Source organism: Alexandromys fortis, unplaced genomic scaffold, assembly GCF_014885135.2.
Source record: "Alexandromys fortis isolate MF-2015 unplaced genomic scaffold, M_Fortis_MF-2015_v1.1 scaffold_377, whole genome shotgun sequence".
Classification (NCBI taxonomy): Eukaryota; Metazoa; Chordata; class Mammalia; order Rodentia; family Cricetidae; genus Alexandromys; species Alexandromys fortis.
In genome coordinates, this window is record NW_026068257.1 from 424737 (window position 1) to 496029 (window position 71293).

Genomic DNA, 71293 nt, shown 5'->3' on the forward strand with positions numbered 1-71293 from the left:
GCTCTATAGCCTTTTCCCTATGACCTTTGCCCTATGACCTTTGCTAAGCCACTACTCTGAGGAGGGTATAGCGCTGGTTGCTTTACGATGGACTCCTCAGCCCTGACTAGGATGCTCCACAGCCCCTCTGGCCCTGTAACTCATGAACCAGGAATGGGGCAGGGAGGAGGGACTCAAGAGATGAAGAAGGACTGGCCCAGCAGGTGGACTGAACAATGATGTAGATGGTGGAATGGGGGAGAGAAGGCCGTTGTCCTTGGCAACCGGGGTCATGATGAGTTGATGCACTCAGCCACTTACAAGCTAGACACACTGCTTGTGCTGAGCTACCATGACCCCCACTCTTCAGTTTCCTAACCCCTGTGGGCTATGCCTTCTGTTTCCTCCTTGGCCTAAGAATACCCTGGGGCAGTGACAGGGCCTGACCTTGAGCAGCCTCTGCAGCTCTAGGAGAGAAGGAAGGTGGTATTTAAGATACCACCCACAGGCCAGAACCACACTAAAAACTCTCCTAAGAGTGACATCATTTGGTCCTCACAGTACCCCCAAGAAGTAGGTTTACTGTTCCCGCTTCATGGATGGGAATGTTGTGGATGCCCTCCCTTGAGCCTAGGTGTTGGGGAGCCTGGACCGATCTAGAGGAGTCAGCTGCATTTGGGGTCCTACAACACCTGGAAGACCCGTGTTTCCAGATCCTAACTGTCTGTTGTTAGATGTCAATAGCAGTCGCCCGGGGTACACAAGACCACACTCTCATAAAAGCCAGTTTCTTTCCCATTCCCCCAACATTGTCCTTTACCTGGGTTTCCCATAGGGGTCTCTAAGGACCGCAAACCAGTCTTTCTACCCTAAACCCTAGCTGCCCTCATGGCCTGGAATGCAGGTTCCAGGGACAAATGTGGGCATCTCAGCAAGTCAACAAGTGTCCTGGCCCCACTCCTGCCATGGTGAACTGGTGCGGGACGGGAGGCTGGCTCCTCCCAAACAGAGAAACGATCCATGGAGGACTCGCCACTCAGGGGCCACGGATGACACCATGAGCTCACCTGGTTTTTCTTTGGAGCCACCAGAGACATTGACACCCTGTTGTCAACAAGCTGAGGAAAGGGACCCAAGGCAGCAAGGCCACGGTTCTACTTCCCAGCAAGAGCACCCACAGGTAGGGAGTGCACACCCAGCCCCCAGAAGTGAGGAGTGGAAGGTGTCTGAGGAGGGGGGCTCCCTGGCCACCAAGACTGAGGAAGGGCCACGTTTCTTCTTTTTATTTTTTTTCTCCATCTTTATTATCAAATCATACTATTTCATTCTTTCTTATTTTACAGTACATTTCAAAATTGCTGTCTCCATCATTTCTATTCAATGATATCTTCATATCCCTTTCTTTCTTTTTTCTTTTCTTTTTTTTAAATTTTTATTTATTTGTTTATTTATTAAAGATTTCTGTCTCTTCCCCACCGCCGCCTCCCCTTTCCCTCCCCCTCCCCCAATCAAGTCCCCCTCCCTCGTCAGCCCAAAGAGCAGTCAGGGTTCCCTGCCCTGTGGGAAGTCCAAGGACCACCCACCTCCATCCAGGTCTAGTAAGGTGAGCATCCACGAAACTGCCTAGGCTCCCACGAAACCAATAGGTACAGTAGGATCAAAAACCCATTGCCATTGTTCTTGAGGTCTCAGTAGTCCTCATTGTCCGCTATATTCAGCTAGACCGGTTTTAACCCGGGCTTTTTCAGACCCAGGCCAGTTGGCCTTGGTGAGTTCCCGATAGAACATCCCCCTTGTCTCAGTGTATGGGTGCACCCCTCGCGGTCCTGAGTTCCTTGCTTGTGCTCTCTCTCCTTCTGCTTCTGATTTGGACCTTTGTTTCTTCTTTTTAACAATGGCGGAAGAGGGCGAGCGGGTGGGGTGGGAGAAGGCAAGAAGCTCGCTGCCTTTCCTGACACTCTGCCTTCTTGGCAATTGGTGGAAACTACAGATTGGCATCGGCTTTCTTCACACAATAGATCTAGAGGTTCAAAAGCGCTAACACAATGACTTTTATATATTTAGAACTAGCCCCGCCCCCACCCCCAAAGTTGAGCATTTGTTTCTGTAAAAATAAATACGTGGCAAGAATGCCGCGTGGCTTCCTTGCATACAGGTGACTGTTGTGCAAGCCGCCTGCCCACCTGCGTGGGTGGGGACCTGCCCACAGCTGTCACCCCTGGCTCTTAACTCCTCCGGGCACACCCAGCTCATTAGGCCACGGCCACACCCAGCTGCCCCACTCCTGGTTGAACCAGAATGTCAGGAGCCTGAGGCGGCCCCTTGAACTCCAAACAATGAGCTATGCTGTAGTTAAACAGGGCCCAGGGCTTCAGGCCCCAGAGAGCTGGAGCTGGCCCTGGGATCCTCCCTCACTGTGCCAAGAAGAGGCCTTTGGGTCTTGCAAGATGGCCTGGCCCCCTGTGCCTCACTGGGGGCCACAAGTGCCCAGACGCCACATTGGGAGAGAGACTGGGTTCTACATAGTAAAAACAGACTGTCTGGGGCTGCCTCCCTGGTGGAGGGTGAGGAGCAACAGATATTATCTCACCCCTGCTCAACGTCTCCCTAGGGCAGGTAAGGGGTGGGACTTGTTCCTGCTTTATAACTGGGGATCTCAAACAGAGAAGATGGGACAGGCAGAGAGGAAGTTGTCAAGCTCAGCCCAGTACCTGTTTTCTACATGGAAAATACCTCTGCTGGCCAGACCACTGCCCCTGGAATGCAGGAACGGCCCTTGGAATAAAATGTATCTTGACATCATACACACACACACACACACACACACACACACACACACACACTCAGGCCTCTGTGCTACCCCCTTCCAGGGCCACCACACCCTTGTCTCCCAAGGCCCTTTGGGCAGGGTCCCCTCCTTTGTGGCACTACCATCCTTGAGGCACTGTGTGGCATGAGGAAGGACTGGGTGCCTGGCCCAACCCCACCTGGGAAGTGCATCTCCCAGGCAGGTCTGTTAACTCAGGACAAACCGGATTGGGGCTAGGCAGGTGGTGACACACTGCTATTTGTAGAAGCTCCTAGGCTTCTGCTCCCATGACACTGGAGGTGAGGGTGGCATCCATCTCTGCCTAGTCATGCGACTGTTTGGTAGGCCAACCTAGGGTTATAGATGGCAAGCTAGAAGGCGTAGAGTCTGTGGAGAGAGCCAAAGAATGCCAGAAAGTGTCCTCATTTAGACAAGAGAGGCAATGGCCTGAACTCAGTCACTAACTGCAGGAGGGCCTTCCCGACCTTGTGCATTATGACGGGGCTGCATGGAACGAGATCCTCTTTCTTCATGAGCCCTCCATTGCCACGAGGCTGCGTTCCCTGACTCCCAGTCCCTACTTGCGTCTCTCAATAAAATCCACTCTAATTGCAGATGAGAATTCATTCTAAATCAGAGGCTGAGCAGGGGGTGATGGTGGTGGTGATGAGCAGAGGCTGTGAACCTTCAGGGCAGGTACCCTTGGGGCCTCGGAGAGGAGAGAGGAAGAGAGGGGCGGATGAGCAGCCAGGAGAACCAGTTTTGACCTCATCTCATTCACCCAGGTGTTCAAAGCCAGGGTGGAACACTTGGGCTCAGAGTTCTCTCCTAGGGACACGGCAGGGAGACCTTGAAGAGAGAGATGACAAGGATGGGAAAAGTGAGCACTGTCCTTGGAGGCCTCAGGGTACCAAGTCTTCTTCAAAGCCAATCCTGTGGCACACAGTCATCCCTTAGAAGAGACCAGGTTAAAGGCATTCTTATAAGCTCCTTTATTTACCGTTCAATCTGGTTAATTATTTGCAGAGTGCATTTGTATTTTTGTTTACAAAGTATTTTCCACACTCGTGATGCCATTTGAACATCATAACAGCATGACAGGAATGTCTTCATTCATGACAAGCTAAAAGAAGCTCAGTGAGTTCGAGCCACCTGTTTTAGGATTAGTTACTGTTCTAGCTTTAGCTGCTACAACAAAGTGCCCAAAAAAGGCAATGTAAGGGAGGAAGGGTTTCGTTTGGCTCAAGGTTTGAAGGTACAGTTCATTGTGGCTATGGCAGAGAAGGCTGGGTGGTGAGGGTGGCCCTAGCTGAGGCAGTTGGGGCTCGAGGTAGCTGTTCACACAGCTGCCACACTGCTGGTCCTCCATCTGCTTCTGCTCTTTAGTCTGTACAGGAATCAGCTGGTGAGTTTTTGACAACTTGACGTAAACTAGAGTTGCTTGGGAAAAGGGGAACTCAATGGAGGAATTGCCTACATCGGACTGGCTAGTGGGCTTGTCTATGGGGTATTTCCTTGCTTTCTGACTAGTGTGGGAGAGCTCAGCTGACTGTGGGTGGTGCCACCCGTGGGCAGGTAGTCCTGGGTGCTATAGAGCAAGCTGAGAGAGCCGGGAGGAGCAGTCCAGTAAGAAGCATTCCTCCACGGTCTCTGCATCGGTTCCTACTTTCAAGTTCCTGACCTGACTTCTGTCAGTGCTAAACTGTTACCTGGAAGCGGAAGATCAAAATAAACCCCTTCCTCCCCAAGCTGCATTTGGTTGTGGTGTTTATCACAGCAACAGAAAACAAACTAATTTATCCCGGGTAGTTCTTCCATCCTGTTACAACTCTCTAGAAGCCCCTCACAGACACGCTCAGAAGTGTGTCTCCTAGATGATTTCAGGTCTACCCAACCCAACAGTGAAGATCCACCATCACACAACCCCAAGCTGGATGTGGTAAAAAGCCAGCCATGCGGTGGATAAGTACATGCTACCAGACACCGTGTCCCTTTCTCCAAGACTGACTGGAGACCTGGAAATACTCCACCAGGGTCCATACAGTGCGGTGAGCTCTCTCATGACAAAGCTATGAAGTCCACTCTCAGAGGGGCCTACAAATCGGCCATGTGGTTGTCCCATGCCCATGTGTGGGTCCATAGAAAACTGGTACAAATCTCCCCTGGAAGTGGAGCGTTCTGCTACAGCAATTGATGACGAACCCTCTTTAAGGAAGAAAGCCATAACCTGCCTTCAAACATCTGAAAAGCCACGGAAGCCAGTCGTCATACAGGAACCAAGAGGAAGCAGATGGGTCAGAATAAGGACAGCTTGCTGGTCACAGGACCTGCCTGAGGATGTTTCCGACTGCTTCCCCTCCATGGGATAGTTCAAAACAAAGACTGAGAAACATTGTGCCTGGGAATGTTATGGAGGAAATTCAATCTTGCGCAGGTGAGTGGGAGGAACTGGGATGTGTGGTATTCATGAGTCTTCATACCAACTGTCTATGCCTAAAAGGAGAACTTTTTCTCCTGTTTGAGCCCCTGCTGTCTGTCTGTGGGGGCTAATCCCAGAGCCAAATAGAGCTGCTCCTGTCTATCCCCTCTGGTTAAGAGATTGAGAATTGAGCTCCAGAGGCACAGGAAGGAGTCTCTGTGAGTTCAAGGCCAGCTTGGTCTACAGAGTGAGTTCTAAGACAGCCAGGGCTACACAGAGAAACCCTGACTCAAAAGCAAAAAAATAAAACAACAACAACAACAAAAAGAATAGAAATGAGAAAGCAGGTCCACAATGGAATAGTGGTGTGTGCGTGTGCGTGTGTGTGTGTCTGTGTGTGTCTGTGTCTGTGAGTGTGTGTGCATGCATGCATACGTGTATGTGTGTGTGTGTGCACATGTGCGCACACGCGCGCACACACACATGCACACATTGCTCCCAAGCTCCAGCAAGCTGGGCTGACATGGAATGTACTTCTGAAGCTGGATTCCTCTGAGGGAAGAGCACTCTGAGGCCACCATTTTCTGCCCTTTCTGACAGGTAACTGGGACATCTCCACTGATTGGCCATCCAGTCAGACACCTGCCTAGGGCCTTGAGAGTAACTGTGCCCTTTGCCACCATGACCAAAATGAGCGGTTAGGCTGGGCAGATGTTCGTCTGGCTTGGCCAAGGGTTGCTGGCCAGCCATCTGCCTTCAGGACTCAGTGGGCCAGGTCACTGGGTAATCACCCTTCCTATGCAATCCTGCCCAGCCAGATCTTTCTTGCTGAGAAGTGTTCTCTTGAGACATGGGAACACCTGGAGTGTTACAGGGCATTTACTCGCACTGTGGACTCCGAGACTGTGTTCATAAAATTAGACTTGGAGCACGGGGCGTAGCCAGCGACAAGTTAACAAGAATTAGCCATAGAGAGGACGGAGGACCAGGGAAATAGATAGAGAAGACACACAGGAAGAAGTAGGGAGGGACTTAGAGACTCTCAGTCTTTTTGGTCAGATGGAGAGATATGCGCTTGCCAGGTCTCTGGTAAAAAAAAAAAAAAAAGAAGAAGGTCAGCTGATCATTCCTTCTCCTCCTCCTCCTCCTCTTTCTTCTCCTCCTCCCCCTCCTCCTTCTCCTCCTCTGCTTCTCTGATCCATCAGGGTTTTTACCTCAATATCTGCCGTCCAAGTCTTTATTGGTAATAGAACAACTTAGATAAAAGCAACACTGGAGTTCAGAATCCGGCATTCGGATGGAGAAACTTGACAGTAGCATCCCAGCACTGCCCGTGACACATCACGTCACGTCACGTTGGGTTACATGATAGCGGGCCAGATCCACTCTCCTCGAGAAAGCTTGCAGGGATGTGTTGAACGGTGAACAGAGGGGGAGACTCCATTGCCCCCAACCCTTCTGTTCCCACCTCATTTTCTGCTTAGTGTCTGATTTTCCTCCTCCACAGGCAAACATGACCGACCATGGGGTGGGGAATGACTAAATCCGGCTTGCTGCAACCTGGCCTATGTTGTAAGAGTCCTGGAAGTCATTCCCTTCTGTAATAAATACCTATTGGGTTCCTCTGCAGTCCAACCCCCCCCCCAAACAAAAACAGGTCAGAATTAGGTCTGGTGGCACAAATCTGTGATTTCTGGGAGTCTGGGGCAGGAGAATCACAAGTTTAAGACCTGTCTTTTTAAATTAATTAGTTTTTTTTAAGACAGTCTTTTCTCATTTTGCATATGAATGCCTGTTCCCACTCCCTCCCCTTCTCCCTCTTCCTCCACACCCCCCCCCACCTCACTCCTCATCCATTCCTCAGAGAGGATAAAGGCTTTCTCCTGGGAGTCAACAAAGTCTAGCACATCACTTTGGGGGCAGGACCAAGTGACTCCCCACCTATATCTAGGCTGAGCAAGATATCCTTCCAAAGAGAATGGGCTCCAAAAAGCCAGTTCAAGCACTGGGGATAAATCTTGATCCCACTGCCAGTGGCCCCACAGACAGCCCCAGTCATACAACTGTCACCCACTTTCAGAGGCCCTAGGTTGGTCCTATGCAGGTTCCCCGGCTGTCAGGCCAGGTTCGGTGAGCTCCCACTAGCTCAGGTTAGATCCACCTTATAAGACAAGTACAGGGCCTGTCTGGTCACGCTAGTAAAAGCCTGTCCCGTTGTTTTGAAAGATTTAAAAAGGGGCAAAAGGGCTGGCGCCGTAGCTCAGTGGTCAAATATTCACTTGGCATGTGTGAGGTCCTGGGTTTAATTCCCAGTACTGGAGAGAGGCGGAGGGAAGGGAGGAAAAGGGGGGAGTGAAAAAGGAAGAGAAGATAGAATTCCTGGACATGACTCAGCTGCTTACTGTGGTGTAAACTTTGCCAAGAAACCTAACAACTTGGTGACTCGGTTTCTCTTCTGGATTCTACTTAATAGGTTGTTGTAACCATTGAATAAGATATCCATACAGAATAAGCAAAATTTCTCCCCTTAAAATTCATATGCTGGGTGCTAGAGAGATGGTTCAGTGTTTAAGAGCACCAATTGCTCTTCCAGAAGACCCAGGCTCAATTTCCAGCACCCACATGGCAGCTCACAACTGTCTGTAACCTCGGTTGCAGGGGATCTGACACCATCACATAGTCACATAGACATACATACAGGCAAAGCACGAATGAACATAAAATAAATTATAAAAAATTCATACCCTGAAATATTAACCATCAGTAGCTCATGATATAATGATGTTTGGAAATAAGATCTTTCAAAAAGAGAATTAAGTGGAAAGGAGGCCATTAGGGTTGACCCTGATCCAACCTGACTTATGTGGGGGCAGGAGGGGAATAATCGGGAACCCACACAAATATGGAAAAAGACCACGAGACAGCTGTGAACAGGAAGCCAGACAACAGCTATCTGCAATCAAGACAGGAAGATCTAGAAGAGCCCTGCTCACACACGACCATGGATTTCCCACCTGCAGAACCACGGAGAGATGAATTCTGTGGCTTGAGTCCCTAGCAGCAGCCCTAGAAGACTAATATTCCACATGAAGTGCCATAACATACCCAGAATATGGTATTCAATTAATACTAACTGCTTTAATAAGCAATATGTTATCTCAACACCATATGAGATTCCTGTCGCTACTGTAACAAATTACTCCAAGTATACTGGCTCCTAAGTCTGCAACTGTATTCTGTAGTCACTGGGCTAACGTCAACATGTCATCAGGGGGAACCATGGAGCAGCCATGTCCTTGCCTCTTCCAGCATTACAGGCTGCCTGTATGGCTTGACTGGTGACCTCCTCCCCTAAGCTCAACAGCAGGCATATTCAAATTCTTTGGTTCTCTCTTATGATGACATTAGATTCACCCAGATAATCTAGGCCCCTTGTCAGGAGCCTTAATCCAATCAGTCAAGTTCCTTCAGCCATGTAAGATGACAATCACAGGTATGCAGGAGCAGAACGGGCACATGTTTGGGGGGACACTGTGCTACTTGTACATAAATATTATCACAATGTGCACAAGACAGGGTCTCACTAAGAAGTCCAGGCTGGCCTTGAACTCACAGACAAGAGGGAAAACTAGGACGAGGTGAATACCACAAAGCATAAGGGAATGTCTATATCATAAGGGAAAATACACACAGCAGCTATTATTTTTGTATGTTAACTAAAAATTAAGTTAAAAAAGAAAACGCACAGGTGTTATAAAGGGGGAAACAAAAAACTGGGGAGAGTTAACTGGAAAGGTCGGAGAGAAGAGAGGAGAGGGAAGGAGAGAGAAATAACACTAGGGCCATTTGAAGAAACCATGAGAAAACATACTGTTTTACGTTTATGAAAACAACTACAACATGTATGTCATAATTATATATAACACACACATATATGTACTTGGGGTAAGGACGATCTCCCCCAAAGTAGAGACTAACAGGCACCCCAGTGCCAGGCATGGGAAACCTCTCCTCCAGTTGTTGGTCAGGTGAGTCCCAGATATTTCCAAAACAATATCCACTGTTGCAGCTGCCCTTGGTGGCCTTCCAGAACTTGAGGGTAAGAGAACCTGTTGCTAAAGACAACACGACTTTGGACACAGGACATGGAGGAATAGAGCTGGATCTGACCTGGAAGCCTCCTTCCTCCCCGAGACCAGCTCTCATGCTTATCCAACAAGCTATGCCAAGGGAGAGCAACCATCAACAGTCCTTCCCAGCTATAATGTCTACAAACACGGCGAAGAGCAGTCCCAAAGGCCTCTCAAGGATGCAAGAATGGTACTTACAGCCAAAAGCTTTCTAAATGGATTTAAGGCCCCTTCATTAGGAGGGGATGTGTGGTACCATAAACCTAGTCAGCTCCTTGTGCCTGGAGGGTTGTGGACCAAGAGGAGCAGCTACTTTCCTAAACGAGACTGATTTCTAACCACATTCTAGATACATCTCCTTGTACTCATGGATACGTGTGCGCAACTCTTACCCCTCATCAAAGAAGCTTAGTTCTGCAGCAGATAAAGACCGCTGGGCTATCCAACCCCAGCTGATATACCTACAACATAACTCCTACACCCAAGGTTCAGTGGACATCTCAAAAGAGGGGATGGATGAGTGTGAGGCCAGCCTGGTCTACAAGAGCTAGTTCCAGAACAGATAGGGCTGTTACACAGGGAAACCCTTTTTCAAAAAAGCCAAAAAAAAAAAAAAAAAAGGAGGGGATGGACTGATCGTAAGCACCGGACACCAGGATATCTGCTGTGAGATAGTGTGCCTACCCATACCCATGAAATCTAAAAATATGTAGCTGTCTAACCAAGACCTACACAATGACACCAGCAGTTGACAAGCCATCGTGGATGGAGTAAATCTCACAAGGTCCTGCCAACTTCCACTAAAGCTAAAGGCAATTAATGGTTGTCGAGAGAGGAGAAATCAGTCTTCTCTAAGAAGGAGTTCACTGATAGGTGATCTAATCCCCCATGACCAGCCCCAAACACATATACATACGAGCAACACCAAATAGACTCCGCAGGCTCGCGCTCTCTCTCTCTCTCTCTCTCTCTCTCTCTCTCTCTCTCTCTCTCTCTGTGTGTGTGTGTGTGTGTGTCGTGTGTCTGTGTAACAGTAACTAAATAAAAAGAGGACATGAATTTGAGAGGGAGTGGGGAGGAGAAGAAGGGTGGAAAGGATGAAAATACAGAACTCACATATAAAATTGTCAACAAAGAGCCGGGCGGTGATAGCACATGCCTTTAATCCCAGCACTCGGGAGGCAGAGGCAGGTGGATCTCTGTGAGTTCGAGGCCAGCCTGGTCTACAAGAGCTAGTTCCAGGACAGGAACCAAAAACTATGGAGAAACCCTGTCTCGAAAATCCAAAAAAAAAAAAAAAAAATTGCCAACAAAAATAAATCTAAAAACACAGAAAAAAAAGTACTAACAAATGTATACCCTAGTATTCTGGGGAGAAAATGTCAAGGTTTACATTCTTGTTTTTTTTTTTTTTATTTTTTTTCTCTTTGGTACAAAGTCTTACATATCCCAGGTGGGCCTTGAACTTGCTATGTACCTAGGAATGGCTTTGAACTCATGATCCTCCTGCCTCTACTTCACAAGGCTGGGATTATAGATGTATGTCACCACACCTGGCTTTATTCATTTTTTAGAGTTCTTATCCACAATATGCATATATTAATGGATTATAATACACACACACACACACACACACACACACATTGGTTTTTCAAGACAGAGTTTCTCTGTAGCTTTGGATCCTATTCTGGAACTAGCGCTTGTAGACCAGGCAGGCCTTGAACTCATAGAGATCCACCTGCCTCGGTCTCCCAAGTGCTGGGATTAAAGGCGTGAGCCACCACCACCTAGAATTTTTTTTTAAGCCTACAGCACTCGTATTACCAGGTGGTCTCTATCCAAGTTCTAACCAGGCCTGACCTTGCTTAGCTTCCAAGACCAGACAAGATCGGGCACATTCAGGGTGGTATGGCCATAGACAAAGTATATAATTTTTAAAGTTTAAAAATATATTATCCATTTTTTTTTAAAAAAAGAAGGCATGTATCCATCCGTTCCAGGTCCTCTTAGGCTAGGGCTAGAACCTGAATCCACAGTACAAGAAGCATTCTAAGAACTGTGGGCAGAGCCCTGTGGTGGCTGGACAGGGGACCCACTGTCTGGGAGACCTCAAAGGCCTTTGAGGAGGAAGTAATTCTGTAGAATTCTTACAGATAAAGAAGATCAAGGAGAGGAGGAGCAATGCAGTCTGTCCATCCTCCATCTGAGTGTGGGTGCTCCAGAGTGGAGGCTGGAAGTGGGCACTGTGGACAGGCTGTGCCAGCCCCAGGCAAAGGAGAACACAAAAGAAACGAAAGCACGCACCTGTCCAGAGGCCCTGTGCCCACTGGTGTGTAGGTCATTTCTTCTTAGATACAAGCGAAACTGGGTGGAGGTGAAGAAAGGGCTTGACTGGATGAGGAAGGGCATGAGAGAAGGTGGCTGAGGACATGGGCTAGGGTACTGCTCTGGGGTTGTCCAGGGCACACAGGCCGGGAATGAGGAAGCAACCAAGGGACCAAAGCTGGTGACAACACCCTTTCACCTACCCCAGACAGACACAATATACCTCTGAGGCTTCTCGTCCCTCTGTTCCCACCTCAGCCCCACTACAGAGCCAAGGGACAGGAGGTACCAAAGAGCTGCCTGGTGCCCCAGGGCAGGCAAAGCATCTCCATGTGGTGGTCAGCACAGCTGGCCACAGACCAGGCCCAGAACAGCCCGGCAGTACCCTTCAAGGTTAAGTATACAAGCTGGGGTGGGTGGGCCCTGACCTAGAAAAGGTAGGGGCAGGGCTTCAATCCACAGCCCTCCACTTCATGTGGGCTGAAGTCTGTGCCTGCCAGTTTCAAGCTATGTGACTTTGGACGTAGCCTCTGTGTCGTTGTCCCAGTCTCTCACTGGGTCGATGATGATAGCTATATGTTACAGTATGTGACACGCTGGTGTACAGTGAAGCCATCGAGGTTCTGACGGCCATTCTTTGTGGGTCCTCCATAGGTCTCCTAGCTGGGCCTGATTGACGAGGTCATCTTAGGGCATCCCTCAACAGAGCACCTGCTCACGCTTACACCAGGACACGGTCATAGTGCAGCGCTCAGCCCAGGAGTGATGTCATGGGCAGTGGTGATGGGCTTGGTAGCTCTACGTGGTGGCAACAGTGGCCCTGAAGGAGAGTGTGGGCCAAGCAGAAGCAGGAGCCTCAGAGCAGTGGACACCCTGTCGATAAGATCTGCCTGCGGCACAGACAACTGGGCCACCCTGCTAGTCCTAAAGGCCCTGTCCAGGTTAGTGGGTCAGAGATGGCTTAACACAGGCAGAGGTATCTATCACGTGCTCAGGGGCTGTTGGGAACAGATCTGTGTTCCAGGCATGTGAGCACCTGGAGTTCAGGATCTGGTATTTGGGGGGAGAAATTTGACGGTAGCACCCCAACACTGTCCGTGGGACCTTCCACACTAGGATTACATGAGTATGAACCAAATCTACTTTCCTTGAGGAAGCCTCCAGGACTAGATTCAGTGGGTGGACAGAGGATGAGACGGGGTCTAGACATGCACAATGCTAGCTTTTCATGTGCCGGGGATCCAGATGCAGAGCCATGGTTGCGTAGCTGGTTGCTTACCATCCTCCCAGGCTCAAGAGACTTAATTTTTATTTTTCTTAATTTTTTATTGATTTTTATTGAGCTCTACATTTTTCTCTGCTCCTCTCCCTTCCTCTCTCCTCCTCTTCAACCTCCCCACAAGGTCTCCACACTTTCAATTTACTCAGGAGATCTTGTCTTTTTCTACTTCCCATGTAGATTTTATCTATATATGTCTCTCTTAGGGTCCTCATTGTTTCTAAGTTCTCTGGGATTGTGATTTGTGGGCTAGTTTTCTTTGCTTTATGTTTAAAAAACCACTTATGAGTGAGTACATGTGATAATTGTCTTTCTGGATCTGGGTTACCTCACTCAAAATAATGTTTTCTAGCTCCATCCATTTACCTGCAAATTTCAAGATGTCATTATTTTTTCTGCTGTGTAGTACTGCATTGTGTAAATGTACCACATTTTCCTTATCCATTCTTTGGTCAAGGGACATTTAGGTTGTTTCCAGGTTCTGGCTATGACAAACAAAGCTGCTATGAACATAGCTAAGCACATGTCCTTGTGGCACGATTGAGCATCCTTTGGATATATACCCAAAAGTGGTATTACTGGATCTTGAGGAAGGTTGTTTCCTAATTTTCTGAGAAATCGCCACACTGACATGCAAAGGGGTTGTACCAGCTTGCATTCCCACCAGCAATGCAGAAGTGTTCCCTTTACCCCAAACCTCTCCAGCATAAGTTGTCATCAGTGTTTTTGATCTTGGCCATTCTTACAGGTGTAAGATGGAATCTCAGAGTTGTTTTGATTTGCATTTCTCTGATGACTAAGGATGTTGAACATTTTCTTAAATGTCTTTCAGTCATTTTAGATTCCTCTGTTAAGAGTTCTCTGTTTAGGTCTGTACTCCATTTTTTATTGGATTATTAGTTTTTTTTTTTTTTTGATGACTAATTTCATGAGTCCTTTGCATATTTTGGAGATCAGACCTCTGTCTGATGTGGAGTTGGTAAAGATCTTTTCCCATTCTATAGGCTGTCATTTTGTCTTGTTGACCGTATCCTTTGCTTTACAGAAACTTTTCAGTTTCAGGAGGTCCCATTTATTAATTGTTTCTCTCACTGTCTGTGCTGTTGGGGTTATATTTAGGAAGTGGTCTTCTGTGCCAATGTGTTCAAGTGCACTTGAATGCATTGAGACTTAATTTTTAAAAGCACGTTTAAGTTCACGAAAACCGGACTCAAGTACAGAGTCCCTGGCCCCAAAGATACAATCTCTACTGTCAAACTCCTGAGCAAGAATGGCAAGTTACTTAAATCTGCCGGACTGGATGATCCTCGTTGTCACCTGCAGCCCAAAGCCCCGATCAGGACTCACTCTGGGAGTTGTATTCTCAAGGGCTTTGACAACCGAGTAAAGTCGTGTCTACCATTGCATCATCCAGAATAGCTTCCCTGTCCTGAAAACCCTCTCCACTCCTCCATGCCCCCTGAACTTCCCCAAGCCCTGGAAACCACTCCTCTTTTTACTGTTTGCATATTTTTGCCCTTTTCAGGATATTATGTAGTTACAGTCACCCAACATGTAGCTCTTTCAGAGCTGCCCCATCACTGGGACAGAAGAGCTGGCCAAACAATTTTAAGGTAAGGGTTATTTTGGTACAACACTTCAGGGAAGGCATGGTGGCAGTGGCTCCGTGGAAGTGGGAGTTCGCCTATACACACACACACACACACACACACTCACACAGGCAAAGGTTGCTTGTTGTGTGCTAACAATGAGGAAGCAGAAAGCTCAGATGGAGCCCAGTCAGGCTACAGTTGTGCAGGATACAGCCTAAGACTGTGACACCGACCTGGGACCAAGTGTTCAAGCTTGTGGATTTATGGGGATATCTCACCTGCCAATCCCACTAGAAATATACACTTAGGCTTCCTCCGTGGTCTTTCATGGCCTGATGGTAAGCAGTGAATGATATTCCATTGCCTGGATGGTCCATTTTATTTATTAATAACATTCGATTGCCTGGATGGTCCATTTTATTTACTTACTCATCATCTACTGAAGGCCATATTGGTTACTTCCAAGTCTGGGCATTAATTTGGGCAGAAGCAAAACATTGGTGCAAGCCAGGCATTGATGTCTCTTGAGCGGCAGAGACAAGCAGATCTCTGTGAGTTCAAGGCCACCTGGTCTATACAGGGAGTATACACAGCCAGAGCTGTGTATAGAAACCCTGTCTCAAAACAAAACAAAAATTGGGAGCATCTATTTTTTGTGCGACTATTAACTTCCTACAGCCTTGGGTAAGGACAAGAAACGTGACTGCTGAAAGAGCTGGGTGATGGGGGTGCACGCCTTTAATCCCAGCACTTGGGAGGCAGAGGCAGGCGGATCTCTGTGAGTTTGAGACCAGCCTGGTCTACAGAGCTAGTTCCAGGACAGGCTCCAAAGCCACAGAGAAACCCTGTCCCGAAAAACCAAAAAAAAAAAAAAAAAAGAAAGAAAGAAAGAAATATGACTGCCGAGTCGCACAGTAAAAGATGTTCAGTGCCGTACATGTTCACTGAATCCTCTAACACGCGGTAGCACCCACATCCTTGCCAGCAGTGAAGATGAAAGTGATTTAATGGAGACTCCCCTGGCCGTTCTCTGCAGCAACCGTTAGTCCACAGGCGGAATTCTATTTCCATACTTTGTAGCTGCTGCTTGGCCACATTCGTGGCCTCACGAACATTCCCATCTACCGCGACCTTGAGAGTTCCTGGTGCAGCTCATTCAACTCCGTCTCTTGCCACCTCTTCTAGTCCACATCCTGCTGTGACAATAGACACTGTGACCGAAAGGAACCCAGAGTGTCCTTTGTATGATAGGTGACAGTGAGGGAAGCCAAGGCGGAAACTGAGGCAGAGAGCACAGAGAAACTAAGAAAACGTCAGACGGACATGCCCACAGGCCATGACAATGGAGGCAGTCCTCAACTGAGGTTCCCTCTTCCCAGGGGTGTCGTTGACAACCAGTGGCGGTCAGTGCACTTGTGACTGCTCATATTGGTGGTCAACCTGGTATGTGAACACTGGTCCAACTTGGAAAAAGAAAATCATGTAGTCTTTAAAAAATGTCAACTCTTGAAAGGTTGAAGTTTTCTTTAAAAACCCAAAGTCTCTTAAATGTGGGTGCCTTTAAAATCCAAAATAAAGTCCAGAACTTATCCAAAATAAGTTACGTGGTTTCTTATCCAAAGAGGGAAGAACGGGGGTACAGCTATAATCAGATCAACTCAAGACAAAAACCCAGGCATGTACACAGCACCCAGCAAGCCTCCGTGGGTATGCTACAGAAGCTCTTACCGGACCGTGGCCTGACCTGCACTGGCTTGTGTCCAGGTGTTCAAGCTTTGCTGTACCCAGGGGCCTCCTGATGCCCCTGCCCGCTTCAGAGCGGCCCCAGGTAGCCCGAGACTCTGAGGAGTCATTAGGACCTAGTCAGTCAGTGACTGCAGGAGAAAAGAACAAACCTCTTTCCTCTCTCCTTCCCCCTTCTTCCCCCCTCCTTTCCACTCTCCCTTCTTCCTCTTCCCTACTCCCTCTCTCCTCCCTTCTTCCTTCCTGTCTTCCCTCCTTCCTTTTTCCTTCCCTCCTTTTTGATGAGGAATTCAGATCGCCTGTTTTCAAGTAAATAATTCAGCAGCATTTAGCACACTTGTAATGTTGTATAAATGCTACCTGTCTAGTTCCATAAGCTCCCATCATCCCTGAAGAAACCCCACAGCCGTTACAGCCTTCCTTTCCCTCCCCTCAGCCCGGGCCCTGGGAACTGCCCGTCTGTCTTCTGGCTTTCTGAGTTTGCCTATTCTCATAACAGACTGAATGGAGTCTTACAACAAGTGTCCTTTCTATGTCTGGGGCCAAACATTTTCCTTGGATCCCTAAGGGAGAAAAAGATCAGGAACCTTTCGGCCTTCACCCTCTTCCCTGTACTCTGTTCCCCTCTTCCATGTCTCTTACCCACAGTGAAGTGGCCTGGATCACAGAGCTATGTTCTTTCTCATTTCTTCTCATCCCTAGAACAATCCTTTAAAAGTTCATAGGTTCGGCCAGCAAACTCTTCATGACAGATGGGGTTAGTGACACAGAGTTGTTTTGTAAGCTGAGGTAGGAGGAGCTCAAATTCAAGGTCAACCTGGGCTACAAATCAAGGCCACCCTAGGCATTTTTAGTGAGACCCTGTCTCAAAATAAGAAGTAAAAAGAGGCTGGGGATATATATAGTTTAGTGGTAAAGTACTAGCTTAGTAGATGTGAGGTTGTAGGTTCAATCCCCAGTATGGGGACCAGGGAGTTCTCTGGCTAGTGCAGGCAAGAACCAGTCAACAGCTATTAAAACTGTATTAAAGCAATGTGGGAGCCAGGGAAAAAGCAGGTGTATCACCGGGAAACCATATAGTCAGGACAAGATCAGGTCCATCTTAGCTACCTGTCACCTCAGCATTGAGTTCTCAGGGCAGTTCCTGACACCTAGAATGGGGAAGAATGGGCAGACCAGCCATTCAAACAATCCATCATCCAGCCAAAGGCTGGAGAACAGGCTATCCTGAAAAGTGGGGATAGCTAGAGACCTGTAAGCAAAAGTTCAGCCCCTCATAGACAGAGAGATGGTTTAACCCAGATACAAATGAGAGGGAGCTAAGGGGAGAAGATGGAACTCAGCTGGGCAGGACCTTGGCAGTTACATAAGGGAACTGGACTTTAAAGTAGAAAAAGGAACCACTGACGGCTTCAAGAAGATCTATACTGTAGAAATACATCTTCCTATCCAGCTTGGAGATTACCATAGCCTCCAAGGGGCCAGGTAGAGGAGGAACTTACTTTGTTCCCCACCCTCCTGTGGCTGATGTTCCCACAGGGAGTAGAGGGTCTTAGTACTCCTTAAGAATAGTTAAACCAATCTTCACAAAGTGTGCCAATGGTTTGATGGATGCCAGAGCCCAGAACATCCTCCCAAGGAGTGAAATCTGGGCAGTGAGGGGAAATGGGTAGATTCAAAGAGAACACACAACCGTAAGGAGCTCAGCCCCAGTTGGAACATCTACAGTGAAACCCCTACACCTAAGACTCAGGGAACGCGGAGGAAGAAGAGGCGGAAAGATTGTAGGAACCGAAGACGATGGCACCTGCTGCACTGTAGTGTCTCCTAGATATGATGATGCTGTTGTATCATAAAATCTCAGCGATACAGCTGCCAAACAATGACAGCATCAGTAGATGTACCAATGCGGGTGGAGGGAAATTCACAAGGCCCCCCACCCCTAGATGAAGAGTTACAGATAATTGTTTACACAGAGAAGGAGAATCAATTGTTTTCTAGGACTAACCCTGATAGCTTTTCCAAGCCCAAACAGCCAGCCCTACACACATAAACATATGAGTGTTACTAAATAGGGTCTCAGATCCCAGAGCTAAGGATGCATGGTGACCTATCTGTAATTTCTGAGCGTGAGGCAGAAACAGGGATTCCTGGTTCTCATAGGTTATCTAGCCAGACTAGCTAGCCTCCATATATAAGGTGAGAAGCAATTCAGAATGACATTTTGATGTCAGTGTCCAGTTGCCATATGCCCATGTAAATACACATGCTCAAAGGGGGGCACATCATACACACATACCCACTAAAAACTGTTTTTTATAAAGGAAACCTGGATGTGATGGCACACACTTTTAATCCCAGCACTTGGGATGCTGAGGCAGGAAGATCTCAAGAGAATCACAAGTTTGAGGGTATCCTGAGCTACACAGCATGACTGTGTCAATAAATGATGATGATGATGATGATGATGATGATGATGATGATGATGATGATGATGGTAAGAGAGACCAAGAGGTTTCCAGGTCACACTCCAGCATTTAAGAAAGTGCTAAGCAGAAGTCTGCTGAAGGAACTGAAAGAGTCCAGTGTGGCCATTGTGAAAAGTGTAAAGCCAGGGCTTGGATCAGCAGAACCTAGTGAGACCTGGTAGTGGGTTGCGGGGAGGGCGGGATGGACAGACAAACAGACCCTCTTACACATTCTGGACTTACCCTCAGCAAAATAGGAAGTCCTTCCTTATGTAAACAGGATCCTGTTTTGACAAACGGGATTAACTGCATTTCTCTTTTGGATTCAATACACGTAACCTTCCCCCTGGTCAGTTCAAACATTCACGTGTCCAAGGAACAGAATAAAGATAATCGAAGGGGAAAAAATGCTAAGAAAGATAAAAACACTTTGCTTGTGACTTCTCATGAGATTTCTCAGACGACTGTTCTAAAACAGAGTGTTGTGAAGCTGTAGGCATCTCTACTTACTGCCCTCTAGGTATGTGTTCAATAAACCATTTGTACTATTTTTTAAGAGTTTTGGTACTAAGAGTATTGGTACTGGGGCTGGTGTTGGCTCAGAGGGTAAAAGCGCTTGCCTGAGTTGGACTCCTGAAAACCACGGTGGAGGGGAGAACTGAATCTCGAAGTTGTCCTCTAACCTCCACATGCACACTGTAATGTGTGTGCCTCTCACACATACATCATGCGTGTGCATGCACACACACACACACACCAGTAAGTAAAATTTTAACTTAATTAAAAAGAAATACCAATTTTAAAACAGTGCAACGAATGTCTTTAACCCCCTCTTAAGAAAACAAAAGACAGGCTTGACTGTGACATTTTACTAAAAGAACAGAGGGGCTACCTGGGGCTGAGGTCACTGGATCTCATAGGGAACCTGACACTTTACTAAACCATTTGACCAATCCTAAATATTTATCCTCCTACCGACAGATAAATGTGGCCCTTGGCCCTCATCAGAGAGACTTCTCACTGCAACAGATGAAAGAGACCACTATGCTAAAGGACAACTGATCAAGAAGCAGAGAACAAGAGACTGTGGGGTACCTGGCCCCAACTGATGCACCTATGATCCAACTCCCGCACCCAAGGCTCCAGAAACGTCATGAAGGCCAAGGATCAGGAAATCTGAGACAGCATCTCCTAGACATGACAGAGAAGCTTCACCCATGATACCTTAACAATATGGATGCCAAAAAAAAAAAGATCTGATGAAGTATAACACTAATAGACACCCTAACAAGGAAGGGAAGCCTATAGGGCCCACCCATGGACAAAGAATTACAGTCAACTAAGGAATGCTCAGGGGAAAAATGATGTTCTCCAGAGATGAGCCTCCTGATTGGTTATCTAATACCAGTGGCCAGCCTTGAAATCACATACATACAAGAAACAGTAAACGGACTGAGCAGGCTATATTAGACGTGTGTGTGTGTGTGTGTGTGTGTGTGTGTGTGTGTGTAAATAACAATTACAGAAAAAGGCCATGATTTCCAGAGGGAGTGTGGGTGGGAGGTGGGCACAACAGGAGGATTGAAGAGAGGAAAGGGAAGAGGAAAAATGATATACTTACATTTTAATTTAATTTTAAAAAACTTAACGTTAAAAAAAGGAAGGGAACTAAGGGCAAACAAGTCCCAAGGGGACAAACTTATTAAGAGCAATATTAACTTGAAAAGTGTGTATGTGTGTGTGTGTGTGTGTATGCGCCTGTGTATGTATGTGTATGTGCATGTGTGTGTGTATGAGTGTGCATGTGTTTGTGTGTGTGCAAGCACTGACATGCCCCATATGCACATGGAAGTCAGAGATCAGAACTCTCAGAAGTGAGTTCTATCCTTACCACCTTGTAGGACCAGAGAGCTCAGACTCAGGTCACCGGGCCTCTACTAACTGAGCCCCTCTGCCAGCCTTGTAAAATCTTTTCAGATGTGTGCTGGGCTTCTTTGGAATTTTTGTTTACATGTAAACAGTATACCATACTGTCAGTTTTTGCATCAAGAAAACTATGGAGTTGTAATCCACCTCAAAAACAAAAGACAAAAAACAAAAAACAGAGGAAAACCCCTGACCTTTGGTCCACAGGATGCTGGGAGGGGACCAGTGCAGATGCAAGGAGGAAGTCAGATATACTTCATGACTGGTCATCTTCCAGGTAAGTCCCAAACATCCAAGGTTTATTAGAGGAGGGGCAGACAGTGCTTCCAGAGGGCCCTGGAAGGGGCCCTTCAGAAATACCCATTCCAAAGTCTACACTAGAGCTTTAGCTCTGGTATTTTCAAAAGAAAGTGACCCCAGCAGATAGAGGAAAAGTCTGCTAAGCCTTTGTGCTGGCTATTTTTTTTTCAACTTGACACAAGCTAGAGTCATCAGAGAGAAGGGAGCCCCAATGGAGAAAACACCACCATAAGATCAGACTGTTGGCCAGCATGTAGGGCATTTTCTTAATGATTGATGTGTGAAGGCCCAGCCCAGAGTAGGTGGGACCAACCCTGGACTGGTGGTCCTGGGTTCTATAAGAAAGTATACTGAACAAGACAAGCCATGATGAGCAAGACACTCATGATAAGCAGCACTCCTCCATGACCTCTGCATCGGCTCCTGCCTTGCCTGAGTTCCTGTCCTGACTTCCTTCAGTGAACAGTGATATGGAAGTGGAAGCCAAATAAACCCTTTCCTCCCCGAGTTGATTGGATCATAGTGTTTCATCACAGCAACAGTGACCCTAACTGGACAGCCTTTTATAGAACTGTGTACTGAAGGAACTAAAAACTAATAAAGCAATGACTGTGACCTGCCATAGACTTAACAGTCCCTCAGCTAAGAACCCATGATGGATGGGAACCCTGAACACCCTGATGTTCCCAGGGAAGCCATTCACCAACGTCAATTTCAGGAGTGGCATTGATGATAGGGGGCCAGGAAGACTCTCCCAGAAGGAAAAGCCTGGAGACCCAGCAAGATGAGCCAGAGTTCCTTCTGGGGCGCACAAGGCATTCTGTCATTAACCTCGGGCCCTGGACTATTAGAGAATAAAACCTTATACGGTCAAGTGTCTGCTTATTTGGATTCTGCATCAAGCATAGCTGCTGCATCTAATCCTAGATTTGTCCCCCCCTGCCACAAGCTCTGAGCAAGAGCCTCCCACCAGGAGTTTACATACATTTAAGGTCTGGAACTCGTAGGCCTAGGAAACAGACCACGAGGCCCTTTAATCAGTTTGGGGCTGGGCCGTGCAGTAGGGACTGGAGAAGACTTGCACGGGCAGAGATGACAGCACTCATTGCTGGGAAGGCAGCAGAAGGTAAGACGTCTCTATTTGAAGCAGACATGGCGTGGCATTGGGATGCATTGAGGTCAAAGGACTGAGGGTGTAGTAGGAGTCAAGAGAAGAAAGCCAGAGAGAAGCACACTTCACAGGAATAGCCGGGACCACATGCTGTGGCCTGGTCAAGAGCACCCACGGTCAGACGTGTCTCTAGCATTTCATCACAAGAAAGTCCAGTGTCTGGCAATGGTGGTGGAAGTTAGACTCACGTGGGTGGAGAGGAGTGGGAGGTGAGGAAGTGGGCGTCGAAGGGAAGATTAACTCTTCAGACTTGGGGGTGAAGCTGAACTAGGACATGCTCCAGTCGGAGCTGAGCAAGTTTTGTCATCTTAAAGATGGGGTCATGGGGTCACACTTGATCTTCTTTACTGCTGTTGGGGAAAGGCCTTTGGAAAACTAGCGGTCACTACCAGAACAAGGAGAGGAACTCACAGAAGAGGGTCCCAGCACTGACAAAAGAGTGAGGCTTAGGGACCAAGAGGGACAGGAGCCAATGGATTCGTGAACTCGATTAGGGGAATTGAAGAGATCCCCTGTTTTTCCTGTGAAGTGGGAAATGATTTCATCTGTAGAAAGTGAGGAGGCCGGGGACAGTTTGAGAAGGGAAGAGACAGCACTGATGGCCCTTCTGGGGAAACAAGAGCCCTAGGCAGGAAAGCACCAACGGTGAGGTCCAGGGTGGCATGGAACTGAGCGGATGGTGACAAGGAGCTGTGCAGTCCCACGCTTTTCCCTGGTAGGAAGCTCCCTATCCAGGCTTCCCGGCTGCCTTGCGCTGTCGTGGTCCAGGGGGTTCTGCAGATCCACCAGCGCCTCAAATGAATGTGTCTAATATAGCATAGTTTCTAATTGGTATTAATAATAAAAACTCGGAGTCAGCCATCAGGGGGTGCAAGCTGAAGGAGCAGAGAAACAGAGCAGCCGCTGGAGTTCTTACCTCTACCAGAGCTCAGACCAAAGGGGCGATCCTGTCCATATGAATCTTCAGACTGCATCTCCGACTGAACCCTCAGAGCTCCTGAGTGCCGGTCTCCTTGCACCTTATAGTCCTCTCTCCACCCAGTCACTCCTGTCTTCACCTCCCTAGTGTTTGGGATTAAAGGTGTGCGATCCCAAGTGCTGGGATCACCTTTGTGTGAGCTTTCTTTCTCTTTTAGATAGATTCAATCTCACTTAACCCAGGGTGGCCTTGAACTCGCAGAGATCTGCCTGCCACTGTCTCTCAAGTGCTGGAATTAAAGGTGTGTGCCACCACTCCCTGGCCTCTATGGCTAACTAGTGGCTTAGCTCTGCACTTAAATCTTCGGGCAAACTTTATTTGTTATAGGATATACAAAATATTGCCACAGTCTAAAACCAAACTTGGAACCCAGGCCTCCTTCCTTCTCCTATTGCCTCCTAGTTTCTCTTCCTGGAACTGAAGGTCTGGGACTCAGCCTCCCCAGGAACATACTGCCACCCGACTCCATGGCTACCGTTCGAGGCCATTGCTGCCCCCCCTTCCCACCTGTCCTGCGTTCAGGCTTCCTTTGTCTTTGTCTTCTGCGCATGACTGCAGCTGTCTCACCTCCCCTAGCCTAGCTTGCCTTCTGTTCCTGTGATAATTGCCATGAACCAAAACAAGGAGGGGAGGAAAGTGTTTATTTTTGTTTCCACTTCCACCTCACAGTCCACCACCTAGGAAAGCCGAGGCAGGAACTCAAGGAAGGAACTGAGAAAGAGACCACGGATGAATGCATCTTACTGGCTTTCTCTCCGGGGCTTGCTCAGGTTGTTCTTTTGGCTAACCTAGGACTACCTGGCCAGGTGTGGTACCACTCACAGCAAGCTCGGCCCTTCCCCCATATCCTTCGGAAATCAAGAAAATGTGGCCCAGGCATACCTGCCGGCCTGGCTGAGGGAGCAGTTCTTTAACTGAGGCACCCACCTTCTTCTCAGGTGACAAAAACCCTAAACCAGCACACCCACTCCTAACTAGCTGTCACCTTCGAAGCCAAATACCTAGAAATTAACTAATTTCCACTTACTTTGGGGTTTTCAGGTTAACTACCATTGATTCTGGGATGTGACCCCACCCCCTTCCCCAGATTTAGGAAAGTCCCCAGTGATACCTGCAGCCATGGCCCCTTGTGCCTCTTCTCTTTTTCAGTGAACTTGTAATTTCTTGTACCCCACCCCATGAAGGCATAGGCAGAGGAGCGGACATTAGGACTCCCTTATCCAGTCTATTTTCTTGGTGCAAAGGCTATGTACGTGACACAGACAGACGCCTGTCATTCAAAGTCTTCAGTCTCCCTGGCCTTTTTCCTCCATCCATCCCTTCTGCTCAGCTGTTTGTGGCTGCTAGGCACGTCTATTCTCTGCTCCATCTCCCAGTGACTGTCCCGTTTACCTTTGCCCCAGTCACTTCCTCTGTACCCTCCCCCACCTGCCACAGGTCACGTTCCCTGTCCCACCGGAACTTCCTTGAGGGCTACTTCTAGTTTTCCTGTGGAAACAACTTAACTACAAAACAGACACTTTGTGTAATGTGCACAAGTAGTGTCTGACCTAGCTGTGTCTCAAAGTGGACATTTTGTGGTATTTGGGGGGACACTTAGTGAGGACACAAGCAGAACTTTGAATGAGAGCCCCCTTTCTCCCTTAGAGCTGACAGAACAGGAGGCGTACCCTCTTGCTGGCACACCAGTTTTTCAAACGTGGTCCTCTCAGGTTTCCGGGAAGCAGTATCTGTTCTCCTCAATGAGCAACGACAGCGGTTACGGGTTTGCTCCATCTTTATTTGGGAAACGAATGCTTGCCTTGTATAGTGGATGAAGGTGGCGATTGTGCTTGCCAGCGTGTTAGACAGGCCACTGCGTAAGGGCAAAGGAATTCCTCCCGGAGGTGGTATTTTCCAACACCTTCAGCAACGTTTGTCTCCTGGGCTGAATGAGACCGTGTACGTGAAGGCATATGGAAAGGTATGAGGCCAAGGGAAGGAGGGTGCTATGTCTATAAATAACAAACCAATAGTTGTTTTAGTTTATTTGCAACATGCTGGTTGGTTTTTTCCCCCAGTTTGGAAAATGGAATTATTGGAATACTCAGAAATGTTACCTAAAAATAAACCACAGAGACAGCAGGCTGGGGGTTGCCCGGGACAGGGGAAGGAGGTGACTGCTTCATGAACCAGGTTTCTTTCGTGGTGATGAGATTGTTTTGGAACAAGATAAGGGCAGTGGTTGCCCCACAGTGTGGGGACACAAGTGTCATGGAACTGTTCACTTTGAAATGGGTAGTTTTATGTTCAATGAATTGAAAATTAAAAAGTACTTAGCGCCTAATAACACCAGATAGACAAAATAGACCAGGCTGGGCTAGTCCAGGTGTGCACAGCATCTTCAGTTCCCACCATGATGCAGACTCTGCTCTTCTGCAGGGAATGGAAGCCTTGAGTGTACAGGGGCATGGCCTCACGGTCTTCCCCGGAATGAACACTACTGGTAGCCAAGCAAGGCTTGGTTTCCTCCTCTGGTTTCCACAAGGACTTTTAAGGTGTTTAATTTGGTTAAGGGTCTTTTTGTTCAGGAGATGGAGCCTGAAGCATTTTCCCCTTTCAGATGAGTAGAATTTTCCAGAGACAAGAACTCACAGACTATGATAAGCTTTGCTATGGCCTCTGCCCACCGGGGCCCTTCTGGAGAGGAAGGAAAGGGGCCCTGCCTACTAGGCAGCCACAGCAATTTCTCAAGGCTCTAGAAAGGTCTGGCTACAAAGAAAGCCAAGTAGATGACTGTTGGACAATTCTCTCCCTTCCTGGTGAGACAAGGGACCATGACACAAGAAGTGATGAGCTGCTATCTGCAAAGGCAAGGGCAGATTCAAGAGCCACAGTTTGCACCGTGTGCACAGCAGAGAGGCTATCGGTCCGTGTGGGTTCCAGTGGGGCCCTAGGAGCAGCAGGGATGGGGCTATCCGCAGACAAGGATCCTATCCATCCTTTAAACACATACACCCTCAAGGAAAAACACACCCTTCACTTCAGAGATGGCAGTTGAGCCCAGGTCCCAATGGCTGTACTGTAATCAAAGTGCACCAGTCAACTTTATAACCAAAGCCTGTGGAATTTAACCACTTGGTTTCTTCCTGATTTTAGAACTTCCTTTCAAAGGCCTTCATGTATGTGGTCTCATGGCTCAAAGGGCTGGAAACCCCAGGAGATTGTTTCCTCCTTAACAAAGAAAGCCTAGAAACAGAGTTGTATTCACCAGTGAAACTCTAGTTCCAGTCTCTTGATCCCTTTGCCAAGGCCTCCTTTCTGAAGATAATTCCTGCTGAACCCCGTGTAAGTCTAAAGGCTGTCTACCTATCTTGTTAAAAATCTGTGTCAAGTTATGGGGGTGGTTTGGACCAATTCAATGTAGACTTACATTAGGTAACTCCAAAATTCCCCTCATAGATGCTCTTGGATTTGAGAACCCAGTGAGGCCATCCTGGTTGTTGGTTTCTTTCTTTTTCTTTTTCTCAATAAAATCCTGAATGACTGTCTGGATGTTAAAACATTTATAGCTGTACAAAGAAGCATATGACTCCATCTAATAAGGGCCTGTCAATCATCAACTTCTCTAATTGCCATATGGATAAAGAGGTGGGGATTGTGACGTGTTACTGGAAGATGGAGACTGTATGGAGGAACCCAGGCCTGAGAGGCAAACTTAGAAACATCATCACAATGCCTCCCTGTGGATAGTGTCACCCTTGTATTACAGAACTCTGGACAGCTGTTTCCTTCATGTTTACCCCCACGAGGAAAACCCAACTAGCAATGAACCATCGCACGCTCTGTCTGATTTCTTTCCCTGTCCACCCAAGCAGAAGAGGTCACCATGAGGCCCAGTAGTGAGACTTCTAGGCAGCCTTGTTCCTCTATACCATGGGTCCGCTGCAAAAGTGGAAGGACTAAACCTTCCTCTTATGTAGGTATTTCTTCCCTACCATCATTGCTCCTCTGCCTCCACAGGAAGGAAACTGAGGCTCAGAGAGAGGTTCCATGGTTTTCTCCATCAGGTACTAGAGGCAAGCATAGGTTTCAGGGTGTCTCTGACCCTCAGTCCAGATCTCCTGAGTCCTCCGAAAGGTGAGATACTGAGATTGCCTGAGGCCCAGTAGGGCAAAAGGCATCATTTTTAGGATTGGTTTTTACCAATAAATAATCAATAACCCATTGTCATGCACTGCGGGCAATAACTAATAATGGGTTTGCTTCTGGGACCAGAGATGGAGAGGAGGGAGCACAGTGGACAATGCTCGTTGTCACGTGGGTTTCCTAGTCTACAGAACAAGGCTGCATGATCACGGCTGAGCACTCCATACGTGGTGACCTGTGACTTCCCAAAGACATCTGGAGAGGCCACACACCAAGTAGTTGCGTGTCTTGACGGTTTTCAGGACTCCTTCCTGTCTTCAATCTGTCTGACCATGACAACTGTTGAGTGCATTTAATTGGTCCTTTGACGCTTTCTGGGCTTCCAACAAATACCCTGAGCCTTTGCTGGATCACATGTAGGCAGGAGTTGGCAGCTGACTGAGAACTGGGCCCTGACACAGAATGCGAAGGGATGGGGGTGGGGGGATAAGAGCAGAAAGGCACAGATGGGAGGGGCAGGAGGTACTCTCCCTGCAGCCCAAGAGTGAGGTGAGTCCCCTCCCCCATCTTCATCCACGAGGGGCCCAAGGCACAGAGGAAAGAAGGCAAAGGGTAGTCACAGCACAGACGGGGAAGATGGGGGACAAAGAACAACCACCACAGGCTCTTTGATCTTAATTCATTTTATTCTACAAAATGCTACTCAATGGAAAGTGGGAAAGCTAACAACAACAACGAGAACATAAAACCGAAATACACCCCAAGGGAAAATAAGTTTTAATATGTTCTTTCCTCCATAGCAGCAAGCTTCTCCCGACAAGCTTTTCATAGTGCAAATACTGTAGGCTTGTGTCACGTACAGCACACGAACAACACAACACGCACCACCAGAGATGCTCCCGAGCAGGGGTACTCCTCAATTTTGAAAACTATACAAAGATTTTTGAGCATACGGTCCTGCCTGGAGAGTTTGACTAGAGAGGGCCCTCCACTAGGGCCGTTTCACCATTACTTTAAAAATAGGGGACAAAAGGTGCCCAGAAAGGTCATTAGAATCCCCCACGGAGCCATAAAACCTTGTACGACTCATTTGCCTCCAGGGTCGAAGAGCAGACTTCACTTCACGTCATCGACATATCCCAAATACAGAGACACAGAGCTTGAGTTTCCACTACATACCAAAATACGATATATACACCTCCCACTGCAAAAGGAACCCTGATACCTAGTCTTTATACAGTTGAATATTTTCTCCCTCAAAATCAAGTAACCACGAAGTAAAATAAATGGAATATTTTTTTTTTAATCATACAGAGAAAGTTAAGTTTTGAGAGACAGGGCCAGGGTCTTTCATTGTGTTCTCGTACAATGTTAGTTAAGATTTCTTAGCAGCCGCTGTCCCCAGAGGAATGACAATCAATCTTTAAAAACAGAACCTTGGAATACAGTTTATACAGCACAAGTCCACAAGTCACTTTAGAAACAAACAAACAAAATAAAGCATCATTATCCTAAGTTAGAAAAAAGGAGTGGGGGGGGGCTGAGTACTTTAATGCTATCTGTTTCTATTCAGGCTTAGAACAACACAAAGAAGATGTAAACATTTAAAATAAATAATAAAATAAATGTCAATTTCTTCTCCCCTTTCCCTTCCCATACCCCCTGTGAAACTTTGACCCAGCTCTTCCTGAACACGTCAGCACTGGACAAAGACCAACATTCTGTGAGGTGTGGTCAGGCCAAAACACTAGAAGCATGAGAAGACACCAACTTAGCAATGGGACACTTGTTTTCCTTCTTTAAAAAACAACAACAACAAAGCTGCAGGAGGATACGAGCACACGCTCACACGCGTGGGAATACGAATGCAAACACGCGCACACACAAACAAGCACACACGAGCCCCGCCCCAGTCAATAAATAGTGAGATGCTGGCTTAAAGATGGATGCCAGGACTACTCAAGCAGAATGCGGCAAGACCCCTTTACTTACGTGTAAAGAAGAAAGCCATACACACGACATAGCCTATTGGTCCACAAATTCTATGAGAACTCAGGTTGCCCCTTCAGTCACCTGAGGAGCACAGGCCAGGTGGGAGGAGCCTGGGGTGGGCAGATGCTGCTGGGGTTGGGGGATGAGTATCTGAGAACCACCAGACTAAAGGCAACTCCCACCTGAGGTCTTTGAAGAAAGCCCTCTCACCTCCAAGTGTTTCTGTTTAGCCATTACTTGGGACTTCTAGGAGACGGCCCCTTAGTTCCATCTTAAAAGAGGATAAATATAAAAGTGTCTCTTAGTGCCTGGTCCACAGTGGGTGCTCATTCCTTTCCTCCCTAAAGAGGCCACATGAATACCTGCTCAGGGAAGGAAGTCACGGTGGAAGGTAAACGGTGACACCTCAAGGAACACTTTTGCTCTCTCAGGAAAACTGGGAGAAACGAATCTGGATGCTTCCTTCACACAGCCTGTCCCTCTTCCGCACTCGGAGACAAGGGGAAGCAGACTCGGGGTCTCTCTCCCCCAAGGAGACCAGTTGCTTGCTGTTGGCTCCCCTCACTGGGGCCACTCTCTTTCCTGTGCCAGGGCTGTCCCTAGACAGCCAGCTGGAGGGAGGGCTGTTCTCGCAGAGGCTGGGTGGCCATGAGGACTGTGTTTCATGCTAGCTGATTAAGGAGGGCCTGCCCTAAGCCAACCCAGAGCTGATTACAGTCCAGCCCAAGTTCACGTCAGCTGAGGACACACAGGAGGAGACGGGACACCTTGTCTGAGCTCAAGCACCCTTCCCTGACCCCTGCTCCCTGAACTGGAGACAGGACAGCAAGCCAGGTGCCTGACTCCGGAGCACAGGCGTATGTGTGAGTGACATGTACGGGAAGGGACTTGACAGCGAGTCAGAAGGAAGCCAACTGAGGTTCCTCCCACAGTTTGGGTGTGAACATCCAGCTATCCCCTCAGAAATCTGTCTTTGGAAAGCCATGGAGTCTGTAGGATGGAGCAAGCAGGTCAGGAGGGGAAATGCCTCAGAGGTCTGAGGCCCAGGTTAGTTGGCTGTGCCTTCTGGTACTGATGCCAACACAGCTTGCAATCTGAAGTGAGAGCCAGACTCGGGGAGGGGGGTCTCAGGAGTGTCCAACTGGGGCACCAAGTCATGGGGCCTGTGACCAGTGTTGATATCCATGCTATGGAGATGGAGCAGAAAGGGACTTTGGGAAATAAGAGAATAAAAGCAGGTTTGCTTCAGAAACGCCCATGGGCATGAGGAGGGAGAGAGCTCCTGCTTGGCTTGAGATGATAGATGTTTCTCAACTGAGGTCACCCCCGGGTATTCACCCAACTCTTGCTCCTCCTGGCCATCTCCTGTTTCTAGGAGGAGTCTAAGGTCAGGAAGCCACCTGCTCCGTCTCCGACTCTGGGAGACCAGACTGGCAGAGTTAGAGCCAGGACGTACAGGACAGAGCATATGGAAATTACTCTGAACATCTCCCTCTCTACCCAGCCAACCCCTGCCCCCGTCTCTTTCAGCTCCCCCGGGCTGTGCAGGCTTCCCACACGGCTCCTGGATCCTGTGTATTCTGCATGCATGTCAGTAGGTCATGGGATCAAATCATGGCCGGCACATTGTGAACTCGGGTTGAGAAAGGCCTATGTCTTTAAAGGTCTGTGAAGTTGTCTCTGTCCTCTCAAAACTCAGATTTTTCACCACTGGGCTTGGTTCAAGTAACATGGCTTTAGATATGATCTTTTGAGTGGAAACACTAGGTCAGAGCATTAGCGCTAGAGACCAGTTCTAACCGGACTCCACTTCCCACACCTGTGTGAGCATGCAGTAGGGAGACGATGCGGGGGCGATGGGATGCGGGGGCAGGAGTATGCCTTGCTGGAGGCCAGGACAGCCAGGAGAAGCACAGCTCTTCCGGCAGAGCGAAGGAACACATGCTAGCTTAGCTAGAATCGGCAGAGACACCCCAAGCCCTAGCAAGACTGGCTCAAACCAGTGACTCCCAACTGGCCTACCGGGTCAGGAGGTCACTCTGGAGTGGGCCACAGAAATATCAAAGGGAAAGCATTCACTCATCAATGGCAGGGACCACTGAGAGCAGGGGAGGGGGGATTCCCACACCTCGCTGATAGGAGAGCAGCCAGGAAAGGCTAGGGACCTGGGGGCTGCTGCTGCAGACAAAACCACAGCCCCACACATCACCCCAGCTACTCTACCTGGGCTCGGAAGAGAAGCCATTAGGTCAAAATTGGGGGAGGGTCAAGGCCCACACTCATTCAATATCTCTGGGTGGTGTCACCCTGAGAGCTGGGGAAGGGCAGGACCCCGCCGGGCTTTGGAGTGGTGTGTTGTTCCGAGGAAGGGGTACCTCCTTGGTCTGGAGAGAAGGGTCCAGCGCAGAATGGCGAGGCAGTAATTACAGGAGACGCTCTGCCCAAGACGTCAGGTAAGGGAAGCTCACTAGGACAGCCACGTGGCTTTGTTGGCACTAATCCTGGCTTGGTAATTAGGCGTTTGGCAAACCCAACCTGTGTCCTGGTTGTCGGCACTTACACCCTGTCTTCTGGCCAGGCTGATCTTCCAAGAGGCGGACATCTCTCTCCAAGGCTGGGGAGGAAAGGTCCTTGGTGTAGCCCGGTGGTGACCGCCGCACCTGTAGAACTCAGGGAGCCCGCTGGTGGTCTGAGCCGGCAGTGCGCTGGGGTGTGTGGGGAGGGAAGGTTCAATAATATTGCACTTTGACTGTCCCTTCGGGACATGTCCGCCCCAGCGGAAGAGTCACCTGCTCCCCCAGCTCCGGAAATAAAAGCGCTTTAATATCCAGACCACCCAGATGAAATGTCACGGCAAATCTCATAAAAACCCAGAGGGAATGGAACTGATACTGGGGGGGGAGGGGGGAGAGGAGGAGGGGAAACCGAAAGGCACTGAGCATGCTTGGTGGGGCAGGAAAGGACACCATCACTCCAGAGACAACAGCATAACAAAGGGACAGGAACTATCCAGGCCAGCTCCAGGTGCTTCAGAAGCAGGAGAGATGTCGGAGTCCACCAAACCAAGTTCTCCTCAGCTTCTCAAGAAAGAGGATTTGCTTGCAAGATGAATGGGGGAAGGGGGAGGGGGTCCCAGGGCTTCTAAGAGATCAACCAGTGCCTCACCACTAAGTCCCATTGGGTCCCCAGAGCCAAGGTCCCCCTATTGCCCTCATGACCCTGGAGCGCTTAAAGGTACTGGTCCCCGGGGAAGGTGACAATGATGACGACTCCTCCAGAGCTGGCCAGAGGAGCACAGGGTTACAGGGCCAGCAGTGTGGGGGAGTTCAAGGAGTCTGAGGACTGGTCCCCACTGCTACTGCTTCTGCGGTGAGCCTTGGAGCAGGACTCCGAGGGTGACGCAGGTGACTCCTGTTCCAGGACACTGGGGTAGGTGAAGACAAGGTTTGAGGTGCCTGGAGTGATGGCAGGTGTGGAGGTCACCACGATGGGAGTGTGCAGAGGCTCTTCCCCATAGAAACCACCCCCAGCAATGCTGATGGGCTTGATGACAGAGCGCTGGGTCTTGTCCATCCCTACCACTGAGGAAGAGGGGCTGTCCTCTTCGAGCGGTTCCTGCTTCACCACCACGGGGCCCGCACCACGCAGGGGCTGCAGCCCGGAGGTCGGGGGCGACCGGCGCTCCTCGGGGCTGATTTTGCACACGGGGCCATGGGCCACCAACATGAACTCCAGCTTTTCCTTCTCCTTCTGTAGCTCAGCAATCTCTTTCTGCAGACCAGACTTCTCCTCCTCCAGCTCCTCTGTCTCCTGTGAGGGGAGAGAAGGGTGTGAGGGACAGGCTGACCTGAGGGATCCACGGTGTCCTCAGGTGACCTACCACAAGCGTCTCACACACCTAGCCGGAGAGCTAACTGGGTGTGAGTCACACAGAGGCTCACAGTCCCTTTTATTTCTGAAGGAGGAAAGTCGGCTTGTGGGGCAGGCGAGCTAACCTCTGGAGCCGCTGCAATTGAGCACTTACTACTCCACTAAATTATGCACACAGCCCTCCAGGAGTTTCTGAAAGCAGACGTTATCATCGACCCATTTTGAAGATGAGGAAACTGAGGCTCTGTGAAGTTATAGAGAAACTCATCTGCCCGGAGTTATAGAGCTAGCGGGGAGGGTTGGCCAGATTTGAATCCCAGTGCATCTGACTCGAGTCTGCATGCTAGCCAGCTACTGCACTGAACCCTCAGGATGCCAGTGCTGCCTTTGGGCCCCCCAACGGGTTAGAGTGAGTGGGTTACTCACAGAGAAGAGGGCACTCTGCTCACTCCTCCTCTACCAGTCCAGCCCACTAGTGGACACAGATGCTGGGCTGGACGCTTCATGAGCATGGACTCTCATGTGCAATCCTCTGCCCTCAGTACTGGAACAGCACACGGCTTACAATACACGCTCACTTGATCCCTGCTGGCTCCTCCCTCCTTTCCTACTCCAGTTTCTGAAGCCCACGTCCCTAGAGACACCAAGGGACACATTTAGTTCCACTGAGTGCCCACTAGAGGGGCACCTGACAGCTGGTAAGAGCCGTGAGGATGGCAAGATGACCTGTGTAAGCCTCCACTTCCCTCCTTCACACGCAGCCAGATACACAGCTGTGGACTGGAGTAGCTGGGGAGCAGAGAGGCCTGCGTCACCAGTCTCCTCCCACTTTTCTCTCCCACAGATTCCCATTCACAAATGAAGAGATCCGGGCAAGAGCTCTATTAAGCACAGAGCGGTGTATTCCGGAGCGAAAACAAGAAGTTTCCGTCTGTCTCAAGGGTCTGACGAACGTCAGAGGCTTCCTGTGGAGGATGTGGCTCAGGGGCTGGGTAGCTGGGTCAGGACGTGGGGGAGGCCGAGAAGCGGGGTGTGAGACTTCTGGGAAGAGGGGAGGAAAGTAGGGAGGTCTCAGAGGAGTCCTGCTCTGGGCAGGTGGTGAGGGATGCCCTGGGGAGTCACGGGAAGGCATGGTTCCTTTGAAGGCTCTGTTGAGGGCGCTTCCCATGATGAGCTGATCATTCCCTGGTCTGCCTCATCCGGGAAGGAAAATGTCTACTCCCATGCCCACTCTGACACCCCCACAAGCCATGAGTACAAGCTTTGTGGCTTTCGTCAAGTACATATTCTAGTGAATGTGCCCAAAGGAAACCATTTAAAGCAGATACATTGTACCTGGAAGGATTAAATAGATTCTAAATCTCGCTACTAGTGAGTCACCATGTGAGGACCAAGGACAAACTCTTCAGCTCATCTGCTCTCTCTGAGAGCACTGTGTCCCAGGGAGTCAGCACGGGCTTGGGAGCTCCTCTACCAGATGTCCTGTCCTTCCTTTAGGGCCAGACACAGAAGGAAGTTACAGGACATTGGTCAGGCCAAGCTTAGAAGAGGGAAGGTCAGGACCATAGGTCCCCCGGGTCTGGGCAGTTAGGGAGCATAGGAGAGTGACTCACAAGGACAGACTACAGCTCTCGGCTTGCTGTAGAGGTGGGAAACCTCCCTGCCTGTCAATGAAGGCTAGGCAGAAGCTCCAAAGAAATACAACTAAACTGACATGTGACCTGTCTGCATGAGGATGCTTGCTCCCACCCCACTCAAACCAACCAGGGTGCTTCAGCCAGGCTGGGCCACCTTTGCTGGTTTTGGGTGTGGGGGCAACTGGAACTCCAAGAAGGAGGCACGGAGAGGCCGCTATTGATGCGCCCAAGCTCACTGGAACTGTCAACCCTTACCCAGAAGCCTCAGGGGATCTGAGAACAGAGTGCACTCAAGTGCTGAGTGAGAAAACACACGGGCCCAAAAAGGTGGTCCTGCCTCTCTCCAGACCCACACAGACGGCAGAGGCCGATTCATGTACATTCATTTATCCATTCTCCTGACTTTCACCCCTCATTTAGCATTAATGTTGACCCATGTGCTCAAAAGAAAGGGTGTTCCGTCTCTCCTGACTCGTCGGTTTGACACTTAAAAGGATGGGACTGAAAGGGAAGGAGCCCTGCAGCCCACAGTCATCTTGGGGCAACCCCGCGCCACACAGGGCTCCTCACCGCTTGCAGCTTCTCTGTCAGCTCCCGGCGACGGTTCCGACACTTGGCTGCAGCCAGCTTGTTCCTCTCCCGCCGGATTCGACGCTTCTCCTCTTCTTCAGGAGACAGCTAGAGAGGCCAAGGTGAAGAGTCATGATCAGAATGGTGGGGAGGGTTCGCAGCAGTTTTAAAAAGCCGGATGGTAAGACCTACAACCTGTCCTTTGAGAAGGGGGGAGGGAAGAGACAAGTAGGCAGGCTGTATGGCTGCTGGAGGGAGCTTGTTGGTGGATCTGCCCTGCAAGGGGACGCTGCACATTTAAAGGGACAGCAGAACAAGAGTAGGCAAGGAACTCAGGGGCCCTGCACCAGGGCAGGATTAGTCTGTCAGCTCTGATTCGAAGCCTGGGCTAAGGAAGAGTCCCCTCCAGCAAGCTGGGCCTGGCCCCACCTGCTTCCTCCAAAGCCTAGCTAATTACCCCTCAGCACCCACCTTTGATTATGTAGAGTCTCCACACAGGTGAGACCCACCCATGGGGGTTTGTGCCGATACACTGTCATTAATGGGGGGGGGCATGGGCACCACTCTATTTCCAACCCTCTGCCAACTTGAGTGAGGCGTTTGCCTCAGTGCTAGGCTGGGCAAAAGAAAAAGCAGCCTAGACACAAATTCCCACCAACCAGTCTTTCCGCTTATTTGACAGTGGCTGTCTATTATTATGGGACATAATTTCAGGAGTTGGGGCTGTGAACTAAAGTAAACCCCCCTGCGAAGAGATCAGGAATTAGCTCCTTCTGGCAAACCAGCCAGACACTCTTAACTCTGTCCACACACACTGCCAGGGAGAGGGCCACGGGCCGAAGCACAGCTCAGGGGAAAGGGAAGGCCTTCCAGTTTAGCTACCAGGCAGATGTATGTCTACTGTGTGCCTATGTTTTGCTAGGGGCTTCAAAGAATCTAAGCATGACTTGACCGGAGTCCTGCCTTTAAGGGACACCTGGGGAAAAGCTGAAGCTACCCCAGAGAGAGGCTACCCCACTACAGACGCACCATGAGGAACAAGTCGTCTGTGGTAGCTGGGCCCAGGTCAGGACCCCAGGAAGCTCCGTCCCACTCTGGCAGTCCGTGGCTGCAAAGTCCTGAGCAGCCAAGAAAGGCCTCAAAGTGGATAAGTGTATTCCAGACACACAGAGATGACCCTACGGGAGGTCACAAGACCACTCAGCCAAGACCTACTCCCAAACCTGTCTTGGGTCCAAGTCTTACAAAGTTAGTTACCAAGAAAGCCTGTGGTCTTGTGGCAGTCCTGGGCTGAGGTTACTTAACAGGCCCCTGGACTCCACTGAAGGCCCAGCACCACCACCACCACCACCCCTTTACTGCTAAGGGAATAAAAAAAAACCTAAGCAGGCCTTCCTCCTACCAAGGTAACTTTTAGCCTTAGAAGTCTCTCCCTGTCTGGGGAGGTGTGGGGCAACTGTGGGTACTGTCGCCATAGGAAATGTTCTGGGGTGGTGAGATCAACGTGGTTACTGCTTGAGTGTTGTTAACATCACCAGGGACCCACCCACAAGCCACACACACCCTCCCCTCCCTTCTCCTCAGTCCCCACCCTGGGCTCAAAGGAGCCTTCTGGGCAGGCTCTGGGGGAGGCCAGGAGGCCAAGCTGACTCCTGGGACAAGCCTTGGGGTAGAGAGGGAGGAGGGGGTGGAAATAAGCCACAGAGAAAGCACTAGAGCCAGGAACCCCAAGAGCCAAGGTTCTACCATGCGGCCGCCACAGAAAACAGTGTGATGTGGTTAGCAGTCCTCTGAGTTCCTGAGTGATTGGCTCTCTCCCTCCCTACCACAAGAGGAAGGATGTCTCCAGACAGCTGATCTTGAAGCACACCGAGGTGGTGTGGTGGCATCAAAAACACCCAACTGAAGGTGAAGGTGGTAGATCCCAGTCTCTGGGCAGGACCCTTCCTTCTAGATCTCATCTAAGAGCTAGGTTCAGGGGAAAAATTCGGAGGCACCCTCCTCAAGTTTCCCCGGGTGTAAACTTCTGAATGCAGTGTGAAGTAGGCCCAGTGGACAAAAAAATGTGGGACACGCCATGCTGCAATGCTAGCCCACAGGAGCCTGGCTGCCACTTAGCATTGCTTTTACATTTATATAGTTACATATATTATAGATTACATTTTTATATTTATATCCTGAAACAATCTGGCAATGAAGCTTTGCAACATGGATACAGCATGGGGAGCTCAATTACAAAGAACAGTGTGGTCACTACTACAATACCTGTAACCTGTGACTACTGGAAGCCCCCAGAAGGGGCCACTAGCTCCCCAAACGCATGCAACTGTCCCTCAGTGTCTACAATACACAGCCCCCCCCCCCCCAGAGCTCTGTACTGTAGTCCCAATGTTAACACCTATCGGCCATGAAGTCTTTTGTTTTCAGATGAACACAGTTCCTGGGGAAGCTTCCAGGTCTTTGGAGTGGGAGCCCTGTAATTCAAGGCACTCTTGGGACTACTGGCTCTGGGTCCATCACTACGCCCTGTTAAAGGTGCTAGGATATGGTGGACCATGGGGAACCTTGGAGATCCAGGGGTAGAAACAGGCAGGAGCTGGAGCAAAGGCTCCCACGGTTAACAAGGCTTTATCAGATTCATCTGAAAAGGAACACACACTGCTGAGGGGCTCCCTTCTCTAGGTTCACAGTGGCACGGCCTCGTGGGAGGGGCACCGTGATGGGAGACAGATGAGATCTTCGAAAGCCTGCATCCTTCCTTCCAAGTCAGTTCTCTCTCAAAGCTGAGCCTCCGGAGGAGGCAAAACAAGTGGAACCTGATGTGTGACCTCTATCTCCCCCGATAGCTGTATAGACTACTCAGGCCCAGGTCACGATACTTCCAGAACACACATTCCAGGAACTGGAAGAGGACGGCAGCTTTGATCTAAAGGTCTGGACACATGGTGCTCATAGCCCTGTCCTATGGCTCTCACCTAGTGGTTCCCACTCAGGACCAGGGCAGGGCACTACTGTAGGAGCCATGACAGCTCACATTCACTGAGTTTATACTCACTAAGTGTTCCCCAACTCAAGAACTCCCCCAAGCGCCAGCGAGGGAGTGTTCGCGAGGCCCGCCCTCCCCCAGCTACCAACGTGGTTCTTCTCCCCTAGCTAGGGGCATACCTGCTCATCTCTCCTTCTGCGGCCCACGGTGGTACCAATGGTCTTGATCACGCCAGGTCTGGGGAGAGCCATGTGCCCAGGGACTGAAGCCAGGCCTGGCAGGGGGCTGTAGGGGTGTGAGCGTGGATAAGGGTTGGACATGGACGTAATCACTGTGGGCTGAACCATCCACTGCAGGTCCTGGCTGGTGGTGATGGCGTTGATGGTGGGGATGAAGGCGCTGCCCGAGCCAGGCATATCTACCCGGAACTTCTAAAACAAGGAGAAAGACACAACACTGAGCCGAGAGGACAGAATAGGATTATCTGAGCCAGAGCCAAGGTCAAAACCTACAGACTGGCCGAGAGGTGGTAGTGCACGCCTTTAATCCCAGCACTTGGGAGGCAGAGGCAGGCTGATCTCTGGGAGTTCAAGGCCAGCCTGGTCTACAAGAGCTAGTTCCAGGACAGGCACCAAAGCTACAGAGAAACCCTGTCTCAAAAAACAAAAACAAATAAACAAAAAACCCTACAGACTTCAGGGTTAAGGCTTGATGACAAGGTCAGAACCCAGGTGGGCTTCCCTGGACAAGTCCCACATAGACAAAAGTCAAGCCGATCTTACCCATCCCTGGTCTATATGTCAGACCTGTTTCCTGCCTGGAGTCCTGAAGACTCCATTCGCAGGGGCTACGGGAGGATGCGGCCACATCCCAAGTGACCTACAAGACACACGTGAGGCTGAGCCACTCACAGTCACCCTGCAGCCCTCCAGGCTATCTACAGGATGTTTCGCCTTGGTCTCCTGGGGCCTCTGAGTCACCTACAAATTATTCCCCCAGGGTACTGGCTCAGGACACAGTTCTAAAAGATTTGCACAGCACTAGATCAAGAGAGATCACTACAAGAATATTGTGTCTGCTCTTTGTCACTTTCAAAGGAAGGTCACAATGATCCTATAAGCCTGGAAGATCAAGGTCAAGTCGGGAAGGCTGAAACTTCAGCTGTTCCTCGGAAAGTCTATTATCAGTGGGTGGGACTGAAGCCCATGGGTCTGACTTTGTAACCAGAACTCCTCTTGCTGTCTTTGACCCTGCTTCTTTGCCTTCACTGGCGTGCGTCTTGCTTGGGGCAGACGCACTGTGTCTGTCACTACCATTGATATATCTATCTACCTGGGCTCACAGTTGTGTCTGCGGGAAAACGTTGGCGCTGCCAGCTCAGAGGTTCAGGATCCAGAGCTCAGTGAGCTGCGGAAACCGTCTGTTTCAAACCCAACAAGACCAAGCATCAAAGCACCATACATCAGGCCCCTCAGCTACCGCATTGCTGTTAGGGTCAGAGCCTGGGCCCCACAGCCCTAACCAGCCAGGCTCCACACCCTTCGCCAGCAGGCCAAGGAAACAGTAATAGAGGAAAACAGAAAAGGGAGATTTAGTCAATGAGACCATATTAAGAGAAGGGGCACAGAGGCCCAATGACTCCCCAACCTGTCTACAGAGTCAGGACACAAGATTGAAGTTTAAATAGAGGGCAAGAGGCACGTAGCCTTAGTCAAGATGTGGTCCTGCCCTCATCACCGTCTCCAGCCTGTCCTGCGAGATGCTCTGACAGGTTGTCACTCTGTGTAGAGACCCTTCCTGGGAGTCAACACAAATCCAGTTTCTTGGTAACCATTGTTCCAAGGGTCCGATGGCCAAAGGGGGGGGGGGGCACAAGTCTCTCTAGAACATCTTCCCTCCCGCCAGAATGGCTACAGCTGGCCTCGAGCCTTCTCCAGGACAGCTCCTGAGAAGTAAGAGAGGCCAAAAGGGAAGTCCCTCCCATTTCCAGCATTTCAGGAGAAGGCTCTCTACAGACCCGGTCAAAAGCCCATCTTCAGATGATCTGCGTTCGCAAGAACATCTCACGGGGAAAACGACGCCAGTCATAATAGCTAGCACTTACACAGGCACAACACCATGCTAATGTCTTGCCTAGATTACCCCATTAATTCTCCCTCCGAGGTAAGTACCATATTATCTTCATCTCAGAGGCAGAAACAGGCTGAGAGACTCCAAGCCACTTATTTAAGGCCATAGTGTTGCTAAGCAGTGGGGTCAGAGTTCAAACCCAGCTCAGAATGACTGAGACTTGTTGAACTATCTTGGTTGTTGAGGTGCCTCCACCACAGACATTTCTCTAGCCTTCTTTCTTCCTCAAATGCCAGCCCTGCATGCTTGAGTCCACCCAGTGCTGAGGGTCCCTTCAGGCCCCGCCTCTCACCAAGGAGGTCTAATAGATTGGTTCCACCCAAAAGGAAACCCTGCTATCATTTGCCCAGGCATTATAGTAGCCCCCAACTGGTCTAGTTAAAGCAACCAAGCAACAAGCCACCTCTATTGTCTTTACCCCTGCTGATAACATCGCAAGTGTGAAAAGAAAGAGAAGCCCCACACTGCACCTGGCCTAGCTGATCCTGCCACCACCTGACTCCAGGCCCTGTGGTAAAATGCCACTGCATCACTTCCCAGATTGCTCCAGCGCATGAAGGCTCCCCTGCGCAATGGATTGTGGGATTTTATCAGGGAGGTGGCTCAGGACAATGGCTTCTGGTCAGTCTAGCCAGTTTCAGAGTTATACTACTGAAGGCAAAGGGAAGTAGGGTTGGTTTTGGTTTTGAACCAGGAGTTGACCGAAGAGAAACAGGTATGCCAGGCTTGGTGGTTCAAGATTCTAAATGCCAGCTCTTCAAGAAAGTTGAAGCAGAAAAACGAAACAAAACAAAACAAACAAACAAAAGATCCAAGGCCAGCTGGGCAATGGTGCCTGCCTGTAACCCCAGCACTCAAGAGGTAGAGGCAGCCAGATCTCTGAGTTTGAGGCCAGCCTGGTCTACAGAGCGAGTTCCAGGACAACCAGGGCTGCACAGAGAAACCCTGTCTCGAAAAACTAACCCCCACCCCGCAAATAAGTAAGCTCTAAGGAAAGCCTGAGTTACAAAATGAATTCAAGGCCAACCTGGGCACCTCAGTGAGACCCTGTCTCAAAACAGAAAAAGGACTAGAGCATTTATCTAGCACGAGGCCCCAGGTTCAGTCCCTAGTACCATGGGCGGGGGGGGGGGGGGCATTTCATGTGATCGGGTGTGTGGAAAGCAGGTTAGAATGTCTTGAAATGGACAAAGTGTGTGGCTGGAGCTGGATTATGAGAAGGTAGAGGTGTCACGAACAGTGGGCATGGCTAAGTGTGTGCAGGAGCCCTGAGGTTCAGACAGTGAATTTTCTCTGGGCTACTGGGGGAGGCATAGAGACTTTGCTTGGTGTCCTGAGGTCCAGGTCTAAGGCCTGGTTTGAACAACTCTGCTCTGAGCCCATGCCTGAGGACCCATTCCTGGGACAAAAGCGAACATATTGATTCTGAACTTCCTGCATTGTTACCAGGATATAAGTCACAGCAACTGTAATCACAGGCTGCAAAGCAATCAAGGGGTTCTCAGCCCTGCCTAAGAATATTCCGAGGAGCTTGTAAAAAATCACCACCATCGGAGCATCGTCATTAGAGTTGGAAATAATTGGTCAGGGGTGGAGTTCAACTACAGGTACTTTTTCGAACTCCAAGGAGATTTTATTATAATACGCAACCAGGGCAGACAAACATTGCCCCAAACAAATGGAAGGCAATACAAACCATCACCATCGCCGTCACCATCATCAGCATCACGTCACCCCCATAATGTAGGTCTGTGTACACTGCACAGGCTAGCTCTTGGGAGACTTGCCAGCTTCGACTTTTGGAAGCACCCAAATTTTGTATTCCATTTCTCTCCCCGCAAGGCAGGTCCTCAGACAGAAGCAAAGCTGAAGCACCCAGTGTAAGGGCCTAATGTGACCACCTCATTGGGGGCAGCTGTCGGTTCTTTTCAGGAAATTATCTAAGAAACATGCTCATTCCAAGGAACAACAGCAGGGCTGTTTTAGGCTCGGGAAAGGAAGCAGAAAACCCAAAGCCAGCTGGAAGACTGAGATTCCTTAGGGATGGGCAGGTGCCACTCGGCCTGGCCCCCTGGTTCACACACACTCAGCTTCCCAGCAGACTCCAGCCAGATTCCTTGCAGCGATGGCTTGGTCTAGACAAAACAAGGCGGCAATAAAAACAAGGCAGGAGGTAATGACTGCCTCTGAATCGCATGTACACCTTGTTTCAGACAGAGGTAAAGCCGTATGGATAACACACTGGCTCCAAACTGCAAGGAAAACAATGTCCTGTCCCCAGAGGGGACTGAGGCCCGATAAAGAGGGCTTTTGTCTCTAAAGGAGCCTCTTGGAGAGACGCACAAAAGTTTCAATTAGCTCTGGCAGATGTTTTTGTCTCGACTCCCAACATGTTATTCAGAAAGTGACACTGGGTAAGAAGGGGGAGATGGGCTTGAAGCCTGTGGTCTCAGAAGTCAGCCCGATATTCTCCTTTGCCAATAGACCAAGTGTCCTTAAAGGGGGCATGGAGTCATGGTTCCCAGTGAAGGAGTTCACACTGAAGAGAAAGAAACCAAGACAGCTTTCCAGCCATAGGGATGAGGGCAACGCTGTGAGAGTGGCCAGGTACAGGCTGGTAGTGACGGGATGGGTGGAAGGTGTAACCAGGGACCAAGTTCTTTTGGGGCTCTATAAGTTCCTGGAAAGTCCTTTTTTTGGGGACAGGACTGATGCTGGGTGGCTATATGGCATTCCCACCTGGCAGAACACCCAAGTACTTAAAAAAAAAAAAGTGTCTCCCTGTCAACTTGTGGATGAATGCCTACAAAAGGACAAACGGCCCCCACAGACCTCCTAGAGCTGAATCTAGCTAAGGAGCCGGACAGCAACCACTTGGGCAGCATGCAAAGAGAATATGAGCAAGCTGGCACCCCTGAGCTTCGAGCAGCGTCACTTATAGACAGTTTCTCCTCGGCTCAGGTTGGAGGAAACAAAAGAGAGGAAGAGGTCAGCAACAAACAAACAACAAAAACAGACAGAGCTGCCCCTCTAAGCCAGGGAGCTAAGGGGACGGACGGCACTCCACGGCTTGGATCTCCAGACCCTGTGTAAACCTACAAATCCTTACAAGCTTTGTCGTAGTCTTCAGGCACTGGGGACTTCGGTGTCACCCGGGAGCATTCCGTGCTTAGGGAGCAATGGGATGCTCAGTGCACACGAGTTAAGTCAATCAGAGATCAACTCAATGGGCCAGAGAACTGTCACAGCCCTGCCGCTGCCGACTTGGAGAATAGACTTTTGGGACTTAACTTTGAATACCACCCCCAGCCGGAGCCCCTTCCTGAGTCCCGAGCTAGGCAGACATGGTGTTTAGATAGAAGTCAAGTTTGGAGTTCCTGGCCAGTCCTTCTCTATTGATCCTTATTGGTACCCCAGTCATGCAAGACATGAACCTACGGACCCTGTGACCTGCTCCATCAGTAAGGCAGACTTTCATCTAGGATGGAACTGGCCTTTCTCCTTTTCTACATCCTCAACATAGGACAAGGAAATCATAACACCCCAGAAGACTAGCTTTGGAGAGAGGAAGGGAAATGCCGAATGTTCTAGCCACACTTATTCATATCAACCTAATGAGGCCCAGCACCAACATTAGGCAAGTGTTACATTCACTGAACACAGGGTGCCTTCCAAAGCCTATGGTACAGCATCTACACTGGCCACCACCTTGACCTCTGACCTCTCTTCTCTGAGGAAATGCCATTTATGTCACGATGGAAATGGCTGCCAATAACTCACAATTTCCAGACTTTTCCACCACACAAACGTATCACAGGTTACTGCACCAGTCTCTTTACCAGCTCCACTTGAGAAGCAGTCCAGCCTGTGGTACCTCATGTCCACAGTGAAGGAAAGCAAGGAACAGAGAGAAAAGACAGGCAGAGGTGGCTGCGGAGCTGCTCCTAGATGTCCTGGATCCTTTGTTCTTTCTGGTAAAAGTCCCACGCCTGAACACTGGAGAAACACTCAGGAACCTTTTCCTAATATCATTGATCCTCTACCCTCTGCAGCCAATAAGACCAGCGTTGGGCTCAGGCTGGCCTTGAACTCAGAGCTCCGCCTGCGAGAGAGCTGCGATTTATCCATTCAGCAGATTCAACAGTGAAACTATTTTTTTTTCCTTTCAACACACAAACCAGAAAGTTGGCTTCCTTCCTTCTCAACATCAGTATCTTTATTTCTATTTAACAAAGAAAAGGTGTCCAAGACATCAATAGCAGAGAGGCCGTGCCAGCAAACGGAGAGTTTGGAGACATGGAAGACTGAGACCAACATGACTCGGGGTCTCACTCTATGCTGGGCCAGTCTGTCCACTCAGATTCTATACTAAGACTTAATTCCAAAGACCTTTTGGTACTTTTCAAATATCAAATTCACCTTTCAACGAAAGGTGAGTTAGCAGAAAGAATTGTCTAAATACACTAAAAACAATTTTGTTTTTGGATTTTTCGAAACAGGGTTTCTCCATAGCTTTTGGAGCCTGTCCTGGAACTAGCTCTTGTAGACCAGGCTGGCCTCAAACTCACAGAGATCCGCCTGCCTCTGCCTTCCGAGTGCTGGGATTAAAGGCATGCGCCACCACCGCCCGGTTTACTAAAAACAATTTTTAAAAAATTCCAAAAGAGCAGTTGTCCCAAAGCCTTTGAGTCCAGCAGCCTCAGTGCTCAATGAAGCACACAGCCCCCCAGGAGCACAAGAATGGAGGAGACAGCAGTGCAGACTGACTTGGACGGGTAGCTCTGTGTGTGTGCAGGAAGACACACACTCACACCGCCAAGATCTCAAACTGTATATGCACCTTGAATACTAAGACAGGCAGGAGTGCAATCATGGAAATGTGCTCTGGGTTTTGGGAAGGAAAATTCAGCCGCCACTCTCCGGCAGTTCATGGCTGCTATTTCACCCAACGGTGATGAAAAAGCCTTCCACCAGCAAGAATCGGCGGGACTGATACATTCCTGGGATAGCTCTCAGCTTGATCCTAATCTACAACATCTGGAATGTCCAGGAAAAACAAAAAGCAAAAAAGAGAAAAAGCAGAAGACCCTTAATTTGCATCTTCCACTCTCCCAGCATGAACCCACAAAATGCTTCAAGAAAATAACACTGTGAAGGGGCACCCTAGTGAACCCATTTCTCAACCAAGGGTCGCTTAAAAAACAACAAAGCATCCTTTTCTTTAAAAAAATAACTTCACTTTTAATTTAGCTATAGCTAAATACATGGCCCCTATTTGCCTTAAATAAAATGAAAAATTCTAAGAATTTGGAAAACTAACCAAGTTTCACACCCTGAGACTGGAAAAATACATTCCCCAGGACCGCACTTCCAAAAGTGTCCTGTAGGGGGCACTAGAGAGGTATGGTTGAGGCCGACTTGGGAAATCACAGTCATTTCTGGTAAATTTATTTGATGCAAGGAATGTCCCAGCCTGGTACAGTTGGCAAAGTCCACTCTGGGGAAGTGTGTGTGCGTGTGTCCGTGTGTGTGTGTGTGTGTCCTGTTGGGAGAATGTGGCAGAGGGGGAAAAAAGCAGGTCTAATGTTCCTTGATTCCTAAAAAAAATATCGTCGACTTCCTCTCACAAGCCATCTAGACACAGCAGTCTTGGAAAAGTTCGGTGTCTTGTTTTTGTTTTTCTCATGTAAAGGGGGCCTGGCTGATGAAAACAAGTTATGAAATGACCTCTGTTTGTGTAACTGGCTGGATTGCGTAATGCCAGGGCCCTGAAACCGTAACAGCCAAGGAGCAAGGCAAGGCATATATCTGAAGGTGTTATCCCAGGAAAGTCAGGAGAAAGAAAACAACAACAAAGCCAGCTCCAGGAGGGGAAGGTATATACAACTATCCCCAAGAACACTAAATTGCCAGTGATTAACCTTTGAGATTGAGATTATAGCTGCAACAGGAACTACTTTACATGTTTCCAGTTCCTGCCATATACACAAGCAGAGGTTTTAACAAGGAGCTATACCTGCCTCCCACCCCACAAGTCAGTGGAACTCAGCGCCAAAACCAGGCGTTATGCTATGCTATGCGGGGGGGGGGGGGGGGGGGGGGGGGGCTGGTTAAACAGCACATTTATTTATGGGGGACAGAGGAACCACAAACAAGGAGACCAGGGTGGAAACTCATACCCACTTGCTCAAGAGAAACCCAGGAACATCTCATAATGATCAGTCCATTATAATGCCATAAAGGAGGAAGGCCCGGTCACTAACTGCCGGAAAAATTTCCCTATGAAGGTGGTTGAGAGAAGAGGTGATTACAGACTTTATCTGGTATGTAATAAAGTTACCTTGAGCCCAGATCGGGGTGGGGTCCAAGCATAGACTTGGAAAGTAACAAAAGCTGAATCCTATCATTGGGACCACAGAGTCAAAAGCCAGAGCAGAGGGAGGGAAAAACCAACAGTGGGGACCAACCTCTGCTCCTCATCTCCCACCCCCCACATCAGCAAGGAGTGCCACGGTGAAACTTGGCCAAAGTGGCGTCACCTTGCCAATCCCTCTGGGTTGCTACTGAGCAGAATGGGCACAGGAATCTGAGAATCCCATGCATTGGTGGTTGCTAATTGCAAGATCCGCATGTGTTACAGCATGCTAGAAATTAGCCAACAGCTGCTTTTTGCTTCGGTAATGAGGCCCCATTACACACTGCTGGACGGAGCTCTCTTCCTTCGTCCGAGCTTTGGTTTCCTGTCTGATTTGCTTCCAAAACAAGGAATTGCCTCTGCTCATATCCTGGGCTCAAAGCCCTAGTGACACAGATATTCAGCCCGGGCACTGATGTCCGGTCAGACTTCCCATCCAGGCCCTGGAGGCTGAGGGAAGCGCCAGGGAGGGAGGCGGCACTGTGTCAGGTCACCGTCTCAATCTCATCTAGTGAAAGAAACAGACGAAGTGCAAAGCTCCTATGCTGACTGGTGAAGGAGAGGGAGGTGGGGTGGGGTTATTGAATTGGAAAGTGTGGGGGGGGGACAGGTATAAATGACTCTGACCCATTGATGAATGACGTTTGGGTTCAACACAAATCACCCCCGGGCTGGGATGTAAAAATAATCAATGACTTTTCAGATAAGATTTAAAACTCATTACTTCAACAGTAAGGGTCCATTGACTGTCCCCTCCTTGCGCAGATCAGACTCTCTACAGTGGGTGCTTAGCGGGAACAGAGTGGTTAGAGAGAATACAAAGAAAGCCATTTGGAGGGTTGGAGGGACTCACCAGACATGGGACAATACTTTAAGAGCGGTGCCCCTCTTTTTCAGATTACAAAGAAAGACATGTTTTTATTATATTTCCCAGCTCAGTCCATCTCTTCCTGGAAGTGCCCGCCACCCCCCCCCATGGGGTTGAATGCTGAAGGCCAACGCCAAGGCCATAACCATGAGAGTAACTCACATTGCCACCAACTTGGCTAGGAACTCCGGTGGGCTTCAGGCGGCAGAGGACCTTGTGAGTTCACGCGCTTCTCTCACAAGACAGCGTGTGTGCCGCTACACAAGTCAGGAACCGCGCCAGCACCCCCCCTCCCACCACCACCACCACCAGTGCATGTTTGGTACCTATAGACATGCAGATTACAGGCACAATCCCTCCAACGGAAACCAGTCTGCCTGCTTTACAAAGTTGTTTTTCTACTTCTGAAACCAAGGGATGTCTCTTTCTCCCGCTTCTCTCCGCCAACTTCTTTGCCCCAGGTACCCCCAAGACCCTCAAGGTTCTGCTCTCCGGACAGTACAGGCTCCTGCCCAACCCTCACCGGAAGCTGGGGGGGGCACAAGAGGTGTCAAGAGCCAATCAAAGCCAGCTTCTTCCTTCCTGACCTTCGCACCTGATTCCCAGAGGCAACCCTAGCCCTCCCTCCGGATCATTAGAAGGAGCCCAACCGTATTTCTGAGTTCCCAACCCTTTTCAGAAAATAGCTAAGACCGAAGAAAAACTGAAGAAGGAAGGGCTAAAAGGCCTTCGTTATAGGGTCGTTGACGGTTGGGAGGGGCTTTGGGAGTGCAAAGATTTCCTAGCCTATCCACCACCGAGAAAGGGGAAGGAGGGAAGGGAGGGGAGAGAGCTCGGAAGGAGGCAACAGGCTTCCAAGAGGGGACCTGCAATTCCAGAAGCTTTTCTGAAAAATAAAGTAAGAGGAGCGGGGGGGGGGGGGATGCGGAGGGATGTTATTGACTCTTCAAGTCCACTCTCCCCTTGTTTAAAATAAAAAGTGGTGGGGTGGGTGGGGCAGAACAAAACCCCACAACTTAACAACGAGGCCCCTAACTATTTTTCTAGCCCAGCCAAGAAAGGGTAAAGACGGAGGTTGGGGGTGCAGGCAGTGGGAGAGAAAAGTCTGCCCGAGCCGCCAGGTGCACCCGGGCCCTCACGTACCTGCTGACCGCCGCCACCACTGGAGTAGGACTCGGCGTGCGCAGGAGAGCCGCTGCTGCCCCGGGACGAGGTGTCAAAGTTCCCGGGATAATCCTGGTACATGATCCGCGGTGGGGGCCGGTGAGGAAACAGGGTGGTTTTCTTCCCCGCCCTCGCCGCGGCCGCGCACAGTCTGCTGCGCGCTCGCTGGTCCACTGGCCCCGCGGCGGACTGGGCTCTTCGCTCCGGGGCTGTCCCCCAACCGAGGCAGACAGGGAGGCGGCGACACTCGGGAAGTGACCCCCCGATCGCCGCGCACCGCACTTCGTTTCTGCTCTGCAAGCTCCGCGGAACCGGTTGTCCACTGGGTCCCTCCCTCTAAAAAGTCAGCGCGTCCCTCGGTCCCTCCCCTGCGCGCGCCCTTCCGCCCCCGCACGCAGCCGGAGCTCCGCCGGGACCCACGGGCTGGAGAAAAATGGGCAACGCAAAAAGACTAGGAGCCCAGCGGGTGTCGCTTGGCAGCTCTGGGGGAACTCTCTTCCCAATCTCACAGGGCGCCAAAAATGAGAAAAAGAAAAGCTGCCGGTTGGGAGAAACTTGTTTCCTCCTTTTAGAAAAGGAGCCCGAGAATAAACTTCCTGTGGCCAACTCGCCGCCTGAGTTTCCCGGCGACACGGACACTTGACTTAGGACAAGGCAGCGAGCGCCGGTCCAGCAGCCCTGATCGCACCGGCGGGACAGTGCCCGTGGGGTTCCAGGGTGAGCGGTGCTGAGAGGGACGTGGCTCCGCGCCGCAGTGACCTGCACCCCGTGTCCGCTCCGGGACGGCCGGCCTCGCGCGTCTCTCCTCGCTTCGCCCTCCCTCTCTCTCTCTTCCCCTTTCCCTCTCTCGCTCGCTCGCTCGCTCGCTCACTCTGTCCCTGCCGAGCGCCGCTCGCTGTCTCGCTCTGAGCCCCTGCGCTCTGCCCGAGATGAGTCACTACAATGGCACGAGTTCAACTCCACACTCTTTATTCTCCAGCCCCACAGCCCCACACCATGTGGATCGACTCACGTCAACTCTAGACTCCACCTTGCTGGGAGGAGCGCTCGAGGCGGCGGGGGAGGAGGCCGGGACGAGGAGGAGGAAGAGGCGCGGGAGGGGAGGAGGCGGGCGCCTCGCTCCCCTCCCGGCTCTGCTCGCGGTGGTGCTGACGCCAGCCACACACCCCGCGCAAGGAAGGAGGGCGGTGGTGCGGGTGGGAACGCGCGGCCCTCGCACTAGGGGGGCGTTGAGGCCGCTCGTGTCCTTGCGAATCTTCTCCATCCCCACCTCACCCCCGGGGCGCAGCGCCCTTGGTCTGTTCCATTGGCGCACGTTGCCAAAGATGGTCATTTGCGTTAGAGGACGCGAGTGCGGGTTTCCTCGCTTTCGGGTGACGTGGAGGGAGAGGGATTCCCTTACCCGCTCCCGAGTGCGCCGCGGCCTCCCCCTCCTCCCCATACCCACCCCAAAAGGAAGGGGCACGGGGCGGGGCCCCGAAAGCGGCTGCGCGGGCACGGTCTCCGGGTTTTAGAAAACAATCGCAGCCCAAAAAACGAGACAGGTGGCTCAGTGCGGCGCCACCGCGAGGCCGAGAGCCCGGCGCGCAGAGCCGCTCGCGGGGAGGGCGCGGCCGTGCGCAGTCGTCCGCACCCTCAGTGGCGCCGCCCGGTGCAGCGGGCGTCCTGGACGCACCGGGCACCCGCGCCGCCCTGCGGCCGGGTCTTGGTGGGGTGCGGCACGGCGCCGCCAGGCGGGGCTGGCCTGCCCATTTCCCCCCTCGGAGCCTGGCTGCCCACTGCTTCCCTTTTGTATGTGTGTGTGTGCTTGCTTTTGGGGGGGGGGGTATTTTGTTTTTAGCCTTCCAATTAATTTGCAAGAAGTAGTATTGAAGATGAAATTAGCTAGGGAGACATGTCGGGAGTCCTCTGCGCTAGACAATTAGGAAGCATCTAATAGCAGTAACCAGGCCTTAAAAGCAAACCAAGCTGTTCAAACAAACAAGCAAACAAAACTGGGGACCGAGAGGTGTGCCCCAAGTTGCCTTGAGCTGTTTTGGAACAAAGTTCAGAGCACGCGTGGCCGGACTCCTGGCTCTTCCCGCCTTGCTGGGTGGGGTGGTGCGCAGGGTAAAGAGCGCAGGACTTGGAGTATGAACGCCTGGCCATGCTATTTATGAGCTGTGAGATCTTGGGCGAGTCTAGAGTCTCAATTTCCTTCTCTGTAATGAAAGGTTTGGATCAGACGACCTTCTAAAGCTCTTGTCTGCTCCGGATCTCCAATCATCCTTAGAGAAGGTACAATGTGTGCCGATAAGCTAAGCGTTGAACTAGGAGTTGAAGAACTGTCTTTTGTTGCAGGGTCTCAGGTAGCACAAGCTGCCCCCGAACTCGGTACACGTCGGAGGTAAGCCTCCACCTCCCGAGTCCTGGGATTATAAGTGTGAAACCTACGCCGTTTTTAACCATCCTTAGACAGCGCATCTGTATCCTAAAGATCTTTTTCAGGAGTGAATACGAAAATGAGTTGTTAGGGGTTCACTGAAGAGTTTGAAGCGCTACGCATCAGCTATGTAATATCCAAGTCCTCAGTTTCCTTATCTGTGAAGTGGGGGCGTTACTAAGGAAAGAAAAATAAGAGCCGGGAACTCGAAGCTTTCCCGAGGCTCTATATAAAGCTCTGGCGTTTCCGGGACGGCTGGCGGCATCTGGCCGCCCCAAGGGCCCCAAGATACGGTAATCCCAAACAATACTCGGGGTCATTGTTTACAGTTATAAAACACATTCTGTCCTGAGCTCCATCCCCAAGGACTTGCGCGCGTGGTGAGCCGGGGTGGCCAGACTCCTCGCTTTGCTGCAGCTGCTCTCTCGGCAGAGTGCAGCTCTGCAGGCCCGCGAGTGGGGTGTAGGACAGGCATACACGCACGCACCAGTCGTGGGTGCCTGGCTCCCCCCGCCCTTTTTTTTCCTTCAACCCTGCGTCTTGGCATGCCTGGGTGTTTACGCGCCTCTCTCAGCAGGACTGAGTAAATGCAGCCCTTTGACGCAAAACGGATCAGCCCTTCCCCAGCAGCAGCAGCAAACCCCAGAAACTGGGGGTGGGGACGGGGGTAGGGCACAGAAAAAATCGTGACACTTTCCCACTCGCCTCGCCCTGTGCTGTGCGGGCCCTCGATCGCCCTTGAGAAATCTTGGTGGGGGGAGGTGAGCAACTGGGGGCGCGGCCAGGGTGCTTAGGGGCCTACACGAGGAGCCGCGTGTCACACCAGCACGAATAGACGCACTTTTGGTTTTCCTTTGAGCTTCACCGGCTGTCCAGCCCCCCACCCCAGCCCGCACTCAATAATCGTGTGCTTCTGGGTCTCTCCCACACAGTCCTTCCAGTAACGCGGGGCGGAGCGGGGGGGGGGGGAGCAGGCGGGGGAAGGGGAACAGGAGCTTCCTCCAAGGCCTCCGCCGTCCCGGGCGCGCCCAGCCACCAGCAGGCGCCGCCGAGAGCGCGCCTTCGGGCCAGCGCAACCTCGCGCCCTCGCCCGCCCCCGCCCGGACCCGCTTCCCCGGCCCTTTCCTTTCTTGTGGCTTCCCGTAAAGCCCAGCAGCCCCCAGACGTCTGCAGAGCATCACGGAATCTGTGCTGATGCAAGTCGCCGGCCTCCCTTTGGTGCGCCCCGGCCTGCCAGCGAGAGCTTTGATCCCTGCCTGGCCCTGCTCCCGAACGTGTGCTGGTTTCCCGAGCCTTCCTGCCTTCCTGGAGACCTACGTTCCACAGCCTAGGCCACATTTCAGTCCTGTGACACCGGAGGCAGAGCTGCGCCCCAGTGCTGCCCCGGGATTGGCCTCCCTTCGTTCAGTGGATGCCTGTATTTTACCTTATCTAAACCCAGTTCGCCGGCGCCTACGTGGGAAGACATCCCCGGGGGCACGCAGTTAGGAAGGGCCTGGAGTAAGATGCTAAGAACAGGGATTAAGCCCCGGTGTCTTGAATCTTAAAGAAAACAACAGATACTGTCTCCTGTAATCTTCACTGCAAACATTTGAGGTGGCTCTCATTCCCAGGTGTCAGTTCAAGAAAGTAACGTTAAGTAACTTGTCCAAGGGAACCGGTCAGGGTGCAGTAACATATCGGAAATACAACCGGACTCTGACAGAGTCTGCCCAGTCCCTCCGCCCCCGCATTACCTGCCTCCTACCGGAATGTCTTTCTGGCTTTCTAAGCACTAACTTCATTTGTTCAAGGCTTTAACTGACACTTCAAAGTGCTCATTCTTTCTCGTCTAAGTAAATATGTGGAGTGAGGGAAAGGAGGGAGAGAGGTTGAGGTGAGGAAAAAAGTCATCTCGGCTGATTCTTCATTGCCTCTCTGGGTGTCTGGACACCCCCTCCCCCGCAGCCGCCAGTTTCCTTGTTTGCCCATCCAGCGCCCCCCCCCCCCCGCCCGCCCTGTTGCCCTTGAAGACGCCTTGGATCCTTAGACTATAGAATGGTTGTCCCTCTGGCCACACTGGCCGGCCCATCTGAGCACTTCGTGAAGACCTTTCTCGCTTATGGCTTCACTTCCAACATCCCCTGGAGGAGCATGGACTGCTGTTAGCCAGATTCGGGATTGTGGAAGCAAAGCCAAAGAATAAAATGGCAAAGCGGCCTCCTCAGTATGGCCCAACCTGTGGATGTTTGTAGTTGAACGCAAAACCATCTCACAGGACCTTAAACCCAGGGCTCTGCAACCTTGACAGTCTACAGTTTATACATCTCAGGGAGAAACCTACCCTTCCACACTGGGGGGAGTAATCTGCAATCGTAACTTTATAGTAAACAATGCATTTAGATGATGTCTTAACATTCCTGAAAGCATTTAAATTTGAAGCCTGAGTCTTGGTTAGGGTGCCTAAATGACGAAACACCACGACCAAAAGCAGCTTGGGGAGAAAAGGGTTTATTTTGCTGGCTCTTCCCCATCACAAGAAGTCCGGGCAGGAACTGGCAGGAACCTGGAGGCAGGAACTGAAGCGGAGGCCATGGAAGAATGCTGCTTACTGGCTTCTTCCCTACTTAGTCTGCTTTCCTATATGGCCCAGGACACCTGCTCCAGGGCAGCATGGTCCCAGTAAACTGGGCCCTTCCACATCAATCTTTAATAAAAAAAAATATATTATAAAGTTGCCTCCAGGCAAGCTGATGGTAACATTTTATCAACTGAGGTCCTCTTCCCAGATAACTCTACCTTGTGTCAAGTTGTAAGAGAAAGAAAGAAAGAAAGAAAGAAAGAAAGAAAGAAAGAAAGAAAGGAAGGAAGGAAGGAAGGAAGGGAGAGAGAGAGAGAGAGAGAGAGAAAGAAAGAAAGAAAGAAAGAAAGAAAGAAAGAAAGAAAGAAAGAAAGAAAGAGAACAGGACAACCTGTCTGATATAGAAGTGTTTGGGTCTGGGGAGGTTAAGACAAGGTTTCTCTGTGTATCTCTGATCTGTAGACCAGGCTGGCCTCAAGCTCACAGAGATCTGCCTGCCTTTGCCTCCTGAGTGCTGAGTTAGAGGCGTGTGCCACCACTACCTGGCACTGCTTGGGTTTTCTAAGGACCTACCTATAAATTTGTCAGGGGAGGGGGGCATCAGCAAGCCGATTTCAACTCAAATGGTTCAAAGGAAAAGGTATTGTGGGAAGCTCCTGGGGCAGGGTTGAGGGTGAGCCAGAGGGGGGTTTGGATGGGTTGGGAGTGAGGGAGAGCAGAGAAGGGGTATGGGGAGGTGGGGGTAGAGGGTTGAAGAAACAGACCGCCAGCAGAGTGGCAGGGGTCTCGGAGAAATGCCCCCCTTAAACTGTTCAGAGCCACTCATCCTGAAGGGATGTGTCTGTGTCTATCAGGTGGGATTCCAGGTTAGGCTCAGAACTTCTCCAAAGGGACCCACAAGGACATGGGCGTGAGGTGCTGAGTGAACTAGGTATCTTTTCCTTCAGTGGCCAGACACCACCTTCTTGAGGATCCAATGGCTGCTTATGGCATATCCATTCTGAGACAGAACACATACCCTTCTCTCAATATGTACTGGAGAGCTACAACGATCATGAGCTACGAAGACAAGCAAGCATGGTGGGACACACCTGTAATCTCAGGGGAACCCAGGAGGTCAGGAGTTCAAGGTCATCGTTATCTACATAGTGAGTTGAGGACCAACCTGGGCTACATGAACCCCCTCCTCCAAGGGGGGTGGAGGAGAAAGTCACATTTAATGAAATGTTCTACCTTAATGGTTCTGAGAACCGAACTGGGTCCTCGGAAGAGCGGCCTGTGCTCTTAACCACTGAGCCATCTCTCCAGCCCCAGGACAGCTCCAACTGTCTGTAATTTCAGTTTCACAAGATCCAACATGCTGTTCTGGTCTCCTAGGGCACTGCACACATGTGCTGCACAGACATAGATGCACGCAAACTGATAAATCAAATGTACATCTAGTGGGTGTTAGAGGGGCCAATGTGCACATACATCGAACTCATGGGCTGTACCCTTAAGGTCGCAGAGTTCGGTTCACCCTGCTGAAGTGTGTTACCCTCAATAAAATCAAGCAGCAATGAACAAAGTCCTCTGTGGCCTCAACCCACATATACAGCTATAGTCCTATGCCAAGTAACAATGCTTTGGTCAACAGCTGCCGGGGGACGTCATGACTGTCTGACCCTGGGTCAGTAGACTCTACAGTGTTCGCACAGTGACAGAAGTGACACCTCTCTCAGGAAGTGTTGCCATTGTAACGTATTAGAAGACTTTAAATCAAAATTTGGGCAAGAAATTTTGGAAAATATATACAAATAATGCCCTTCTCCACTCACCCCCACCCCCACTACAGACCCTGGAGACTAAGTAGGGGTTCTGCCATGGAGTCAGGAAGGAGATTCTCCCTGCAACGTGTGTGTGTGTGTGTGTGCATGCATGTATGCGTGTGTGCATGTATGCATGTGTGTGTGCATGTGTGTGTGTGTGCGTGCGTGTGTGTGTGTGTGTGTGTGTGTGTGTGAAAGCTGGATATATTCCAGAGGTAGAGTGACGGATGTAGGTGCTATCATTCTGAAACGTCACTGAGTAAGAACAGAAATCATCCCTGGTAGGAATGTTTTCCCTACCCCAAAGGGGGAAAGGACCACCTTGTCTGCCTCTCCTTTTGCTCTCAGATCCATGCAAGGAGCATGGATAAAGGGTTTGCCAGGAGCTGGGAAGCTGATAGCCACGCACATCCCGCTGTGACCCGGGGCAAGCGTCTTGCTATCTGTGCACCTCTCCCTCACACAGCTGGCCGCAGGTTCTAACCACTCCTTACCTGGACTCTCCAGGGGTTCTATAGCCACCTAGCAGCCCAAGGAGCAGGATCTTCCCAGCTCCCACTGGGAAAGCAGAGAGCCCGGATGTGCCCTGACTGCAGGCACCTTGCAGTCCGAGAGAAAAATATAGGAAAACAGTCAGAGTGGAGCCACACAGCAGTAATAATGGGGGCATCTATAAACCGTCCACAGGGCATACTGGAACCAGCTATTATTTTAACTGGGTCACACAAGTATATTCCCAGCAATCCTAAGGCAGTTACACCTACTGTACCAGTTCAACTATAGGAAAAGTGGATCAGGATCAGCCAACTTGTTCATGTTTTCCGAGCTACAAAGCTATGAAGGTGGATATCAATCCTGACTTCGGGCCCGGGAGTCTTGGCACAGAGGGTTGTTAAGAACTATTATTGCATGGGTGAATAATTACCCAAATATGCCGTAAGGAGTTCTCAAAGAATTATTAAGGAGTACTTTTAACAGCACCATTACTGTAGAAGGGCATCAAAGCATTCCGCGTGAGCCATTCTGCACCCACAGTCTGGTCACCGGGACAGGACTTTATCCTTTAATGGCCTCCATGGTAGAGGGGGCCCGCCTTATGGCCACATGTTCTATTTTGCTACTCTGATCCTAGGATAAACACCATGGCCAAAGGCAACTCGGAAAGGAAGGGTTTGTAGGGCTTACAGGTGCAGTCTGTCTCAAGGCACGGACCACGGAAGGGCGCTGCTAACTGCCTTGCTCTCCACGGCTTCATCGGCTTGTCTCCTTGTATAGTCCAGGCCCATCTGCCTAGAGACAGAACCTCCCACAGCAGTCTGGGCCCTCCCACATCAATCATTAGGCAAGAAAATGCCCCCTGGACAAGCCCATGGGCCAATCTGATGAAGGGAATTGCTCATTTGAGGTTTCCTATTCCCAGATGACTACAGTTTGTGTCAAATTGACAAAAACCAAGGAGCACACCCTTAGTTTTTCTATTTCCCATAGAAAGAGACTGAAGTTCAGGGGCCATGGAGAGGGCTCCACAGGGAAAAGTGCTGCCACCAATCCTGACGACCTGAGCTTGATCTGGGGACCCAATGGTAGAAGGAGAAAGGCAACTTTCACAAGTTGTCCTCTGACCTCCACACACGTGAACTGTGACACCCACACACATACACACAAGTGTACTAAGTCAATAAATAAATACAGTTGTGGTTCAGGTAAACCGCGTCCTAGATTCAAGGTTACACCATAGGACCCCAAGAGTCACTCAGAGGAAGCTAGGAGCAAGAGCCCTGTAGCTGGTCTCGGGACTCTGTCCGGCTGTGTGGAGCCTGTTTCCTTCGCCCAGCCCACCATTCCTCTCCTTCCTGTGGTGTCTGCACTGATCTTCCTTTAGGGAATTTCCAGCTCCCCGTCTCATGTGCCACGGCTTACCCTTGAGCTGTAGCGTGAACACGGGGCACACGATACAGGCCTGGCTAACAGAACATCTCAGGCTGCAGCTACTTTGTGTCGTGGCTGTAAGGATGACCCGAGACCCAGGATTTCTATGTGACAGTCAGACCCGAGACATCGGCCAGAGTCCCTCTAAAATTAGCAATCTTTTTGCCACGTCTCTGGGCCAGGCTACTCAGGACAAAGGCACCCAGGAGGAAGCAGATCTGAGCGGGAGAGAATGGAGTTCAGGAACAGTATCCCATTACCTGCCAGTGTCTCCTTGAACTCATAAATTCTCTGACAAAACCCTCCCTTTGCTGCTCAGATCACTTTGCGGGGAGTATCACTGGCCATTGAAAGGGCCCTGGGTGCTTCGCTGAGAACATACAAAGAGCGCTCACTGGGAGCCCCTACTGTTCCACAGACGTTTCTAGAAACACGAAGATAGGTAAGATGGTGTCACTCTCGCTCTGCGGAGAAGGTGACACAGGGGTAAGAGAGTCTCAGCTTCAAAAATTAACCAGCAGGACACCACCGCACAGTGTTCCATGGTTATTGCAGAAGGCTGGGGTGCATCCACCCGTGTAGCTGTTAACTTGGCCTTGGGAATCTGATAGGAGACAGGTAAAGGTTGGGGAAAATTATAGGACAGACAGCGTTTTAGGATCTATGCCCAGAGAAGCCTGGGTCCAGGGGTAAGAGCTGATGGACTGACTAATATCGGAGGAATGGTCTCAAATATATAATCTGTGGCCAGAGGAGTAGGGAGACCATGGTCCTGAGGTGTCTCCAGATACCTTCTAGAAGAGCTAGGCTTGTTTGGAACAACTCTGTGGGCAAGGTCAGTCTAGAATGAGTGCTGATATTGGGGGAAGTTGATAGAAAGTGTGGGGTAGTGTTGAGAAGGAGGCTCTGGAGGCACAGTAGACTCTAAAGGCCATGCAGAAACAAAACGGGAGTCAAAGTCAGCTGTCGCTTGGAAAACTGATGAGCATCCCACCGGCCACGGGAGTCTGCCATGGAATAATCACCCAGACAGTTTGGATTGAAAAGCAAAGGCCAGAGTATGGGAATCAGGAAGCCTCCAGCTTGGGAGGGAGGGAGGATGGGAGGCAGGAGCAAGCAGGGGTGGGGTGGGAGATGGGTAACAAAGCTTCAAGGTAGACTTGAATCTCCTCTGTAAGTATGCAGTTTAGAAAATGCCAACACAGACCAGATATTAGATGCTGCCAAGAATTATTCTCAATTTTGTTAGGTGAGAAAATGACACGAATTGTATTATATAAAGGAATATTATTCAGGAGACAGATACTGAAGAACAAGGGGCAGCTGGCCTAAGATTTGAGGGTCTCTGTGCTAAGGATTAAATGGGTCTTTGTGCATGTTAAGCACTGAGCCACATTCCTGGCCCCTGCTTTTGAGTTTGCTTTAAAATATTTCAGCAAAAAAGGAAGGAAAATATTTCTATATGTTCCTATATGCACGCATATTCTGTATGTATGTGTTTTATGCTATACATAATCCATAGCTAATTAACAAATAGAATGTTGAGCGAAAGAATCCAGACACGATATACTACATAGCACCCCATTCCATGAATTCTGCTCTAAAGACAAAGTGGATCTATGATCTGCATGTTAGACGTTACAGTGTGGTTGGCCTTGGGGGCTCAGGGTTAGGCCAAGTGGAGGACCCTGAGGGTTCTATGTTGGCTTGAGTCCATCTGTTTCCTGACTAGGTGATGTGTGTGTGTGTGTGTGTGTTGTGAAATATGTCACTATGCCCAAGACTTGTGTGCCTTACTATGGTTTATGCTTCAGTAAATGTACCCCAAAACTACCGTTGCACACAGAGACTGAAGGAATCAGGAATTCTCCATGGCCAGTGTATGAAGAAGATACAATTAGAATACACATTAATCCTAAATTTTCTAAACAATTTTGAGATTGATCTTTCATGGTCCAAGGGACACATATAATGGACCACATTGAAACATCTGGCTTCAAGCCAATCACCCTTGTGGCAAGAACAGAAATCAAAGAAAAGGGGTTTCTGGGTCCAAGTTCAACGACCATCCCAGTTGTCTGGGGGTAGATTCAGACGCAAGGCACAAGGCCTAATTAGACTCAGCTAGCAGCCCAAGTGTGCCATCCAAGGAGGGAGCCACGGTCTGCCAGAATCCTTGCTAATTCCCTCTGATCGACACACTCCCTCCTGGCATGGCACGGACCAGATGCTATGGGTCACTGGGCACGCGCACTGCCTCACAGGGCACACCCGGTGCCTGGAGAACAGAGCCTGGGGAACAAGACTGTGTTATCTCCACCAAGAGCACATCACATGGTTTCCTGTTGGGGACACAAGAGCTCTTGAGAGGGGAGGGGAGGGTCCTGAAAAGAGGGAAGGAAAGGTGGAAGGACAGAAGGAAGGAACGGACGAAGGAAGGCAGGAAGGGAGGGAGGGAGGTACTCCACTGGCTTTGCTTTAGATTAGAGACAGCCTTGGGCTTGTGGGCAAAAGCTTAGGGTGGGCTTTCCTTGCCACCATTTGCTTGATGTATTATTTGTTCCATTGTTGAACAGCCAGTCCACTTACCCACAAAGTGTGTGTGCGCACACGTGTGTGTGCACTTGTGTGTGTGTGCAGGCACATGTGTGCGTGTGTGTGTGTGTGTGTGTGTCTGTGTATGTGTCGGGGTGCTGATTCTGTGTCTCCCCAAGCATGCAGAATGGGCTAGTGATTTAAATCAAAGATCAGTGGGTTAGCCCTCTAGTCTGCTAGCCTGTATTAAAGTAAGTCTGGCAGTACCTGGGCCTCTCCACACCTCACTTCCCTCCCTTGTGATGTGTGGGTTAACAGTAACATAAGATCTCAGAGCGGAATGCCAAGATGGTTCAGCAAGTAAAGCCACCAAATGACCTGAGTTCTATTCCTACCAAGAGGGTTGGAGAAAACCAGCTTCCACGGGTTGTCCTCTGGCTTCTATTTGAGTACACGCCCACAAACACACACACACACCTACACCCAAAATAAATAAATAGCATGTAATAAAGGATCTTTGAGCCACCACGAGGGTTATGTGAGCATATATTTGTCGAGATTATCATTCTCTGTCCTTTGATTTATACTCCACCTTATTCCCCAAAGGGTCTCTGTGGCTGTGGGGAAGAGCTGCAAAGCAGCCTGGGAAGGACTTGGCATTTGACTGATGCTCACAGTATTGCATTCTGCCCCTGCCTATCTCATAAGGCTGTGAGGAACTCAAGCGGGATAACATTTCTAAAAATGGCCTGAAAACTGGGAAATTCCATATACAGGACAGCTAGCGGAAGTGGAAGAAACAGGGAGGAATCAGAGGCTGGAAGACGCGCCCAATCATCTTCCAAGAAAGACATGGTGTTCTTGTACCACTGAGTTTTCCCTCACCCAGGGACACGAGGAACGTGGGCATGTTCAGGAGAGCCATGCATATCTATAGGTCTAGCAGTGTCAGAGCCGGAAGGAAACAAAGGGCTCCTTTGAACAACCCCCTCACATACTATTAGACACTTAGGAGAACTGAAGGCCAGTGGTGGGGCAGGAACATTGACCTTTAATCCTCACAAGTATCTGACATCTTACTCCTAGTCACCCAGAGCGGCAGAGGCAGAGCCGCCGCGGGCACTGGTTTCTCGACACCAAGTGTAGGACACTATTTCCAAGTTCACAGTCCTCGCACATTGCCCCCACTCTGGCTGGGATACCTGCACGCACATAGACAGAATGGCTGGACCGCCTCCCCCTAAGTGTGCCCAAGTGTGCCCCACCCCCAGTCAAGGTGCCAAGGGGCTCCTGGACAGCGCCTACAGCCAATGAATACACACAGGCGCGAGCAAACACAGAGCCTCATTGTTGGGGACAGCGATTACTGCACTGGGTGGGGCATTTATTTATTATCACATTTATTTCTTTTCATTAACAGAAAGCAAACATTCCCCACCCGAAGACCTGGAAGGCTACCACCTGGACCAGAGGCTAGACAGGTCTCTCCAGACAAATGGGCATACTCGCCCTTCTTACAAGGTTCTTCACATTCAAGTCAAGCGAGGGAAAGAATGGTTCGGGTCAGACCTGGGAAGAGCTGTACCACCAGATGCAGAAGTGAAAACTAACAATGGAAGCTACGGTATGGGCCGTGGGCAAAAGACTTTGCCACATTCTATACCACTGCTGACCACCTTCTGTAAAATGTTGGAGGTGGTAAGAATTGAATGATAGACGTGTGGGGGTCGCTAACACGGTGCTGTACCCTCTGTGCAGGCCTTCAACAAACAAGGTCAAAGCTGTATTTAAAAGCAAAGTGAGCCGGGTGGTGGTGGTTTGCACCTTTAATCCCAGCACTTGGGAGGCAGAGGCAGGTGGATCTCTGAGAGTTCGAGGCCAGCCTGGTCTGCAGAGTGAGTTCCACGACAGCCAGGGCTACACAGAAAAACCCTGTCTCAAAACAAACAAACGAAAAACAACCAAACTGAAAAAAAAAAAAAAACAAATAATAAGAAAGCAAAGCGAACCTTGCTTTGGCAGAGATCGTAAGGCACAAGCATTCCAGGATACCTGCTCTGGGGCTAAACAGAGCAAAGGGCAAGAGCCCAGGGGTTCCAGATTTAATCTCACTCAGAGGTGTGTGTCTGGGGTCAGAGGGGACAAATTTGTTGACCTTTTCGGGTCGCACTGCTTTGCTGGTTCATCATCTCCAGCTTGCTCAGTGGCTCCAGGTTGGAGCCCCTACCCCCACCTAGCTTGTGTGTGTGACTCATCCCAGGCCTCTCCTCTTTCCCTCAGGACAAGTCCTTCGCTCTCCTCCCTCCCTCTGTCTGTCCAAGCCTTCCTGCTCCTATTTCACAAGATTCAACTTTGGAGATTTATGCAAATTTTTTTCCCTCTCTCAGAAAAAAAAAGAAAAGGCGGGATGTAGGTGAGGTCCTTCAGGGCTGCCCTTTAAAAACTTGCAGAGAGCTTAGGCCCAGAGGCCGTGGTTTAAGGAAGGAGAGCTAGGCAGGCAGTACTGAGTTTGAGGGGGGCTAGAGGTCTGGACCCAGGGAATAGGACCAGAGGAAAGTTCCTTCCTCCCCTTCCTTCTCTCCAAAGATTTCAGAAGCAGTCAGGGGTTGGAAAGGCCTCAGCCACAGGCAGAGGGTGTGGGCCATCCCACGTTCTTGTTCAGAAGAGACTGCCTACTTCTCGGACTCCTGAACTCATCCTCTGAGGAGTTCCTTTTCTCCAGCAGGATGCCGAGTGACCTCGCTGGGGGATCTGTGCCCTATACCCCTATACCGTTTGACCATGAAAGCTCGGAAAGGACCCTGGGATTTCTCGGGTTGGCATTTCCCACTGTGTTGAGGAAGTCTTGTCTGGTGCTAACAGAGGGTGGTAGTTGATAAAAGAACTCCATGTTTGTTTGCTTTGTTTTTTTTCTTGTAAGTTTGGAAAATTTGGTGTGAATAGTGTATCTTCACGCAAGACTTCTCAGAGCCTTAAATATTCCTGTGGGATTTGACAATCTCTAGGACATCCCATGAAACAGTGATTCAGCTGCCCTCTGGTGTTATGAAAGGAAACTGAGGCAGGGGATCCTAGGGACAGAAGCACCAGGGATGCCTGGGTTGGTGCTCTTTCCTTAACATCAAAACTAATTTAAAAAAAAAACCATAATCGACAAAGATGGTGTCTTTGTCTTGAGCAAAATGGCTCAACATTTAAAGGCACCTGCTGTCGAAACGGACAACCTGTAATACCTGTGTGGTGGAAGGAGAGAGCCTGTTCCTGAAAACTGTGCTCTGGTCTTCGTGTGTGTGTGTGTGTGTGTGTGTGTGTGTGTACTAAAAAAATATATAAACCTAATGGGAACGGTGGTGCGTGTCTACAATCCCTGCACCCAGAGAGTTGAGAGTCAGGTCATAAAAAATACGAAGCTGCCTTATTCTCTTCCTGATTATTATTATTATTATTATTATTATTATTATTATTATTATTATTATTGTGATGGGGGCAGAGGATGTGGGACTCGAGGGCTGATTTATTTACACGTATATGTTCTAAAGGCCAGGAGGGTCCTGCTGTGTAGAATTACTTCAGCTCCTTCTAAGCAGGAACTTTCTGTCAGACCTCTTTGAATGTGGATGCAGTCATCTGGCTGAGCAGTGAGCGTCTCTTGCACAGAGGGTTCCAAGCCATGGTGACTGAGCAGCGGGCAGTACGGCAGGTTAAATGAAGTTCTCACCAAGGATGTGTGCACAGTCCGGTCCCCAGAACTGGTGACTTTCTCATGGAAAAACAAGCCCCTTGAAGTTCAGGAGCGCTCGTCTGAGTGTCCCTGTAAGGCAGAGGGCAGAGGGCAGTCACACCTGCAGAGAAGTAAGCAGTGCGACAATTAGAATAGCTGCGGCCATTAGCTCAAGGGTGCTGGCGACAACCCAGGAGCTTAAGAAAAAAGGAAAAGCCCCTCTGTGTTTTAAAGGTCAAAACTAGGACCAGGGGATAAAGGTGGCTCCCAGAGCCATGAAACACATTGCTTGGTTTTGAACAAGGGGCGACTGTATACAGTGCAGAAGAGGGGCTACACTGTATGATTTGGGGGGTCCTTCCAACACCGGCATGCTGGCAGCACCCCTTGAGGATATTGGTGACGCGGTATGAGGAAGCTGTAGGATTTCCCGTGTGTCCCGGGAAGAGGAAGCCATGAGTACTAGACACAAGACAGGAAGAGCAAACTGGCGGCTTTTAAAGTTAGCCCCTTAAAGGATTTACAAGCGCCTTCTGGGCCTGCAGGATACTGGGCTTGCCAGGCTGGTGGCCTTCAGCACGGGGTAAGGAGCTAGACCAGGACAACAGGCTTTAGCTGATTCTAAGGGCTGGCTGAATTTCACACCATGCCTGGGACTTCGACCTGTCCTGGGAGTCCTGGGCTTTGCCTCTGTGACAGAAATCAGTCCAGAGATAATGTCCCACACACAACTAGCCTGTCCCCAGCACTTTGGTCCACGCGTGCACTTTATCACGCACCTAGGATCTCTGTCACAACAGTCTCTCTGCCTGGAGACAAGCAATAACATGCCCGCCTGCCTGTCTCTTCTTGCCTTTAGTCCCTGGCAAATTAAGGCCAAACCCAAGTTGCAGGGCAAAGGAGGATCAATTACCAGGCAAAGGAGGAGGCTGCGGTTTGAATGTCTCGGCCGCAGCTAGGGGAGACTTGGGAGACCTCAGAACAGGACTGAGAGGACTGAAGCCATCAGATTTCTCAAAGCTACGGATGACCCAAATGTCTGTTAGCTGTTGGCAAAGCAGCTCTTGTAACTTTGTCCCTGGAGCCAGAAGCCTGGCTGGGTGTTCCCTTCCTCCTGGGGGCACAGAATGAGCTTTGCCCACCTGAAAGATGGATGCTCTGGGCAGGAGTCCCAACCTGGGCGCACCTGTGTGTGCGGTCTGACTGGATCATCCAGAGCCCAGCGCCATGGGCGTCCTCCCCCCTCCTCCCCTCAGGGTGGGGAGGGCTCCCGCTGCTGCTCGGTGTCAATCACAGCCCCCTTGCTTTCCTGGAAGCTACTTTCAGAAGCCACTGCTCTTGGCTTCTGGTTTCCCTTTTCCCACTGTCCAAAGTCCAACCATCCCCAAGGTTGAGAGGGGCAGGCAACCCAGCCTCCACGCCCCCTTTCTAGACCAGAAATTGTTTTGTAACCAGGCTTGCTTGGAGCTGCTTGCTTCCAGGGTTGTTTTGCTCAGCTGGGCAGGGTTGAGCTGAAGCCCCCCTGTCCTCAGCTGCCTTCTCCCCCTCCCCTCACCGCCCTAATTTCAGGCTCAACTGTGCGTGTTTAGGGCTTAATTAAACTCCTGTCTTGCTTTCTGTAGAGACACTTTCCGCCCCAGGGAGTTGCTACCGTGCTTTGTGGGGAAGGCAGGTCTGAGCAGGCTCTCCAGAGATGATCTCCTGGGAGAGGGAGAGGAAGAACGTGCTTTCTGGAAGCTGCTGGGCATGGCTGTGCCAAGGGAGCCCCCTTGGCCTCCCTTGCTGAGGGCCAAGGACCCAGGAGCACCCAGGAGCCTCTCCACCTCTGCCTCCACCATCCTTGCTTGCCCCTGCTCAATTATTCCAGGTCGGGTTGACCTGGTCACCCTGCTCTCCAGTGCCCCTGCCCTGCCCTGTCCTGCCCTGCCCAGCCAGCCAACAACAGCCTTCAGCACCACCCACCCACTGCTGGCCACACCCTGGCCTCACCGTCCCCAGAGTCCTATGGGAACAGGTTCCCACCCCAGGGAACTTTGGACGCCACCCTTGAGCCCTCGAGAGGGTGTAAAAAGCCCAGCAAGGATGCTGTGCAATCCAACTTGAGGAAGGATTCTGCAGCCTAGAACTTTCTAGAAAACATCTCGCGGGGGGATATTTGGGGGCCTGGGTTAGCCCCTGAGAACGTGTTAACCCTTGAACAGATTGTTCCCACTTTCTAGCCTCAGTTTTCTTATCTGTTATCTGGTGTGCCCCCTCTTACAGGGGCCAAGGGGGATTGACAGGGATGATACTGGCACTGGCGGAGACAGATCATTAAAATCTTGGTCCAGGCTGAGCGAGCTGAGCCCGTGGATCCTGAAGCGTTTCCCTCCAAAAGATCCCCACCCCTAATGGGTGTCCCACCCGTCTCTCACGCTGATCTTGCCACCTCTGCACATCTTCCCTAGAGTTTCAAAAGCCCCACTGGGAGTCACGATGCCGGGGTTTCCCCCCCAGCAGTATCTGCTGATGGGGAAACAGAGGCAAGGAGCATTGTGCAGACCCCACAGCCTGCTAGAGAGAAAGCGAGGGCCTAGAGCCAGGCCTCCGAAACCGTGTCCAGTCCCCAAGGTCCTGTCACTGTCGCCAGGATGAATCTGCTTTCTGACGGAGTCTTCAAGCTTACAGGGTAGGGATGGGCCATGGTTAGCACACCCTGCTGTAGTATGTGGCTGTGTTTTAAGGGATTGGGGATCACCAGAGTCCTAGGGACTTCAGATGTCTCCCTCGTCAACCTTCTTGGAAAACTGGGACCCAGACAGAGGAGTCGTCAGACAGCAAGACAGGTGGCAGGGGAAGCTGACACTACGCTCACCCCTGTGTTCTAGAAAGGCCCACAGGCAGGACACAGGAAACAGCCCCCGAAGCTTGTGGCTAAGCCTGTGATGCGTCTGTCCCTAGATGACCCTGTTGCTTCCAATATTCTGAGAACTTCCCCCCATGAGATGACACGGAACCCAGGACAAGGCTCTTCATCTTTCCCGGGGAGGACCGGAGATGTTGCCTCTGGGCACTTCAAAGTCCTTCCTGATGTGATGTCATTCAACCTCATCTGGGGTTGGAAGGGAGTCAGGGGCCAGGGGAGGGAGAGGCCACTGAAGAAGAGTGGGTTGCCTACAGTCCCGCCATCAAAGAAAGTGGTTTTCTTCTGTGTACCTCAGTTTCTCTATCTCTAAAGTAATGGCTGCTGGTGCCCCCTCCCATTGCTTGGATGGATGGTGACCATGAAGGCAGAAGCAAGCAGGTGAGCCTGAGCGGTAATGTCCTCAACAAGCCAGGCTCTACATCTGTGAAATGGGACCATATGCTTATCTTCATAGGTGGGTTTTAGACCAAATGACAAATAAAAAAAAAAACGAACAAACCACCCCTCTTAGGGATCAGCACATACTGGGTGCCCTATAAATGTCACTTCTCTCTTCAGGTTGCCAGGCCAGGCTAACAAACCCGTCTGTGGACCAATGCTTACGTCTCCATTGCTCAATGATGGACGGATGAAGTCCTGTCGTCTGAGCCCTTCCCAGGGGCCGGGGGCTGTGAGTTCTAACCCTCATCAGCTATCAGCTTATTGTGTGGCCTCAAGCCAGCCTCCTGGCTTGCCTCAGTTTCCCCACCATTAAAATGGGACTAATGACCATCAGCCTCCCGCATTTGGGTGTTGTGAGAATTAATTAAGGTTTGTAAAAGGCTTTGAGATCCACGGATGAAAGGGCTGGGGGACGGACAGAGTGTTATTATCCACCATTAGTACTGTTATATTCTATCCAGGGATCTCAAAGCCTTTACAGGCAGTAATTAGTACCTCGCAGGGGTGCTTTGAGGATGATTAGCTCCATTTCACATATGGGAAAATTAAGGCACAGACAGAAGTTAAGTCACAAGAGGGCAGAAGGGCTAAGAGACATTCTAATGTTCCTAGAATTTACCGGGGGCCATCTCTCTCGGACCGGTCTCCAGGGTCCATGCTCGCTGGGCTGTGGAGGGGCTCAGAGGAAGAGTCTTTTTTTTTTTTTTTTAAACCTGTGTCTCTGGTTCTTTTTTCTTGTTGAACTTCCCCAGAGAAAGCATAGGGTGGCCCATGTCGAAGCCAGCTGGGCAGCAAAAGCCTTCACTAGGAGACATGGAGGAGGGTGGGAGCAGACGCCCCCATTTCTTCATCCCTCCGCAAACTCTGCAAGTCACCTTTCTACGGGATCAAATTCAAACATGGGTGAACCAAGGCCAGACGTCCAGGCTCTCTCTACAGCGGCATTCAAGTCAGGGGAGAGGCATGCGGGTACGGGATCGACAAGAAGAGGGGCAGGAGCCAGGCTGTTTGTTGACCCCATTGAAGGCTGAGTGCACAAACAAGTTCCTGGCCTATCTACTCTGGAGAAGCCGCTCACTTCTTGAAGACCGTTAGGGGCTCCTGGTGCCTGTGGTTGGCTCTGGGGTACTGTGGTATGTGGATACTGATTTTTTTGTCAGGGAAAAAAAGCATTCCAGAGCTAGTATTTGAAGACAGGTTGTTCTCTTTTGCATAATGAAGTACGATCCTACCTCCACAAAGTAAATTTAGTGTCCTGAAGAGCAGATCCGGCCTCAGAGCCCAGGTCCCGACCAGGCTCATCTGGTTACCACTCCAGGTATTCTGTTCTTGGCCTACTCTCTAAAGCAGTGGCTCTCACCTTCCTCACACTGCCACCTTTAATATGGTTCCTCATACCATGCTGTGGTGACCCCCCCACCATAGTTAATTCGTTGCTACTTCATAACTGTAATTTTGTTACTGTTATGATTAGTGATAGAAATATCCGATATGTGACTCCAAAGGGGTAGCGACCCACCGGATAAGAACCACTGCTCTAAATAGACACCAGAGATCCGGATAGGGGACACTGATGGCCAGCAGCCTGCTAGTGAATTTATTTAGCCAGTTTTCACAATAACAACAACAATGATCCGTGCACTACAGTCACCTGGTCTTTGGCACTTGGCAGTTCTCATGGTGTCCTTTTCCCATGACTGCTTTCAAGCTTCCGATGTGCCAACAACTGGCTCACCAAATTCCAGGCACTGGAAACTCGACTGTGTTTTAAGGGAGCTCCGGAGAACGGCTAACTCCCCAGACACATTTCTCCAGAGAGGGCACCTAGCTGGAGGTGACGCGCTCCCCAGAGTGGTTCCTGCATGGAGCTTTCTCAGGCACACACACACCACCACCACCACCACCACCACCACCACCACCACCACCACCACCACCACCACCACCACCAAATCCTCTGAAATCTTTATCCAACAGTGTCCTCTTATAAATGTAGAAAAGATGGGTGGAGGCCTCTCCTGTTATTTTTTAAAACAGATTTCTTCTTTTTTCTTTCTTTCTTTCTTTCTTTTTTCTTTCTTTCTTTCCTTCTTTCTCTTTTACATTTAATTTTAGTTTTGCACTTATGTTATGGATATTTTACCTGCATGTGTGTTTGTACACCAAATGCATGCCCAGCGCCCTTGGAAGTCAAAAGAGGATGTCAGATGTCCCAGAACTGGAGTTACAGACAGTTCTAAGCCACCATGTGAGTGCTGGGGATGGGATCCAGGTTCTCTGGATTCTTTGGAAGAGAACTTAACTGCTGAGCCAGGGAAGCCCCAGGGAAGTTTCTCTGAGAAGAAGAAAGCAACTTATTAAGGAAATGGGCATAAGATGAGTATGTCCTGATTGAGGAATACAAGGAGTATGTGTGTGTGTGTGTGTGTGTGTGTATAGAGATCTATATATAAGTATAGAATATGGATAGAGAGACTATAGATACAGTGAGAGAAAGGTAGAAGACACAGACAAGTAGAAAATCAGAGAGAGGGAGAGAGAAAGAGTGAGTGACGAGAGAGAGAGCGCGAGAGAGCAGTTAACTTTATTCTGAGTCATTTGAGAATTTAGAATGGCTTGGTAGGCATGATACCACATGACCTCTAAATGGTTTCCAACCTTCCTAAAACCGTGGCCTTTTACAGTTCCTCATGTTATTTTTGTCGCTACTTCATAACTATCACTTTGCTACTGGTACGAATGGTAATGTAGGTGTCCCATATGCAGGCTGTCTGATATGCGACCCCTGCGAAAAGGTTGTTCAGCCCTGCCCCCAGGGGTCGCAACCCACAGGCTGAGAACCACTGCCCTAAATAACCCAGTTTCTATTTCCTCTGAGAAACCCCTTCTTCTCATTACCTCAATTAACACTGCAAACAAGGAAATCAAAATCAGTTAAACTCTGTCATCCAATCGCGGACTTCATGCAAATGCCTTCAGCTTTCCCAGCAATGCCTCACCCGCCTTTCTGGTTCAAGATCCACGTTAGGGTCACAAGTTGCGTTTAGCTGTCAGGCCTCCTTAGCTCTCTTCAATCTGAGACGGATCTTCAGTCTTTCCCCATCTCTGTCACCCCGACAGTCAGGTCTTCTTTCTGTCCTTCTGAGTCAGGGTCTTACGCAGTCCTGACTAGTCTAAAACTTGCCATGTTGCCCCAAGTTGACCTCATTTTTTTTTCAGTGATCCTCCTGCCTCTGCCTTCCAGGTGCTGGGATTACACGAATGTGTCACACGCCGGGTGACAATAATATTAAAAAGTACAAGGCATGGGCGGCAGAGGCAGGCGGATCTCTGTGAGTTCGAGACCAGCCTGGTCTACAGAGCTAGTGCCAGGACAGGCTCCAAAGCCACAGAGAAACCCTGTCTCGAAAAACCAAAAAAAAAAAAAAAAAAAAAAAAAAAAAAAAAAAAAAAAGTACAGGGCATCATTTTGTAGGATGTTTCCCCAACCTGTGTTTTCAGGTCTACTCTCAGGTCGCTCGCTCTTGGCAAGAAAACTGCGCAGAACTAGACTTCTCCCAGGCATGACAGAGCTCCCAGCAAGGAGTGCTTCCTGTCAGTGGGTCAAGTCGGTGCCTGCCAGGTTTCCCCATCACACACTCACCATGGTTTGCTTTGAATTTGATGACTGTGGTGAGGAAAAACTGCAAGACAGCACCAACATCCTGTCCCTCACTAAATCTCCATCCACTGCCCTTAGCATCCTTGATGACTTCAGCCTTCATCATCCACCATGATAGTTACCAAATGAAGATCATCCATGTCTATCATTCACTCTGCATTCATCCGTCTATCCATCCATCCATCCATCCATCCATCCATCCACCCACCTATCCATTCATCCTTCCATCCATCCATCTATCCATCTACCCACCCACCTATCCATCCATCCATCCATACATACATACATACATACATCTATCTATCTATCTATCTATCTATCTATCTATCTATCTATCCATCCATCCACCCACCTATCCATCCATCTTCCCACCCATCCATCAATCCATTCATCCATGCACCCTCCATCCATCTACCCATCCACCTGCTGGCACC

General features: G+C 50.1%; 1 protein-coding gene across 2 annotated transcripts; it reads right to left on the bottom strand.

Moving 5' to 3' along the window:
• Positions 1-28531: 28531 nt before the first annotated feature.
• Fosl2 (FOS like 2, AP-1 transcription factor subunit) lies at positions 28532-49779 on the bottom strand. 2 transcript variants are annotated; one of them, XM_050131581.1, is made up of 5 exons: positions 48860-49779; positions 38483-38734; positions 35318-35425; positions 32820-33050; positions 28532-32695 (listed from the first exon to the last, which is right to left on the bottom strand). In XM_050131581.1, the coding sequence occupies exons 1-5, from the start codon at positions 48959-48961 to the stop codon at positions 32567-32569; spliced, it is 822 nt and encodes a 273-aa protein (XP_049987538.1). In that variant the 5' UTR covers positions 48962-49779; the 3' UTR covers positions 28532-32566. The 2 variants fall into 2 exon arrangements, with proteins under 2 accessions (XP_049987538.1, XP_049987537.1); XM_050131580.1 differs by having other exon boundaries at positions 28532-33050.
• Positions 49780-71293: the final 21514 nt, after the last annotated feature.

Coding starts and splice junctions, on each gene's coding strand:
- Fosl2 (XM_050131580.1), bottom strand. CDS start 48,961: ATGTACCAGGATTATCCCGGGAACTTTGACACCTCGTCCCGGGGCAGC. Junction 38,735..48,859: donor GTGGTGGCGGCGGTCAGCAG/GTACGTGAGGGC, acceptor TCCTTGTTTTAG/AAGTTCCGGGTAGATATGCC. Junction 35,426..38,482: donor GCAGAAGGAGAGATGAGCAG/GTATGCCCCTAG, acceptor TGGCCTCTCTAG/CTGTCTCCTGAAGAAGAGGA.